The 72089-nt window shown below is 42.9% G+C and overlaps 3 protein-coding genes and 1 pseudogene across 9 annotated transcripts; all 4 read right to left on the bottom strand.

Annotated features, from left to right (window-relative positions):
• Positions 1-18559: 18559 nt before the first annotated feature.
• On the bottom strand, positions 18560-28813 carry LOC123063449 (pyruvate kinase 1, cytosolic). Of its 6 annotated transcripts, XM_044487235.1 has the most exons (18): positions 26742-28813; positions 26530-26647; positions 26229-26323; positions 26044-26139; positions 24718-24849; positions 24448-24564; positions 24137-24306; positions 23941-24015; positions 23708-23756; positions 23559-23625; positions 22183-22224; positions 21967-22045; positions 21626-21769; positions 21511-21575; positions 20690-20782; positions 19809-19868; positions 19097-19242; positions 18560-19005 (listed from the first exon to the last, which is right to left on the bottom strand). In XM_044487235.1, the coding sequence occupies exons 11-17, from the start codon at positions 22210-22212 to the stop codon at positions 19147-19149; spliced, it is 567 nt and encodes a 188-aa protein (XP_044343170.1). In that variant the 5' UTR covers positions 22213-22224; positions 23559-23625; positions 23708-23756; positions 23941-24015; positions 24137-24306; positions 24448-24564; positions 24718-24849; positions 26044-26139; positions 26229-26323; positions 26530-26647; positions 26742-28813; the 3' UTR covers positions 18560-19005; positions 19097-19146. The 6 variants fall into 6 exon arrangements, 1 of the variants encoding a protein (XP_044343170.1); XR_006430334.1 differs by lacking the exons at positions 18560-19005; positions 19097-19242; positions 19809-19868; positions 20690-20782; positions 21511-21575 and adding exons at positions 21063-21162; positions 21400-21502 and having other exon boundaries at positions 24448-24581; positions 26742-28804; XR_006430331.1 differs by lacking the exons at positions 18560-19005; positions 19097-19242; positions 19809-19868; positions 20690-20782; positions 21511-21575 and adding exons at positions 21063-21162; positions 21400-21502 and having other exon boundaries at positions 26742-28802.
• A 2127-nt stretch (positions 28814-30940) lies between these two features.
• LOC123063448 (crossover junction endonuclease MUS81) lies at positions 30941-37366 on the bottom strand. 2 transcript variants are annotated; one of them, XM_044487234.1, is made up of 13 exons: positions 37058-37366; positions 36342-36439; positions 36104-36182; positions 35849-35935; positions 35646-35756; positions 34411-34568; positions 34259-34312; positions 33067-33128; positions 32529-32687; positions 32064-32143; positions 31714-31909; positions 31497-31583; positions 30941-31365 (listed from the first exon to the last, which is right to left on the bottom strand). In XM_044487234.1, the coding sequence occupies exons 1-13, from the start codon at positions 37267-37269 to the stop codon at positions 31261-31263; spliced, it is 1488 nt and encodes a 495-aa protein (XP_044343169.1). In that variant the 5' UTR covers positions 37270-37366; the 3' UTR covers positions 30941-31260. The 2 variants fall into 2 exon arrangements, with proteins under 2 accessions (XP_044343169.1, XP_044343167.1); XM_044487232.1 differs by having other exon boundaries at positions 31675-31909; positions 37058-37363.
• Positions 37367-43960: 6594 nt separating this feature from the next.
• Positions 43961-45627, bottom strand: LOC123059382 (BTB/POZ and MATH domain-containing protein 1). Its single transcript, XM_044481964.1, has 2 exons — positions 45350-45627; positions 43961-44798 (listed from the first exon to the last, which is right to left on the bottom strand). The coding sequence occupies exons 1-2, from the start codon at positions 45556-45558 to the stop codon at positions 44150-44152; spliced, it is 858 nt and encodes a 285-aa protein (XP_044337899.1). The 5' UTR covers positions 45559-45627; the 3' UTR covers positions 43961-44149.
• Positions 45628-54257: 8630 nt separating this feature from the next.
• Positions 54258-55324, bottom strand: LOC123059381 (BTB/POZ and MATH domain-containing protein 1-like; annotated as a pseudogene).
• Positions 55325-72089: the final 16765 nt, after the last annotated feature.

Below are 72089 nucleotides of genomic sequence, written 5' to 3'. Positions count from 1 at the left end.
CTTTGGTGCTAGGTCTCCTACATGATGACACGCATATCCTCGACGAGTCCATACCTCCAATGGAGACAACGATGGCCATGGTGGAAGAAGATGCACCCCCACATGGTTCCATCAAGATGAAGATGACAACGAGTGGATCTTCGACACCTCACCTACAACACATGAGCGATGCTCCAAAGGTAACATAGGTGATGGTGCTTCTCTTGTCCCACTAGTGGACTATCTTGCAAATGATTGCTTGCATGATGATGATCACCTTATGGATTCATCGCATACTATGTCATGTTTCGATATGCCACCCATTTATGATGAATATGATGATGATCATGTTGAATTGCCTAGTTGTGATGCTATGCTCCATAGGATATCATGTGAAAATTCTATTGGTCACATCATGTTTGACAATCCATTGAACTTGTCATATGCTATGAGTGAGATCTCCCATATTGCATCATTTCAATCTCAACATAGTAGCTACGCATGCCCCATTAACATAAATCCCATTTGCACTTATGGCATAGATGACGAGATGTTGGTCATTGGCTTTTTTCATGTGATGATATTGCCATGCTTCCTTTACATGATTTGCGCAATTAATCTACTATGCCATGCCATGATCACATTGTACCAAATATGCTTTATTTTGGATGTTGTCATAATTGTTTGCATCGTATGCATTCCATGAATAACAATGCTCTACATATTTCTTGTGATGCATTACACACTTTGAGTCTCCATTATGCTATACATAAAAACAAACCTATCATCATGGATGACATGTTTCTATATCACGCATCTCATTTATTTGAGCATTGGCTATTTTTTGCTAACCAACACTTGCACTTGTGCATCATGATGGATGATGTGTACATCTACCACGCACACACAATTTTCCCTTTGTCTTTGTTTTGTGTAGGTACTCATGTATACTCGTCAACCTCTCAATCCCAAGAGTTGACGAAACGAGCTCTTGTGAGCAACGATGACTTGGGATCCCGTGGATTGTCCTTCCCACCATTTTCTTCGCGCAATGACTATGCGCATCTATTCTACTTGTCTCTCACACGGCTTTGGGCTATATATCACTTGTTACGTTATGCCCATTTTCTCATGTTCACTTTGCATGCTATGCTTGCTTCTATGCCTTTGCCATGCACTTGTGACCCTTGCTTGCATCTACCCATGATTCACCATTTTACTACTCATGCTTGCTTGGTGGAGATCCTTGTTGCTATTGCCATGTTTATCATGTGCCTCATGCTATTGATGCTATTTTGCTCATATCCTCCTTTCATGCTTGTGATATGTCATGTGCATTGTCTATGCCTATTATTTGCTCTCATGACATGATTGCCATGATTTACTCTAGTATGTTGCATCTTCGCACTACTAGCTTGCACGACTTCATTACTATGATTACTTGCCTTGTTTCATCACCGATGATTCATACTTGCTCTCTTCATGCGGTTGATGACAACCATCTACATGCTTGTCCCCATGATATCCTTGATTATGCTCCATTTATGTGCTTACATGCCATGTCACAATCCTTTGTTAAACCATTTGCCTTGCATGACGAAGACACTTGTTGGGTGAATCACCGCTTGAATGCTTGGTTTTGCACTAATGCTAACTGCATTTGTTTTTCCAAGTGTTTGTTGTCCATGCTCCTTTTGAAGGAATTCCAAGACGGTGCAACATTGGAGAGTGCCCATTTCGAGATTCAAGATGACGAGAACTTGGTGATCGACCACCCCTACATGGCGACGCCATCTCTTTCCCATGGTGATTTGGATTTCGATCCGAGGTCGGATCTTTCCCAAGGGGGAGGGGATGATGCGGAGCATCCTACGGACATCACCATGTCAAGAGCCCATTTGGCAAGTGACACGTGTGACATCTACTTCTCATACCTAAAGGTGAAACTTCTCCTTTACACGTGTTCACTTGACCCCTTTGAAGGAAATATGCCCTAAGGAAATAATAAAGTTATTATTTATTTTCTTATATCATGATAAATGTTTATTATTCATGCTAGAATTGTATTAACCGGAAATATAATACTTGTGTGAATACATAGACAAACAAAGTGTCACTAGTATGCCTCTACTTGACAAGCTCGTTGATCAAAGATGGTTATGTTTCCTAGCCATTGACATGAGTTGTCATTTGATTAACGGGATCACATCATTAGGAGAATGATGTGATTGACTTGACCCATTCCGTTAGATAAGCACTCGATCGTTTAGTATGTTGTTATTGCTTTCTTCATGACTTATACATGTTCCTATGACTATGAGATTATGCAACTCCCATTTACTGGAGGAAAGTGTGCTACCAAACGTCACAATGTAACTGGGTGATTATAAAGGTGCTCTACAGGTGTCTACGAAGGCACTTGTTGGGTTGGCGTATTTCGAGATTAGGATTTGTCACTCCGATCGTCGGAGAGGTATCTCTAGGCCCACTCAGTAATGCACATCACTTAAGCCTTGCAAGCATTGCAACTAATGAGTTAGTTGCAGGATGATGTATTACGGAACGAGTAAAGAGACTTGCCGGTAATGAGATTGAACTAGGTATTGAGATACCGACGATCGAATCCCGGGCAAGTAACATACCAATGACAAAGGGAACAACGTATGTTGTTATGCAGTCTGACCAATAAAGATCTTCGTAGAATATGTGGGAGCCAATATGAGCATCCAGGTTCCGCTATTGGTTATTGACCGGAGACGTGTCTCGGTCATGTCTACATAGTTCTCGAACCCGTAGGGTCCGCACGCTTAAAGTTTCGATGATGGTTATATTATGAGTTTTGATGTACCGAAGGTTGTTCGGAGTCCCGGATGTGATCACGGACATGATGAGGAGTCTCGAAATGGTCGAGACATGAAGATTGATATATTGGAAGCCTATATTTGGATATCGGAAGTGTTCCGGGTGAAATCTGGATTTTACCGGAGTATCGAGGGGTTACCGGAACCCCCCGGGGTCTTAATGGGCCATAGTGGGCCTTAGTGGAGAAGAGGAGAGGCGTCTAGGGCAGGGCCGCGTGCCCCTCCCCCCTCCTTTCCTTTCTCTCTCCCTCCTCTTTCCCCCTTCTCCTAATCCAACAAGGAAGGAAGGGAGTCCTACTCCCGATGGGAGTAGGACTCCTCCTGGCGCGCCTCCTCCTGGTCGGCTGCACCTCCCCCCTTTGCTCCTTTATATACGGGGGCAGGGGGCACCCCAAAGACACAACAATTGATTTGATCTTTTAGCCGTGTGCGGTGCCCCCCTCCACCATAGTCCACCTCGATAATACTGTAGCGGTGCTTAGGCGAAGCCCTGTGTCGGTAGAACATCATTATCGTCACCACGCCGTCGTGCTGGTGAAACTCTCCCTCAACACTCGGCTGGATCGGAGTTCGAGGGACGTCATCGGGCTGAACGTGTGCTGAACTCGGAGGTGCCGTGCGTTCGGTACTTGATCGGTCGAATCATGAAGACATACGACTACATCAACCGCGTTGTGCTAACGCTTCCGCTTTCGGTCTACGAGGGTACGTAGACAACACTCTCCCCTCTCGTTGATATGCATCACCATGATCTTGCGTGTGCGTAGGAATTTTTTTGAAATTACTACGTTCCCCAACAGTGGCATCCGAGTTTTTATGCGTAGATGTCATATGCACGAGTAGAACACAATTGAGTTGTCGGCGATATAAGTCATACTAACCAGAGTGTCATACTTTGGTTCGATGGTATTGTTGGATGAAGCGGCCCGGACCCACATTACGCGTACGCTTACGCGAGACTGGTTCTACCGACGTGCTTTGCACATAGGTGGCTGGCGGGTGTCAGTTTCTCCAACTTTAGTTGAACCAAGTGTGGCTACGCCCGGTCCTTGCGAAGGTTAAAACAGCACCAACTTGACAAACTATCGTTGTGGTTTTGATGCGTAGGTAAGAACGGTTCTTGCTCAGCCCGTAGCAGCCACGTAAAACTTGCAACAACAAAGTAGAGGACGTCTAACTTGTTTTTGCAGGGCATGTTGTGATGTGATATGGTCAAAGCATGATGCTAAATTTTATTGTATGAGATGATCATGTTTTGTAACTGAGTTATCGGCAATTGGCAGGAGCCATATGGTTGTCTCTTTATTGTATGCATGCAATCGCCCTGTAATGCTTTACTTTATCACTAAGCGGTAGCGATAGTCGTAGAAGCATAAGATTGGCGAGACGACAACGATGCTACGATGGAGATCAAGGTGTCGCGCCGGTGACGATGGTGATCATGATGGTGCTTCGGAGATGGAGATCACAAGCACAAGATGATGATGGCCATATCATATCACTTATATTGATTGCATGTGAAGTATATCTTTTATGCATCTTATCTTGCTTTGTTTGACGATAGCACTATAAGATGATCTCTCACTAAATTTCAAGATAAAAGTGTTCTCCCTGAGTATGCACCGTTGCCAAAGTTCGTCGTGCCCAGACACCACGTGATGATCGGGTATGATAAGCTCTATGTCCATCTACAACGGGTGCAAGCCAGTTTTGCACACGCAGAATACTCAGGTTAAACTTGACGAGCCTAGCATATGCAGATATGGCCTCGGAACACTGAGACCAAAAGGTCAAGTGTGAATCATATAGTAGATATGATCAACATAGTGATGTTCACCATTGAAAGCTACTCCATTTCACGTGTTGATCGGTTATGGTTTAGTTGATATGGATCACGTGATCACTTAGAGGATTAGAGAGATGTCTATCTAAGTGGGAGTTCTTAAGAAATATGATTAATTGAACTAAAAATTATCATGAACTTAGTACCTGATAGTATCTTGCTTGTCTATGTTGTTTGTAGATAGATGGCCCGTGTTGTTGTTCCGTTGAATTTTAATGCGTTCCTTGAGAAAGCAAAGTTGAAAGATGATGGTAGCAATTACATGGACTGGGTCCGTAACTTGAGGATTATCCTCATTGCTTCACAGAAGAATTACGTCCTGGAAGCACCGCTGGGTGCCAGGCCTGCTGCAGATGCTGCTGACAACGTTAAGAACATTTGGCAGAGTAAAGCTGATGACTACTCGATATTTCTGTGTGCCATGCTTTACGGCTTAGAACCGGGACTTCAACGATGTTTTGAATGTCATGGAGCATATGAGATGTTCCAGGAGTTGAAGTTAATATTTCAAGCAAATGCCCGGATTGAGAGATATGAAGTCTCCAATAAGTTCTGTAGCTGCAAGATGGAGGAGAATAGTTCTGTCAGTGAACATATACTCAAAATGTCTGGGTATCATAATCACTTGACTCAACTGGGGGTTAATCTTCATGTTGATAGTATCATTGACAGAGTTCTTCAATCACTTCCACCAAGCTACAAAAGCTTCGTAATGAACTATAATATGCAAGGGATAAATAAAACAATTCCCGAGCTCTTCGCAATGCAAGGCTACGGAGGTAGAAATCAAGAAGGAGCATCAAGTGTTGATGGTCAATAAGACGACCAGTTTCAAGAAAAAGTGCAAAGGGAAGAAGAAGGGGAACTTCAAGGAGAACAACAAGCAAGTTGCTGCTCAAGAGAAGAAACCCAAGTCTGGACCTAAGCCTGAGACTGAGTGCTTTTACTGCAAGCAGACTGGTCACTGGAAGCGGAACTGTCCCAAGTATTTGGTGGATAAGAAGGATGGCAAGGTGAACAAAGGTATATGTGATATACATGTTATTGATGTGCACCTTACCAGAGCTCGCAGTAGCACCTGGGTATTTGATATTGGTTATGTTGCTAATATTTGCAACTCAGAACAAGGACTACAGATTAAGCGAACACTGGCCAAGGACGAGGTGACGATGCGCGTGGGAAACGGTTCCAAAGACGATGTGATCGACGTCGGCACGCTACCTCTACATCTACCTTCGGGATTAGTATTAGACCTAAATAATTGTTATTTGGTGCCAGCGTTGAGCATGAACATTATATCTGGATCTTGTTTGATGCGAGGCGGTTATTCATTTAAATCAGAGAATAATGGTTGTTCTATTTATACGAGTAATATCTTTTATGGTCATGCACCCTTGAAGAGTGATATATTTTTGATGAATCTCGATAGTAGTGATACACATAATCATAATGTTGAAGACAAAAGATGCAGAGTTGATAATGATAGTGCAACTTATTTGTGGCACAGCCGTTTGGGTCATATTGGTGTAAAGCGCATGAAGAAACTCCATACTGATGTACTTTTGGAATCACTTGATTATGAATCACTTGGTACTTGCGAACCATGCCTCATGGGCAAGATAACTAAAACGCCGTTCGCCGGAACTATGGAGCGAGCAACAGATTTGTCGGAAATCATACATACAGATGTATGTGGTCCGATGAATGTTGAGGCTCGCGGCGGATATCATTATTTTCTCACCTTCATAGATGATTTAAGCAGATATTGGTATATCTACTTAATGAAACATAAGTCTGAAACATTTGAAAAGTTCAAAGAATTTCAGGGTGAAGTTGAAAATCATCGTAACAAGAAAATAAAGTTTCTACGATCTGATTGTGGAGGATAATATTTGAGTTACGAGTTTGGTCTACATTTGAAACAATGCGGAATAGTTTCGCAACTCACGCCACCCAGAACACCACAGCGTAATGGTGTGTCCGAACATCGTAATCGTACTTTACTAGATATGGTGCGATCTATGATGTCTCTTACTGATTTACCGCTATCATTTTGGGGTTATGCTTTAGAGTCGGCTGCATTCACGTTAAATAAGGCACCATCGAAATCCGTTGAGACGACGCCTTATTAACTGTGGTTTGGCAAGAAACCAAAGTTGTCGTTTCTTAAAGTTTGGGGCTGCGATGCTTATGTGAAAAAACTTCAACGTGATAAGCTCGAACCCAAATCGGAGAAATGTGTCTTCATAGGATACCCAAAGGAGACTGTTGGGTACACCTTCTATCACAGATCTGAAGGCAAGACATTCGTTGCTAAGAATGGATCCTTTCTAGAGAATGAGTTTCTCTTGAAAGAAGTGAGTGGGAGGAAAGTAGAACTTGATGAGCTAACCGTACCTGGTCCCTTATTGGAAAGTAGTTCATCACAGAAACCGGTTCCTGTGACGTCTATACCAATTAGTGAGGAAGTTAATGATGATGATCATGAAACTTCAGATCAAGTTGTTACTGAACCTCGTAGGTCAACCAGAGTAAGATCCGCACTAGAGTGGTACGGTAATCCTATTCTGGAGGTTATGTTACTAGACCATGACGAACCTATGAACTATGAAGAAGCGATGGTGAGCCCAGATTCCGCAAAATGGCTTGAGGCCATGAAATCTGAGATGGGATCCATGTATGAGAACAAAGTATGGACTTTGCTTGACTTGCCCGATGATCGGCAATCCATTGAGAATAAATGGATCTTTAAGAAGAAGACTGACGCTGACGGTAATGTTACTATCGATAAAGCTCGACTTGTTGCGAAAGGTTTTCGACAAGTTCAAGGGATTGACTACGATGAGACTTTCTCACCCGTATTGATGCTTAAGTCTGTCCGAATCATGTTAGCAATTGCCGCATTTCATGATTATGAAATTTGGCAAATGGATGTCAAGACTGCATTCCTAAATGGATTTCTGGAAGAAGAGTTGTATATGATGCAACCGGAAGGTTTTGTCGATCCAAAAGGAGCTAACAAAGTGTGCAAGCTCCAGCGATCCATTTATGGACTGGTGCAAGCCTCTCGGAGTTTGAATAAACGCTTTGATAGTGTGATCAAAGCATTTGGTTTTATACAGACTTTTGGAGAAGCCTGTATTTACAAGAAAGTGAGTGGGAGCTCTGTAGCATTTCTAATATTATATGTGGATGACATATTGTTGATTGGAAATGATATAGAATTTCTGGATAGCATAAAGGGATACTTGAATAAGAGTTTTTCAATGAAGGACCTCGGTGAAGATGCTTATATATTGGGCATCAAGATATATAGAGATAGATCAAGACGCTTAATTATACTTTCACAAAGCACATACCTTGAAAAGTTTTGAAAAAGTTCAAAATGGATCAAGCAAAGAAAGGGTTCTTGCCTGTGTTACAAGGTGTGAAGTTGAGTAAGAATCAATGCCCGACCACTGCAGAAGATAGAGAGAAGATGAAATATGTTCCCTATGCTTCAGCCATATGCTCTATCATGTATGCAATGCTGTGTACCAGACCTGATGTGTGCCTTGCTATAAGTCTAGCAGGGAGGTACCAAAGTAATCTAGGAGTGGATCACTGGACAGCGGTCAAGAACATCCTGAAATACCTGAAAAGGACTAAGGATATGTTTCTCGTTTATGGAGGTGACAAAGAGCTCATTGTAAATGGTTACGTTGATGCAAGCTTTGACACTGATCCAGACGATTCTAAATCGCAAACCGGATACGTGTTTACATTGAACGGTGGAGCTGTCAGTTGGTACAGTTCTAAACAAAGCGTCGTGGCAGGATCTACATGTGAAGCGGAGTACATAGCTGCTCCGGAAGCAGCAAATGAAGGAGTCTGGATGAAGGAGTTCATATCCGATCTAGGTGTCATACCTACTACATCGGGTCCAATGAAAATCTTTTATGACAATACTGGTGCAATTGCCTTGGCAAAGGAATCCAGATTTCACAAGAGAACCAAGCACATCAAGAGACGCTTCAACTCCATCCGGGATCTAGTCCAGGTGGGAGACATAGAAATTTGCAAGATACATACGGATCTGAATGTTGCAGACCCGTTGACTAAGCCTCTTCCACGAGCAAAACATGATCAGCACCAAGACTCCATGGGTGTTAGAATCATTACTGTGTAATCTAGATTATTGACTCTAGTGCAAGTGGGATACTGAAGGAAATATGCCCTAGAGGAAATAATAAAGTTATTATTTATTTCCTTATATCATGATAAATGTTTATTATTCATGCTAGAATTGTATTAACCGGAAACATAATACTTGTGTGAATACATAGACAAACAGAGTGTCACTAGTATGCCTCTACTTGACTAGCCCGTTGATCGAAGATGGTTATGTTTCCTAGCCATTGACATGAGTTGTCATTTGATTAACGGGGTCACATCATTAGGAGGATGATGTGATTGACTTGAACCATTCTGTTAGCTTAGCACTTGATCATTTAGTATGTTTCTATTGCTTTCTTCATGACTTATACATGTTCCTATAACTATGAGATTATGCAAGTCCCGTTTACCAGAGGAACACTTTGTGTGCTACCAAACATCACAACGTAACTGGGTGATTATAAAGGTGCTCTATAGGTGTCTCCGAAGGTACTTTTTTGGGTTGGCGTATTTCGAGATTAGGATTTGTCACTCCGATCGTCGGAGAGGTATCTCTGGGCCCACTTGGTAATGCACACCACTTAAGCCTTGCAAGCATTGCAACTAATGAGTTAGTTGCGGGATGATGTATTACGGAACGAGTAAAGAGACTTGCCAGTAACGAGATTAAACTAGGTATTGAGATACTGATGATCGAATCTCGGGCAAGTAACATACCGATGACAAAGGGAACAACGTATGTTGTTATGCGGTCTGACCGATAAAGATCTTCGTAGAATATCTGGGAGCCAATATGAGCATCCAGGTTCTGCTATTGGTTATTGACCGGAGATGTGTCTCGGTCATGTCTACATAGTTCTCGAACCCGTAGGGTCCGCACGCTTAAAGTTTCGATGACGGTTATATTATGAGTTTATGAGTTTTGATGTACCAAAGGTTGTTCGGAGTCCCGGATGTGATCACGGACATGACGAGGAATCTCGAAATGGTCGAGACATGAAGATTGATATATTGGAAGCCTATATTTGGATATCGAAAGTGTTCCGGGTGAAATCGAGATTTTATCGGAGTACCGAGGGGTTACCGAAACCCCCCGGGGGCTTAATGGGCCATAGTGGGCCTTAGTGGAGAAGAGGAGAGGCGGCTAGGGCAGGGCCGCGCGCCCCTCCCCCTCTAGTCCGAATAGGACAAGGAGAGGGGCGGCGCCCCCCCTTTCCTTCCTCTCTCCCTCCTCTTTCCCCCTTCTCCTAATCCAACAAGGAAGGAAGGGAGTCCTACTCTCGGTGGGAGTAGGACTCCTCCTGGCGCGCCTCCTCCTGGCCGGCCGCACCTCCCCCCTTTGCTCCTTTATATACGGGGGCAGGGGGCACCCCAAAGACACAACAATTGATTTGATCTTTTAGCCGTGTGTGGTGCCCCCCTCCACCATAGTCCATCTCGATAATACTATAGCGGTGCTTAGGCGAAGCCCTGTGTCGGTAGAACATCATTATCGTCACCACACCGTCGTGCTGACGAAACTCTCCCTCAACACTCGGCTGGATCGGAGTTCGAGGGACGTCATCGGGCTAAACGTGTGCTGAACTCGGAGGTGTCGTGCGTTCGGTACTTGATAGGTCGGATCGTGAAGACGTACGACTACATCAACCGCGTTGTGCTAACGCTTCCGCTTTTGGTCTACGAGGGTATGTAGACAACACTCTCCCCTCTCGTTGCTATGCATCACCATGATCTTGCGTGTGCATAGGATTTTTTTTGAAATTACTACGTTCCCCAACACCCTTCGAGGATGGTATACTACTTGACACCCCTCTCGTGTGCATGCATAGGTATTGTTAGAACTTCACGGATGACGAGGAGGAGTGCAAGCGCCAAGGAACACCTACACCATCCGCGAGGGAAGCATGGACGAGAAGACGGGAGAAGAAGGAGATGCAAAGTCTATAGCGACCGGACAATCGGAAGCCGCCAGACGTCCGACCCTCTACAGCCGCCGGATGACCGACGAAGACCGGACGTCCGACAAGTCCCAGGCACCGGACGTCCAACGCTCACCGGAAATCCGGTGCCACCCATCCCGAAGCAAAACGACGGATGTCCGACGCCTTCCGGACGACCGGACCCCCGCGAGCGGCCGGACGTCCGACCCTGTTGTGCGCAGCCGGGCCTTTGGCCTTGTATCTCTCTCCCACTTACCCCTTCGTGGCTTAGACTATAAATAGACCTTCCCCTCATCCTTTCTAGGGTCAGCATTGTGTAAGCTCATATTAGAGATAGAGCATCTCTCATCCATATCGGATCTACTCCACGAGAGAGATCGCGACCCCTCTACGGAGAAGATCCACCTTGGATTCAAGACCCCTCATGAGAAGATCCCCTTGTGGATTCAAGACCTCCTTACGGAGAAGAACCGGATACCGTGTATCACCCCTTGTTGACTTTGGATCATGCATCTCTCTTTGTGTTCATGGATCTAGCACATGTGTGATCGTTCTTGTTGGTTTGAGTGATTCTCTCGTGTTTCCCCTCGTGTTTCCCCTCGTGTTCTTCGTGTTCTTCACGGGATCCACTCCTTTCGTGAAAGATCGTCCATATAGGGTTCCACCCTACATCACTTGAGTCCATCCGCATCTTACTTGCCTATGCTAGTCACCATGATATCACTTTATACCAAATGGACATTAAAAGTGCTTTTCTAAATGGTGAAATTGAGGAGGAAGGTTATGTTAAACAACCTCCCAGCTTTGTCAATCCTAAGAAACCCGATCATGTTTACAAACTTCACAAAGCTCTTTATGGTCTTAAACAAGCTCCTAGAGCGTGGTATAAATGCTTGAACAAGTTCCTTATTGAGAAAGGCTTTGAGATTGGAAAGATAGATTCTACTATTTTCACTAAAAGGGTCAATGGTGAATTATTTGTATGCCAAATTTATGTTGATGATATCATATTTGGTTTGACTAACCCTCATTTTAGTGAGAAGTTTGGAAAGCTAATGTCAAAGAAGTTTGAGATATCTATGATGAGTGAACTCAAGTTCTTTCTTGGTTTGCAAATCAAGCAAACTAAGAAAGGCACATTTGTTTCTCAAATAAAGTACACCAAGGACTTATTCAAGAAGTTCAACATGCAAGAAAGCAAAGGTATGAAAACTCCCATGCCAACTAGTGGACATCTTGATTTGACCAAGGACGGAAAATCAGTTGACCAAAAGGTTTACCGCTTTGTGATTGGACCATTGTTATATTTATGTGCCTCCCGTCCCGATATTATGCTAAGTGTGTGCATGTGTGCATGATATCAAGCGGCCCCCAAAGAATGTCATCTTAAGGCTGTAAAAAGGATAGTGAGATACTTAATGCATGCACCAAATTTTGGCATTTGGTATCCTAAGAGGTCCTCTTTTGATCTTGTTGGCTATTCCAACTCGGACTATGCCGGAGACAAGGTTGATAGAAAGTCCACCTCAGGTACTTGTCAATTTCTTGGTAGATCACTTGTGTCTTGGTCTTCCAAGAAAAGAAACTCGGTATCCTTATCCACCGCCGAAGCGAAATACATTGCCGCCGATTCATGTTGTGCTCAATTACTTTGGATGACCCAAACTCTTAAAGATTATGGGATCAATGTGAAACATGTTCCATTGCTTTGTGACAATGAGAGTGCTATTAAGATTGCTCACAATCTCGTGCAACATTATCGAACTAAGCATATTGAAGTTCGTCATCATTTCATTCTAGATCATGTTGCTAAAGGGGACATTGATCTTAAGCATGTTCGTACCGATAAGCAATTGGTGGATATATTCACCAAACCACTTGATGAGAAAGTATTTTGCCGTTTGAGAGGTGAATTGAACATCATTGATGCTTCAAACTTGGAGTAGGAACTCCATTTGGATACATGCAAGGCATGAGCCTATGACCAATCCTTGATACTTCTCTTATGATGATGATCATATGTCTTGGATATTCTTGCACCCTTGCATGCTATCTAACCCTTGTAGGTACTTGGATGAATCTAAATCTATGAGATTGCAACTCACTTACAACTTGAGCAATCTCTACATCACCAAGTCTCTACACAATGGTGGTTGAAGACAAGGAAGCTTGGAATCCTTCAACATATCCTTTGACAAATTCCATATATCAGATTTCATTTGGTATCAAATTTCATGATTGTCATTTTGGATACACAAGTACTCTTCCTTGCAAAACTAAACAATGTAGGTAGATAAACTCACTTTCGAGTGGTTCTCCCAACTCTTGATGAGCTACATCAATCTCGAGCAACCCACACAAGTTCAACTACATGACTAAGATCAACACCACCACCCATGGTATGTCATTCCATCTTAGAGAAGCTTTACCTCAAGTCATAGGTCAAGGCAACTCAACAAGATGTTAATACATCAAATGCTTAAACAAAAAATGGTAACCCCATTTTGAGCTTAAACGATGAGTATGACTTATGATCAAGTGTTCTCACTTGACTCCTTAGTCAATATACTCTAACATAGGTGACTTTGTCACCACCCAATTCTAGAAGTTCTCTAGTGTTTCCTTGAGTTTTTGCATTTGTCCTTTGCATATTTATTCCCTTTCCTTTATCAAAAAAAACTTCATCTAGATTTTCTTTTCTCCTTTTTTTTCATCCAATTCATTGTAAATCTTTCAGTTAATTCCTTGCAAATCTCTGTGAGATCTTATTTGCCTAGTGAGCTGAGGTGACAAGTGTCCTCTCTATGTTGAACTCGGTCACACCGGTCTGTCATTTTCTTTGCTCTGATTTTTTTCGGTTCCCTATCTTCTCCCAGCATCTCTCATACAAGATTCAGGGGGGAGCAAGACATCTAAGGGAAGGGAATCTTTGAATTCATTGCATATCTTTTACCTTTGGGAACATGTCTACATCCAAAGAGTACTCAGTACTCACTCTCTACATGCCATCCCAGTATTGGTACTCTTGTGGTTTCTTTTGTTTGCTCTGGCTTGTAGATGTATCTGTGTTATCTAACCTTGTTTACTCAGGTTCATTCCTTCCTAATCTAACTCAAGATCACAAGTTAAGTATATGCATCACACTCATGTGCATGAGGATTTCTTGTTGATGTACATATTGTTTGCAAGAAGGACTCATGAGCATGAAGGTACATTTCCTATATTCACATATTTTGCTCTGATGCATATAGCCAAGATACATGTAACACATTGCTTACTCTGTCATGCTCATGCATTCACATGCTCCTATATTCCATATTTTCATGATTGCATACATATAGGGGGAGCCTATGCATGTTACATGTCTTTCCAAAGCTTTACTGGTTATTCTCTATATCTTTATCTAAAGCTTTGATGTATGTTGTCATCAATTACCAAAAAGGGGGAGATTGAAAGCACAAGTGCTCCCTGGGTGATTTTGGTAATTAATGTCAACATATCTCTTGTTGGACTAATGTTTTCATCTAGTATGTTTCAGATAAGTTCAACAATGGAGTGGCGTGGACTAGAGGATGTGGAACCTCTTCAAGATGATAAGGACAAAGGATTGGCTCGAGCTCAAAGCTCAGGGCTCTACATTTTCTATTTTAGTGATCCAAGATCACATTGAGTCCATAGGAAAGCCAATACTATTAAAAGGGGATGAGGTGCTTAATGGCTTGCTTGCTCAAAGTGCTTAGTGATATGCTCCAAAGCCCTCAACCACTTTCTCACATCCACATATGTCCCAAACCAAAAGTCAAACTCGGCCCCACCGAAATTTCCTATCCGGCGCCACCGAGTTCACTTGACATAGCCACTGCTAGAAACCCTAGTCAATTCAGTCTCACCGATGGGATCTCGGTCTCACCGAGATGGGCTTGCCAACTCTCTATTGCCTATTGTAGTAATTGAGGTCTCACCGAAATATGCAATCGGTCTCACCGAGTTTGCTTGGCCAACTCTCTGTTTTGCTTATTACCCAAATCGGTCCCACTGAGTTTGTGTAATCGGTCCAACCGAGATAAGGCTTTACCCTAACCCTATCACATCGGTCCTACCGAGTTGATCATATCGGTCCCACCGAAAATCCTAACGTTCATATTTTGAACTAAATCGTTCTGATCGAGTTTTCTGATTCGGTCCCACCGAGTTTGGTGATTTGTGTGTAACGGCTAGATTTTGTGTGGAGGCTATATATACCCCTCCACCCACTCTTCATTCATGAAGAGAGCCATCAGAACATGCCTACACTTCCAACATACATTTTTTGAGAGAGAACCACCTACACTTGTGCTGAGGTCAAGGTATTCCATTCCAACCACATAAATCTTGATCTCTACTCTCTAGCCTTCCCCAAGTTGCTTTCCACTCAAATCATCTTTCCACCAAATCCAATCCTATGAGAGAGAGTTGAGTGTTGGGGAGACTATCATTTGAAGCACAAGAGCAAGGAGTTCATCATCAACACACCGTCCATTACCTTTTGGAGAGTGGTGTCTCCTAGATTGGTTAGGTGTCACTTGGGAGCCTCCGTCAAGATTGTGGAGTTGAACCAAGGAGTTTCTACGGGCAAGGAGATCGCCTACTTCATGAAGATCTACCCTAGTGAGGCAAGTCCTTCGTGGGCGATGGCCATGGTGGGATAGACAAGGTTGCTTCCTCGTGGACCCTTCGTGGGTGGAGCCCTCCGTGGACTCGCGCAACCGTTACCCTTCGTGGGTTGAAGTCTCCATCAACGTGGATGTACGATAGCACCACCTATCAGAACCACGGCAAAAATCTCCATGTCTCCAATTGTGTTTGCACACTCAAATCCCATCCATTTACATTCTTGCAACTTGCATGATTTACTTTCCGCTGCTCATATACTCTTGTCATGATTGCTTGGTATGTATTGTGAATGTTTAAACTTGTGCTAAAACTCCACTTCAACTTAAAGAAATTAAAATTTGTAACTTTTCTTACTAAGAGTCTATTCACCCCCCCCCCTCTAGACACCTCTTCTCAATCCTTTCACTTCTTTCCTATGCCTGCCACTAGATGTGATAGTAATTTACAATATTCCAATACGGCAAGGTGGGGGTGTGGGCTTTTGAGAAGTCGGGTGTCTACACTATAAAGTCACCATACCTGTCTCTAATGACTCAAAAGGAGTGAATGCTATGGAGGAAGGGACAACTACGGGTACCTCGATGATAGATGAACAGTTATGTAAGTCGAGTGGAAACTAAAGGTGGTGCCAAAACCAGAGTGTTTCTAGTGGAGAGTGACTAAAGGAATTCTACCAAATGAATGCTCATTGCATAGATGACATATTCGTGATAGATACCAACGCAAGCTTTGTTTGGCAATGAACGAGCATCTGAAGCATATATGCACTGATTCAATGTTCACACGCCAAACGCTTTTGGGATGAAGCTCAGAAGTGGTTTGCCTACCACGACTTCACCCGCTTACTTGGTCACGCGACATTGTCAGCGCCCCAATGTTCTCCAATGGTGATAGAGCAGAGATAGTGTTGATCATGTGGTATATTTGGCATTCCCGAAATAGATGGACCCATGAGGGCGAACATGTTGATCCGGCAAATTCATTACGAACTATCAATGAAAATTTTGCTATCCAGAGGTACCACAGGAACATGTACTCACTAGTAGAGAAATGGGTAGCCCCAACTTTAGTTGGCGGCACACCATTTCCAACCAACACCACCACAATATTGTTTTTTCAAATAGTGGTTGCATTTTGCATATTTGGCACGTCACCACAAACTGGCCCGACCCATTTAGTTAGTATTGGTGTTGCCTTTTTTCTAACACACCACAAATTGGCCCATTTGTATTGACCGGGCACAATCTAATGCTTGTGATGTATTTCTATCAATGTCATAGGTAATTAATTTAGTGTTGGCATGGTAATTCCTAGTGCACCATAAATAATTTTGAATCTTTTATAATCTAGAGTATTTTTATTGTTTTCTGAGTGTTTTTTTAACTTAAGTTTGTTTATTGTTTTTAAGTATTTATATAATTTTGACTCTTTTTTAATGTTTTTGAGTCTTTTATTTTCTGAAACTTTTATAATTTTGAGTCTTTCCATCATTTTGAGTTTATTTATTGCTTTTTGAGTTTTTTTCCTCTTTTTTAAGTATTTTATTATTCTGAATATTTTATACTTTTGAGTCTTTTCTTGTTTTTGAGTCTTTTCATAATTTTGAGTCATTTATTATTTCAAGTCTGTTTATTGTTTTAAGTCTTTCTATTATTTTGAATCTTCTATAATTTTGAGTCTGTTATATTTTAGTATTCTATTTTTTAAAAATCTTTCATATTTTTTAGACTTTTATTTTTTAGAATATTTTAATTTTGAGTTTTTTTATTGTTTTTTATCCTTTTATCAAAAAGGATGCATTCAATAGCTTGACACCACATTGTGTGACTTCTACTCACTTCATTCACTACTATTCATTGAAAAAATATTTGGAGACCATGAAAGTTCTAAACCGAGGAGCTAACTGCAGTCCCCTCCACATTTTCTCATCCGGGCTTGGGACCGGCAAAGGCAGTGTTAAACTACAAAACACAAAAAAAATTAGCAAACACCACAACCAATCATTCAGCTAAGCAACAAGCCACACAATCAACCAAAGGCAGTATTAGCACGACACACAATTGGCAATAAATATTCACGCAACGTTTTCACAAGATCGTAACACAGACATAGTTCAAAATCACATGGAAACACCGCTGAAATCATGCTTGCCTCACTAGCAGAATCGCGGTTCAAATCATGTGTGCTCACACGAGCAGAGACACCGCTCACAACTCACAAGAGCACAACCAGAGGTTCAAATTACACAGAAACAAAGAGCATCACACGTAATGGGGATTAAAAATTGAACACACAAAAGAAGTACTAAAGACCCAACGAGGGGCTGCGGCATCGAAGACAAAGTAGTCAGACGGCGTCTAATCCATACAGAACACACAACATGGACAACCTGCTGAAATGAAAATAAAGGTGAATCAAAGAAATTGAACACACAACATGGACAACCTGCTGCATCTAGGAAGTGAAGAAGCTCCATTCTTGAATACAAGTAAAACTGCATATTGTAAACTACCTGATTGTTCAAAAGTGACTAGCTAGTCCTGTTAAAGTAACTACATAATTGCGGTCACGGGGCGCATACTCATACACTGAGCTCCTGCAGTCGCATGTCTGGTACAATCTAATCACATCACTCATCTCAACTATACCACTGGTTTCAGTGATGTTATAGTACAAAATGACACTGAAATAGATATACATTGGTACTGGGGTACAGAGAACTTCCGCAAGAGTTCCAACACACAAAAAACAGTAGTAAAATCACCATTGGAATGAATAAAATGTACTGCTGCAAACAAAGACATTTATCTCTGAACTATATATGATAACCATATCTTACAACAAATAATCAATTCAGAAACATAGCAAATGCTATTTAACATCCAAAAGAGGAAAATAGAGGGGAAGACGGGCCACATCTTCAAAAAGGTGCACAACAAAACCATTTATCATGCACAGAAAGTAACATCAGCTAGATTTCAAGTCTTGCATGCACAAAACTAATTAACAAGCTAACCGTCTAAGTAAACTAGAATGCCATCAGCCACAAATTTTAGAAGGTGAATATATATATAATACAAAGGAGGTAAATGCAGCTCCCTCCACATTTTCACATCCGGGCTTGGGACCGGCAAAGGCAGTGTTAAACCACACCAATCATCAAGCAAGCAAACAGGCCACACCATCAAACAAATGCAACATTCACACAGAGTCACACAAGCAGAGAGTCAAGCACACACAGAATCACACACACATAGTCAAGCCACACAGAATCACACACACATAGTCAAGCCACACAGAGTCACACACACATGGTCAAGCCACACAGAGTCACACACACAGTCAAGCCACACACACACAGAGTCAAGCCACACGCACAAAGTCAAGCCACACACAAGTCATACACACACAGAATGGAGCACTTGCACACAAGAAACATACATAAATAGGGGCACAAACAGAAAGCTAATACATGCAAGACCGAAGTAAACTCAAAAGGCTATAAAGAATTTTCAGAACTTGAATGAGTAAACTGATTTCTCTAGAGGGGCGAGGGTGATCCAGATCTTCGTTCCTGAAAATAGGAAGTTAGTTAGAGGTTGATTAAGTGATTATCTTCATCAATACCCACAAGTTTGTAGGCACAGTATTCTTGTTCTACTTACTAGAGAAAGCAAGGCATGTAACATGAGCGACATTCTTATAGAAATTCTGGCTAAGGTAAGCCATGTGACTTGATCACACCAGATGCTTTGCCGTGGTCAAGAGCAACCTTCAACACTGATTCATTTCCAGTGCTAGTAGATTCAGCCTGCAGGGCAGAGAAACAATGTCAGTACAAATCACCAGGCAAACCAAGCTTCTTACTTGTTGGGTCCAAATCAAGGAATTCTAGCTACCAAATAATTCAAGGTGGGTGCAAGATGAAACCTCCAAACATCAGCCTCACTGGTGCACACCAGCTTATAAGCTCAAGTATTGCGTTTATATTATACAGAATAAACACACCAGCCTACCACCAGTCAAGATAATGTACTGATTAACCGAGCTTATGATGACTTGCCAACTATTCGAAAGTGAACTGCAGTCTAGTGTAGTGTTTATTCCATTTGTAAGTAGAAGATGATGCAAGCAAAAACCCTAAAAGCAGAATTAATTCACTGGCCTGGTGTATGTAAAGCGTCCACTTTTCACATATTGGGAATATGCACTAAGGCCAACTGCCATTATTCCCTTTATGTTCAGAACAAAGACGTTGATATTTATAGGTAGTTCCTATTTTTCATATTATACATACTAGGTCATGTATTCTAAAATTGAAAAGAACCAACAAAGAATGGTTAATGTAGCCAACCGATCAAAGGCAGGTTAACTCACCGGGTGACGTGGATCAGCAAGCATGGGAAAGAGGCCTCTAACTATGAGTGATTGTCTTGCCTGCAGGAAGACAATGCAACAAATATGAGTTATAACAGTGGCACACTGCCAAACACCAGAGACAAGTCTTGGTCCAACATAAGCAGTATTGTTTCTTATCGGGCAAAATTCTATAGTACTCCCTCCGTTCCCAATTACTTGTCTTGGATTTGTCTAGATAGGGATGTATTAGACACGTGGTAATACATATTAATTAGTGAATCTTGTTGAACACCACACTGTTTCTCATCAGGGTAAATTCTGTAGTACATTAGCAAGTCCAGTTGAACAACATACTCCCAATCTTTCGGTTTGTTAGGCACATGCGTATTTTCAGATCAACGGTTTGGCCAATGAAATATGAGTTATGCTACAAAAGGTACACCATGGCAAACCTATTTCAAATACTAATTTCAATGGTATGCTTCAACATATAATACATATTTCGTTGGTCAAACTGATGATCTAGAAATATAGGCGTCCCTTATAAACTGAAAAGGAGGTAGTAGGAATTATGCACCAAGTAAAAATAAAGGAGAAATACATATCATCAATCTTTTGCTGAGAGAAAAGAAGGATGTTGTATCAAGGCAAAACCATGAAGGTTAAATGCTAAATGAATATTCTAGCATTACATGGCAAATACTTATATATTGTTCCTCTGTATTGAGTTGCACAATTGTGCAAGGTTCAGTGTTAGATTCGTCATTAACAAAAACTATAGCCTGAAGTTATCTTTAAAAGTTTGAAGATCAGCATGCTAGTTCTGAATCATTATTACCTAGATATAGCACACACAGGAAGTACTAAAAAGGTTACGAGGAAAAAGGTTGTTCACATACTTCAAATGCCCCTGTGAAGCTCCACTTCAATTGATTTGTTTTTAGACGAGGAATGGCATGGTGGGCCTGTACTTGGCAATTAGCCTGCAGATACTCGATACGGCATAATATATCAATCAATTTCCATTAAACTACAAAGATGAGGTGAAGCGCCTATAAGAAGAAATACTCTTTTTCTCCTGTCCAGATGAGGTGAAGCAAATGATGACCGAAGCCTTAACTTTGATAGCAGCCCTGCACCTAGATAATAGGTAGTGAACTATTTCAGACTTATAAACCCAAGTGTCACAGACTGATATTCAATCAATGGGAGACAGAAATTGTTCCCTGTAAACACTAACAAAAGGTTGGAGAATGAAAAGAAACAAAATACGCACTTCAGAGGAAGCAATAGACTCCATGTGGGTCATGGGTTCTCCCACGTATTTCATGGTTCGCTTGAAGTACAAATCCTGGTTGAAGACATTCTCAGCCTGTGAAACAATTCATGAAAATATATCACCAAATATGAAGAGAGAAAAGGCAGAAAGGAGTGAGTTTCCATTAGATTCCATTAGAGTGCCAAAGATATACTTGTTGAGAACACATTTAGGGGCTGTTGGGAAGAATAGTATTTATTTGTAACATTTTAGTATTGAAGTCTGATTTGAACTACAAAAGGGAACCTATCAACAAATGCCCTCCCAAACAGGCCTCAAGAGAACATATACCTCCAAAAGAAAGTTCACCTCAGCACAAATTCTGCCTACCGTTGAAATAGTCCCAACTGGATACAACCCACGGAGAGTCTCGGCACCAAGGAGAATGGCATCACTACGAACAAAACAATTGTGATTCATGTTACAGCTTGTGTAGTTATAGTTTGTTTGGGTGCAGTAATGAGCAGCTGTACAGGATCACCAAAGTATAAGATATCTACAAGAGGCAAAAACTAACCATCCAGCACTGCATTTGCCACATCAGTTGCATCTGCACGAGTAGGCCTTAGGTTGTCCGTCATACTGTCCACAACACAAGTAACAGCAGCAGGTTTTCCAGCCATGTTGCACTTGTGCAGAGCAAACTTCTGAAATAAGAACACTTAAAGAACGACAAAGTAGTACTCAATAGAGAAAAATACATGTTAATTACTATCAACGTTAGGAATATTTTCCAAAGTATGAAGTGCAAACAAACATGTGATATTCAACAAAATATCAATATAAAAAATTTCAATCTGTTGGGAAAGATGGCACTGTGAAGTAGTACACTCTAAATATCGACATAGAGTTACTTACTTGCCACACATCTTCTGCATGCCTTGTATAAGAAAGATAGGAAGTCAATCTTGTTTGGAGCATCCCATTTTTTCATAACCTGAAAGTGGCGCATGCTCATAAAGTCATATAATGGGTTACAGCAAGGAGCTCCAGTTTCATGAAAAAAATGACATGTAAAGTCTAGCGCCAAGTTAATACAAGGAGAAAGAGAGATTCTTGGGAGGAGTTCCTTACATCTTTATCCTCGTCAGACAGCGTGGGCATGTCGATATGAATCTGGGAGCAGTGCAATGTGAAGGCATAATAATCACAAAAAAGTTCAGAAAAATAATAGCGCCAGGTCTGTTACCTACTACCAATACCAAAATTAGATACCAATCAACAAACAACAATCAATCAATTGTAATAACCATGAACAAACAGCAACCAATCGTGTCATATAAACATGTAATATCTCAAGGCAACAAACAACAATCAATCGGCATACATGGTTTGTACCTTCTCAAGGCAATCAATCAAACAGCAAACAACAATCCATCTCAAGGCAATCAATCAAACAACAAACAACAATCCATCTCAAGCCAATCAATCAAACAACAAACAACAATCCATCTCAAGCCAATCAATCAAACAACAAACAACAATCCATCTCAAGCCAATCAATCAAACAACAAACAACAATCAATCAATCATGCCATATGGGAACATAAGCAAACCATGATAACAATAAACAATTGAAAAGAACAGCAGCAGAACAACTGTAACAGGCAAGAACAGGATTCTCTACATCTAGGATGGGAGCACACACGCCTGTCGGTAGAACATGGATCGACAGAGGGCAACCAGAGTATCAAGCGCATGCGTTTGAGATATGAAAATAACCGACGAACAACGCATGTGGTGATATAGAGGGAACGATTTGACACTGCTCCAATTTCCGAACCAATAACCCATCGTTCCTGCAGCCGTCGCCCCGACACGAACACGAAACACATGATCGACAGATAACAGAAGCGCGTGCACAAGTAAACGCAGGAAATATCGCTCCACCGTGAACACGAAACGCATGATCGTTAGATAACAGAAGCGCATGCACAAGTAAACACGGGAAATATCGCTCCACCGTGAACACGAAACGCAGGAACAGAAGTTTCTCAAACAGACTTTAGTTCGCAAACCAGACCGACCGACCGCTCGCTTGCTCACCCGCTTCCTCCCAGAGTCGTAGGGACAGAGACCCCAGACGAGACGGCCCCAAGAACACGCGAGAGCATCAGGGCGACAGCGAGGACAAGCAAAATCATATCACAAGCGACTCTAAAGTGACGAGGAGGACGAGTAAATCAAACCAAACGTGATTTTCTATCTAAACGAGTGAATCTAGGACGAGCAAAATCAGTCGAATTAGACGCACTTCAAGGCAGATGAATCGAGAACGAGCAAAATGACAAATCATATGCGATTCTTCTAATCTAAATGGACGAATCAGAGGCGAGAGGAGAGGGAATCGGGGACGAATTGCCTCACCAGACGCGAGAGGAGGAGAGGCACGAACCGAGGATGAATTGCCTTCACCAGACGCGAGAGGAGGAGAGGTAAGCCATTCATACCTAAAAAGTATATGTTTCAAGTTGGCAACAGCGGTTGTCTCTCATTAGTTCCAAGCCGATGGCTAGCCTGAAATGACATGAGCAACTTAAAATGTGAGTGTGATGTAAATGATATTTCTATTATTCTTGAAGCAAGAAAAGTAGCTTACATCATCGGCAGCACCAGCAGTCATATTTACAAATGAAGATTCATATGACCTGTTATGTAAAAAGCATCATATGAGTCAAAGATACTTAGAAATCAGTTTATGATCATAACAACATAAGTAATTATTCATGTGTGTATATCTAAGTTATCAAGGAATCAAGGATTCAGTATAAAACAAGTCAGACAAACTGATCAAAATTCAAACTCTGACCATTTGAAAGCATAAAAACTTACCGATGATTTATAGTCCTGCAACTCCAATAAGTCACCTGGTTTGTCGTCTTTGACTTTAGCTATAGCTGAGAAGAACTAAGAACAAATAGAAGTACACAAATGGAAGTAACTAGTGTGTTTCAAAATTAGCAAACAATCCCACCCGGGGGGGAATGTATTTCAGCAAACCATAAAAATAGAACAATCAAAAGAATACCTCTCTCCACATTGCTTGCCTATACATCCACCCATGGCGTACTTCTGTGTCGAGGAGCATGTCGTGGACTCATACTTGGCCTAATCAGTCTTGTACATGTGAGCAATCTCAGGCACCAGAGGATCATTGGGGTTGGGGTCCGTCAGCAACAAATAGATTGACAGGAGGGCCTGTTAACAGAGACGGGTAAATGTTAGAGAAACATACATGAAGAATTTTTGTGAGATTAAGTTGTTGAAGTAACCAAGCTTATATCAGCAACAAGCTTTAAGCAAAAATGGAACAACCAAGCTAGGAATGCAGATCATTACCTTTGATATGGTCAAAGTCGGGCTCCACTGTTCCTTGAGAATGTCAAGGCAAATGTTGCCGTTGCTGTTAATGTTTGGGTGAAAGTGGAAGTGGAACACCTTGGTGCGGAAAGAGACCTGAAATATGTTCATGTCTGAATGTTAAGATAGCAAGCAGCAGCAAACTAATTGTTTGAGGACCCCAAGACATTTGTGTAACAGCAATTCCAATATCATAGAATCAATATGAACCCCTTTTTACAAAGGTTAGCTCGGTACACCAGAAATTACCTTCGGGGGCTTGAAGGGATAATCCAGTGGGAAATGGATGTTCACCAAAAATAGGCCACCAGTAAACGGGCTGTCCAAGGGTCCCATGATACTGGCCTGCCAGTGGAACATGTCCTCACCTACAGGACCTTCCTGAATAAAAGGAAAGTAATACATATTACACAACAGTCAGACAAGCATTTGTATGAAGCCAGTCAAGTATGAGTAAGAAACAAGTCATATTTGCTGCGTGTGCGCGCTATTGCCCCCCACACACATACCACATGAGGGGGTAAAAGAGTCTTCTCAGGTGTCATTTAGGCTCAAAATGGACGAAAATGTCATATAGGAAATAAAATTTAGAACTTGTGTCAAATAGGGAAGAAAAACTTTTCCAGTGTCAAATAAGGAAGCAGATTTTAAGATAGTGTCAAATAAGGAATTTTCTCCTTTAGTTATCTGTGAACAAGTTCAGAATTAGGCATGAAATTATATGTGTGAACAATCATCATATACCCGTCCAGTACAATGATTAGAATAATTCAAAGTTCATTATTCTTAATTTCAAGAGGTTAGTGGAACCAACTGTTGTATTAGAAAACATCAAGTCACCCAGGAGGCCAGGACATCCACTAAAGCCACTTATTCTCCACAAAAACACAGAACATCAGGTTTACACACATTATGAATGCTGAAGTTGTTTCAGTAATTATACTTATTCCAGTATGCGTTAATAGACTAAGGAAGACAGGTGACCATTGCCACCTCACCTCCTAAAACATAGTTCACTCTCGAAAATTCTCCCTATTTATTTGGTTGGTACTGCTTAAGTTTCTTAAATAGTCTAGTCCATGCCTAACAGATTAGATTGGAACTGTTTATGTTTCTTATATAGTGCTAGTCATGCCTAACTGTCCATATAAAATGTGAAGTGCTTGGCAATTTTAATTTCTTTTGGTTATGGCAGTTAAGATAGCATATAGTGCTACAGGGTGGTGCATGTTCTGCCCATGTGGTACTGGTACTGACTGTAAATTGTAATAAGGTTGGCATACTTTATAACCTAACAGAACAAAATCCAAGGGCTTTTTTAAATGGCCTGCTCAGAAGATACATCACACACTTGACATGAGTCAATCATATTAGTAGTCCATGTACAGTTCATAAGCAGTATTCTCCACGAATCAATCCAGCAAACCTAAAAGCACTGCAAGAGCACAGCTAAATAATCGACAACCTAACCCCCATGACCAGTAACAACAGTTAACAACCAGGCCACGCCAACGGCGCGCTCATCAATTCGGGGCAAGATCTAGACGGAATCAAAAGGGGCAGAGGGGAAATCACCTGCGCTAAGGTCGGAGGGTCCTTCTGCAGGTCCTTGCAATGAGACCATTTTCTTGGTCCATACTTTCTTACAAGATCAATAATTTTATCATCTTCCTGTAGAAAAAATATCATAATCATAAATATAACTATAAAATGTGCAAAAGGTTTGTTTTTCGAGCAAAGTCAGGAGTGCAGTGCCAAACCTCTTGAGTCCAAGGACCTTTGATGAGTTCAGGGTTAAGAACCTTCTGCCATGGATGTAAATATTGTACCTCTGTCCTATCCAGAAAGAGCTCAGCTGCATAGATAGATGCCGACAGAATATGTGAGCTCACCACACTTGCATATACAGAACATCATCCAAGCAAGTATGGCATTACTATATAACTAGCTAAAATGTGGGCTATGCATTCATAAGGTTACCATTACCAGCCATGAGATAAACATTTGTGTAAAATATAGAAACGAGTAAAATTCAAGATGGGTTATCATCGAAACACATACCAGGTTGATGAGCGATCCACAGCTTCAGTTAAAACACCAGTAGCACACCATCAGAACAATGATAATGAATCAAATTAGGCATCATGAAAACATCCATTCAAATATCAGGTGCCAATATCTAAAACCAAAAGTTCCAGTAGCAAAATTTGGGTAAATAAACACTTTGGGACTAGAGGCATCAGCATCACAAAATGTAAAGAATGTAAATATACCTGCACTATATGCAACTCAACCCATCAGTGTCCTTAGCAACACAATAAAGAGCAAATGTGATGTGTCCAGATCAAGATGTTTGTACCTTAAATACTTAGAAAAGCATTGCATAATCACAAAAAAGTTCAGAAAAAAGAATAGTGCAAGGTCTGTTACCTAAGATCAAGAACTACGAATACCAAAGTTTGATACCAATCAACAAACAACAAGCAATCAAGCAATCAATCAACAAACAGCAAACACCAATCAGTCAATCAACAAACAGCAATCAATCAATCAATCAATCTTAATAACCATACGCAAACAACAATCAATCGTGCCATATAAACATGTAGCATCTCAAGCCAAATTTGTAGGTTAATAACTTGAATAAAACACATCATGGCTAGTATACTAACACAGAAGTCACATCAGATTTGAATCGGTGAACTTCAAAAGGGAACAAAGAGCAGTAGAAATGCAGTATTGGTAAACATGATTAATTATTAGGAAAAGAAGTGAAAACAAATAGGGAAAAGGGTGCTCTGATGAGTGGATGCATTGGATATGAAAACAAGCAGGGAAAACGTGATTATGATGCATTGGATGCCAAATCGGCCACGCAAAGAAGTGGAAACCAAGCAAGTGATTGTTACAAGAGTCAGGCTTTTCTTCTCAGCCTATCATCCTAATTTATCAGCAGGAAAGAAGCCTCACATCACAGTACCCACGGCCTACATGGTTTGCGCCCCTGAACACGAATCATCATATATTGAAACATAAGCAAAGCATGATAACAAGAAACAAGTTGAACACGCATCATCGATCATCATATATTGGAACATAAGCAAAGCGTGATAGCAAGAACAAGCGTAAGAGACAAGAAGAAGATTCTCTGCATCTAGGACGGGAGCACACACGCCTGCCGGTAGAACAAGAATGGACAGAGGGAAACCAGAGTATCACAAGGGCGCATGCGTTTGAGATATGAAAATAACCGACGAACAACGCAGGCAGGATCGTAAGATAATAGAAGCGCACGCACAAGTCTCTCAAACAGAAACGCAAGAAGCATCGCTCCACAGCTAACACGAAACGCAGGGTCGTCAGGTAACAGACGCGCACGCGCAAGGTTCTCAAACAGAAGCGCAGGAACCATCGCTCGACTACGAAAATGAAACGCAGGATCGTCAGATAACAGCAGCGCACGAACAAGTTTCTCGAACAGACTGGTTAGCTCGCAAACAAGACGGTGACCCAAACCGACCGACGGACCGCTCGCTTCCTCCCAGAGTCGCGGACCCCCGACGAGACATCCCCAAGAACACGCGAGAGCATCAGGGCGAAAGCGAGGACGGGCAAGAATCAAATCACACGCGACTCTGAACTGACGACGACGGCGAGGACGAGCAAGTCAAACCGGACGCGCATTTCTATCTAAACGGTCGAATCGAGGACGAGCGAAATCAACTGAATCAGACGCGGTTCAGAACAGAGGAACTGAGGACGAGCAGAATCGAACAAATCAGAAGCGATTCTTCTATCTACTCTAAACGACGGACGAATTCGAGCGAGAACGAGCAACATGGAACCAGACGCGAGAGGAGGAGAGGTAGGAACCGAGGACGAACTGCCTCACCGGACGCGAGACGAGGAGAGGCAAGAACCGAGGACGAGTCGCCTCACCGGACGCGAGAGGAGGAGAGGGACGAGTCGAGGACGAGCGCGCGCGGCTGGCGCACGACGCCGGTGCCCCCGCCGCCGGTCGCCCGCCACTTGGCCGAGCCCCCGCCCGCGTCCTCGGGGAGCGGCGCGGCCCCGCATGCAGAGAGGAGAGGGAGCAGGGCACGAGCTGGCGGACGGACTTGGAATCGGCGGCCGAAACGGAGACCACCACGCGGCCAGGGCGGACCGAGGACGAAGGAAGGATGCGAGAGGCGCGGCCCGGACGGGGAGAGGAGGAGCGGGCCGGGCAAAGGGCGGAGCTTTATAGGCGGGGCGGAGGCGGTGGCGGCGGGCGGAGGCTTGTCCTTGCCGAGGTGCGTGTGGCGTGGGTGCGGATACGAAAGGCAAGTGGAGCGGGGCTGGATCCGGAGCGGAGGCGGCGGCGGAACGAGAGTTTTCCAGGCAGCCGATGCCCCTGAGTACCGTTGTCGTGCCTCTTTCCTTTTTTTTGTTTCGGATCAGATTGGTTGCGTGGTGAAAACAAATGGGTTAGAAACACCTAGCACTGCAAAAAAAAAATAAAGACGCCACGTTTTTTTATCTAGCACCAACTTATTAAGTGTAAAAAAAATTGGCCCGGATATAATAGCTTAGGATACGTATCTGAGTTGGTTACTGCTCTAGCTTCTGTTGCTTTCATCCACTTTCTCGCCTCTCCTCCCCTCCCGCTGTTGGTGTAGGCAGGGGGGGAGGGCGTTTCTCCCCTCCTGATGGTGTGCGCAACGCGGGATGCCGCGTCGTGCCAGGGGCGCGGCGGCAGCGAGTCAGACGGGCGCGCTGATGGCGTGGGCGGATGGCAGGGCTGCGGCGGCTGTGCGAATTTCGAAGGTGGGTGCTCGGGGCGCTCAATGAACTTTCTTTCAAATTCGATGATTTTTTCAGATTTAGTGAAGTGTTTTTCAAATTTGATAAACCTTTTTAAAATTCAATAAACTTATTTTCAAAATCCGTGAACTTTTTTCAATTTTGTGAAGTTTTTCTCAAACTTGATGGACTTTTTTCAAATTCAATGATTTTTTCCAATTCGATGAACTTCTTTCAAAATCAATTAATTTTTTTTAAAATATGTGATTTTTTTCAAATTTAATAAACTTTTTTTCAAATTCGTGATTGTTTTTTAAGTTTGTGAACTTGTCTTTCAAAAACCATGGGCATTTTTTAGTTCACTATTAAAAAAACTTATTTCTTTCGAAAGTCAACTGGTTGACCGCGACCGGTCTAACGTGATCAAGGGAACTAGGAAACCAATCAACCGCTATTTTCTTCTTGGGCCGGCCCATGAGGGGGGCGCATGGGTGCCAAGAAGCTCAACAAGGCGCCCTATTGAAGCTCCTACCGGACCCAAGGGGCGGCGGTCTGCTCCCGATTGGCGCCATGCGACAAAGCAGTATGGCCAACGATTCTTTGTTTTCTTCTTTCTTTATGGTTCTTTCATGTCTCATGCCCTGCACTCCAAGGGCACATCTCCATAAGACCACCACCCGAATGACAACAAATAGGTCGAACAATTTCTTTTCGCAACAACAGGCTATATTGAATTACTCAGGTGGATTACAGTGTGTGTGAATACATCCTAGAAGAAAAGCAAGGGTGTAATTCACCAAGATACGTCTTCTACAATCCTCACTAGCCTATTTGGCACATATGTGTGCCGCTTCATTTGCTTCTCGGTTGATATGGACAATGGAGCAAGATTGAAAACTGGATCTCGCGTATGCATTTGCTTTTTTGTTTGATATGGACAATGAAACCAGGTCTGCTCTTGAAAATTTTGCCTCATTTAGCATTCGCACATCTTGAGCATCACTTTCGATGATCACCTTGAGGTGTCCAAGAGCAAGACGAATGCCATCACCAAGCGCCAAGGCTTCCATAGTGCTTGCATTTTGTGCAAAATTGATACCAAAATTGCTTGTGCTCTGAACCAGTGCTTCGATATGGTCCCAGATAACAACTCCCGTACTACCATAGCCATCTTGCTCGTAATAGCTCGGGTCAACATTGACCTTGTTGTAAGTGATCTCAGGGGGTATCCAGACCGATTTCTCCCTCAGTTCTCGTGCTGTCTTCAAGCCCACTAGCGCAGCTAGATCGTGGATGGTATCAATGGCCCATTTGAAGTTCTCCATATCTCCTATTGTTTCTTTCAGTCCAAATCGTCCAGCACCCACACAAAATGGTAGCAGCATGCGATTCTGAAACTTGCCATCAACAATTTCTATGAAGAGAAGGGATCCTGACCGGAAGGAAGCAACGACGTTCAATCGTCTCCTCAACACCACAATCTTCACAGAACTCAACACCACAATCTTCACAAAATAGAATCTGCTCAACATGTTGTTCTTGCAGAACATGGACCTGCCGACCAAAGAACGCTTTCAGGTTCCATCAAGCACATGGATAAAAACCATGGGGTCTAGCGAGTCTACGTCACTTTGCCAGCAGGCTAAATTCTAATACCTGCCTTGTCTGCTTCCATGCAAGCAAGGTCGAGTTAACACAAGACATCACATAATCCAAGCAACTGAGTCGAGAACTAATATTAGTATATATACACACATGAAGCGCTAATGCACTACCTTAATAAGACGACTCCATAATTTGGAGCATGCAATTCTAGTAGTAATTTAAACGGGGAGCGAGGCCACGCTAAGGCGTTCTGTTAGGTGGTGGTTACAAGTTCAGTGACTTTCAGTTCTCCAAGGCACCAGGCACAGCACAAAAAGGGTCCCTCCTGTCTTCACCTTGGGAACTTGCGTAGAAGATCTGAAATCACCGCGATGGTGACCAAAAGACCGGCTAAGTACGGGGTGTTCATCCTTCCGCCCAGATGAGCTTGAAGATGTTCTTGCTAGCCCCCGTGTTGACCATGTCGCTCTTGTTCTTCAACATCTCCTCCTGGGCACGCCTATCGCCATCCTTCAAAGTTGTTACAAGGATAAACTTTTAGTTCTACAGACATGTTGAATTGTTCTGTACATCAATTGCGTGAGGAGCAGCTAACGATATGTAAAGAACATTGTATAAGTTGAAAGGAAAAGAGGACTCACAAGCAAGGTGTACGCCTTAGCAAGCGAGAGAAGAGTGGGGTAGAGACTCGTGACAGCAAGAGCAGCTTCTTCTGTCACTTGTGGCACCTGATTTACATGCACAATAAATGAGAAAACTACTGCATGAAATGGACTACTCGGCAAACTTTGGTGGAGGTGGCCATATTCGCCCAGTTACCTGCATAAGCTGAAGGGCGAATATATCGCCCATAGTTACCTTCTCAAGGTCAGAACACCTCTTCACAAACTCGTCGTAGGTCAGGCAAAGTCGAGAGGTATCAGCACCAGCAGAGAAGTTTCTGCTGTAGTAATCAATTATAGAGCCTGTGAGGTGGCCGTATTTCTTTTCAGTGTTAGCATACCCAGTGGTTCTCTGGACATCAAATCCTTCAAGAACCTCAATAGTGAAGCAGCTGAAATAAAAGGCATGTGGAGGAGAGTTAATAGGGCATAAGGCTGACAGTCAAAGCATTGGGAACAATATTTAATAATGTTAAACAACGAGAAAAAAGTACTGGCATTCAGGGGTCAACATGATCGTCCAGGCTTCATGAGAAGAGTACATACGCTGTTTTAACACTCTCTGATCCATCTACAGTGTTTACATCCCCTTCAACTAGATATATTAACTTCGTTAGCCCACATTTCTGCAAAGGATACAACAAATGGAGGTATCACGTCGTATTGTTGCTAAAATAACCACAGCAAACCCATATATATGGACAAGAAATACAGTTTCTTTGGGAAGAGATGCACAATCTACGGGCTCAAGCTTATGTCTGCTAATAACATTGTCCTTCATCATCTCATACCCAAATATGGACTATGCTTTTCAATTAATGATAACAAAGAATAAGGAAAAAAATCTCCTCGGCTAAGATTAGACTCAAGCAACAACAAATCACAGGGGATAGCATGTGGGCTGCCCCTTTTTACTATCAGTGAGAAATTGAAAGCATGAAGAACTGGGAAAGTTAAGATGGAAGGTTTATAATATTAATGACAAAAATCAAATCTATTTTCAGATGGTACCTTCAGTCTTAGTTTTTGATCTTTGTATCTGTTGTCTTTAGTCGACCCAAGTAAATCATCCACATTTTTCCTTTTAACAATGAAATCAAGAACATACTCCGTGTCAAGTTCTTTATGGCGAGCAATCCAAAGAGCGTCTCCAACAGGCAATTGTTTAATCTGGATGACATGGTTCAAACAGAAGGATCAGCACCATTTTCTTTGGCACATTATATGAACAGTTCAATCTATGCAAAGCAACTTTGGTAATATTATTATGTTGTCTCCTTGCGCACAAGCAAGAAAAATATGCAGTCAGCTATCATCAACACGGTGGGGCAGCGACCAAACATATCAGATAATTAATCCAGCAGTACAGGGCATTTAATTTAGAGCCATGTTGATGCATATAATGACTTTTAGCAGTGTATTTTGGTTGTCTGAAGAAATGAACAAGGATAACACCCAGAGGAGTACTGATGAATTAGATACAAGAAGAAAGGAAAATGCAAGCAGTGTTAAACAAAGAAGAGTTCACATAACTCTCAATCCAACTAACCTCTACGAGGAATATTAAAATGCGAGCGTATATTATCAACAACTTTTCTTCTGGAACGGGGTCTGCACAAAAAGGGAGCAATCATAAGAGAACTGAATTCTGATACATAGATGGATGATTAAATAAAACATAAAAAGCTAATGGATGCAACAATAATCAATTTGTTTCCTTGGAAAATAATTTAATTAAATAACATGCAGAATCTAAATTTTATATACAGAAGCAGAAGGTTAAACAGTTTAAGTAACACGAGATAACGAATCAAAGTGTAAAATTCACAATTCCAGCACTAAGTGGATAAATATGTGAAATCCCTTGCCTATCTTATTTTAACAGAAATAATATTAACATGAAGAATAGAATGCCCTTGCAGGTCATGCGAAAAAGAGACTAGGTACGCATACTCCCAATCCTCAGTTACTTTACCCTCCTCAAAAGATGTTTTTTTAGGGGGGGGGGGCCTAAATATATTGTTTATTTGCTAAGACAGCCTTATTATGATCCTACTTAAATATCAGACACAACTAAAAAATACAACTCATGAGTAAGATACGATCATACAGACCCGAAAGTATCTCGATCATCCAATATCAGCACCACGTCATAAACTTTCAGAAAACTTTCATTAGATTGATGAGGTGGCATAGCTAGTAAAGACTTTTCAGCAGAACCCTGACGTTAGAAAAGAAAATGTTGCATTATGTTCCATTTGAAAAAGAAGGGTACGGAAAGGGAAAGTCAAGTGTACCATTGCACTAAACGATTGCTGTCTAAACATTCCTCGAGATGAAAGAGGAGAATTAGTAGCGCGGCCGTTGTCTGAAAAAAAATGGCATTAACTACAAAGATCAGCGGGTTGTAATATTTTGCTTAGACTACCCACAGTGGGAGTAATATAGGTGGTAACATCACATTTATCTAGGCAAAATAGATGATATGGCATGTAATTAATGAAGAAAGAGAGGCATGTGGTAACATAGCTAGTTACTGTAACATCACACATATTAAGAAAAGATGAGTCTACAACGTAATACATGAAGTGATGCATGACACAATACATATGTTACTACCCACTGCGAAGGTAGTAACATAGACTAGTAACATATGCATGTTACTACTCTAAGTTACTCCCCACTGTGACTAGTCTTATGGAATATATCATCATATATATGCAAAGAAAGCATGCTAATACCAAAGGAACTGGAACTGCCTGCTTTTGAGTTTGGAAGTCCACTTCTTTCAGAACCTGCAATTGAGTAAAAGGAATTTATTATAGTGCTGCTGGGGTACCATAATCGGTTATCTGGAAATTCATAGTGCATGAGCAGAAAACTTTATTAATACCTATCAGGGGACTGCTGCTGTCATGTTCATCAGAATCTGAATCGCTGAGCACAACTGCAGAATGACCGGCTGCCGTTAAAGGTCCTGCAGGACCATCCAATCCAGATCGTGCGAGACAATCGCGAGCTGTCTCTTTGCCTTTTTCTGTTAGGTAATACCTACAGCAAACTCATACGGTAAGTCCCAAGTCTATGCTTGGTATCTCAACAGAATGTGTGTGATTGGCAAATAAAGCCCCAGAGAGAGAAAAGGAATTGCAAACTGAACAGGGTGAGCTTCTGCTTGTATTCAGGGTGGAAATAAAGACGGGACATGAGTGTAGGACCAAAATAATGAGCAAGATCTGGTTCATGTAGCAATCTGGCATATATCTGGAACATTCCCAAATGGCCACATGTGCAAGATTTTTATAAACATGTTTCAGGTTCATATTGTGGACCAGATAAGTACAAAGGAGCTATGGAATTGGACATGCCTGCTTCTATTCCATCGATAGAAAATTGATGATATGCCACCGCAGAGCTGTATGTTTAAAAGATATATTTTCTTAATTAGCTCAAAAGATTAGAGAGCATTATATTACCTAAGGTGCCCACAAGCATCAACTAGCAAACTATCAGATGTTGATACTCTGCTAGCATATATATGACTTCACTGCTGCACTATATCAAACTTCTCCGACCAAGAGAAAAAACTGAAGTAGGAATGTTTCTTGATACAAGTTAAATTACTAGAGAACACATGTACCAAACAGCAAAAGCACACCAGAGTCAAGGTTAGCCACATTTTTGGATCTGCCGATCCACACTCAGACCAAAACATGTGAGAGGCTTTTCTATCCGGTGAGTGTCGCAAGAGCATGAATCAGATAAACTAGTGCAGACACAATCATACTTAAATACGTGAGAACCCTATGAACCCTCTAATGAGAGTCAAGTTCATGCATACAAGTGATGTATTTTATAGCTCTGGTATCTCCTTGAGTTTGAGTCCATTAAAATATCATTTATCATTTAAGAAAGATCAGGCAAAGTAAAAAAGTTCACAACCAATAGCTAGCAGAGCCACAATAGTACATTATACAGCAATAGCCAGTGATGTGAAGGTAATAAAACTTGTGCTCTAATACGTGAGTATAAAACGTATTGGGTTTATTCCCCTAAAAGATCCAATTATTTTTTTAATAAATGACGGAAAAACATAACATTAATATGAGGATGAGCCTGGCACATTACTTTGGAGGATTACTCTTTTTCTTAACCAGATCCTTATTTGTTAACGTCTTCATGCTATTCCATCCAGTATAACTGTAACCTTCATTCCGAGAATTCCTACTGTTGTTTGGGCTGCTCATAATACAACAGAGACAGTTAGCGATGCACTAAAATATCAGCTGAAATCAGCAACCGTGGCATATACTGAATCACTGAAACTGTACCCTATTGCATGTTCTGACAGACCACTGGCCTCAGCAGCATCAATAAGCTCTTGCCTCATCATAAATTCCTTCCCTCTTTCCATTTCCCTAGGGGGGGAAACAACTGTCAATATCCGTTGTTGCATATTCAAGTGTCTTTTCCCTTTTCCTCTGATTAAATGTTGCCCTTTGTACTAAGGTTGCATTAATTTTGCAGCGTGAACAACAAAAATGTAGGTAAGATAGCCCCCCACCCCCACCCCAAAAAAATCATACCTGTAGAGTGTGATCATTATTGCATAAGCAGCTGATTTCAACCGTGGCACATAAGGTTTGTTTCGTGTGTTCTTCTTCCCTGTTAAAAGGACAGTACCCTGTAAGATATGATAATAGTCCTGTTTCCATTGAACTGAGTATTGATAAAACTGAAGGGGAAGAAGACTTGTTGCCATCCTGATGATGAAAAAGGAATAACAGATTTCAGAGACATGTGAGCAGTCATGAAAACTATTACCCATTTCTCCTGGTGTATTACTTGTCGGAGGAGACAAATCAAGGCTGGACCCTGGAAAGGAGTCTTCCATAACATCAACAACCCAACCTCCAACTCCCCTGACAAAAATAATAGAACCGAGGAAGCAACAACAATGATTAAACTAATTCAGAAAATGTAATTTTTTTCAAAAATCGATGCAACTCAATGTAGAAAGCAACGATTGATGTGTGATTTCCACCTCTAAATTGAACACACAAAAGAAAAATCAAAGGGAAAGAGTTCTATATGAACCATTTCTCTGGTTATCTACTTGCAGGCGAATCCCAAGTAGAATGACAACCCTAAAGGGATGGATATAAATACACCTCCCCATATAAAAATGGCAATGGCCTGAATCGATTTCAGCATATACCTGCAGCAAATCAACGGCCGCAGCAGATGAGCAAACATAAGGGGAACTGAACTGAAACTTATGATTCCACAGACCAATAGCCATCCAAACCGAAAATTCATGCTCAGACCAAATGGGCATAACTAAAATCCCCTAAGGACTAAACCGTTACATCCACCGAACAGAGCTAAGGCGCCCAAATCATAAACCGACCCATTTGTCTTAGAGCAGCGATGTGACCCAATACATAATCCCAAGCGCGCGACCCCGAAATCGACCGAAACCTAGCCTCGTCGCAACAGTGTAAGATGAAACAGTTTGAGAGGGATGGGGAACTGCGCACTTGAGACGGGCCAGGTCGCCGGGGGTCCGGACGGGCTCCTTGGCGGCGCAGACGCCGGTGTAGGCGGCGGAGAGCGCGCGCGCCTGGTGGTCCGGGAGGCCGCCCGGCTGCTGCGCCGCCATGGAGCGGTGCTTCTCGAAGATCCTGGCCGTGACCTCCTTGTTCTCCCGGAGGTTCACCTTGCGCTTCTTCTTCGGCGCCGACGGGGCCATCTGCGCCGAGGGTGGGGGCGTGGGAATGTGGGATTGGGAGGGGATTGAGGCTGTGGGGGTGGGGAGTTGGGAGGGGGGGTTAGGGTTTGGGGTTTGGGAGTGGGGAGGAGGAGCCCGCCATTACTGGTGCGGAAGTTTTGGCTTTGTGGTTCACTGGTTTTTACAGTCGATAATGTTTTTTACAGTCGAGAGTTAACTCTGAACAGGTAAATAAAAACAGATAAATAAGTGCCGCGGCAGTCATGATGGGAACGAGACCGTACGTAGAGGTGCACGCTACACAGAGACCGTGTCCTACTCCTACTAGGCATGTTTGAAATGACAAGTCGAAATGCCAAAAGTATTGAGCTAGTTTTGAGGCCCCGTTTGGTTTGGCCGTGGATTTCTAAAAGAATATATGAAAAATCTGCTATGAAAAAATAGTTGTGGAAAATCTGATGTGAAAAAGATGTAGGTCATTTGGCAAACCAGCTAATACAATTTTTTCAGATTTTGGCCTGCAGCGGAATCAGATTTTGGAAAGCACGTCCTGGGCTGCTTCCGCTTTTGGTTCAGATTTTGGCAGCGGATTTCTGAAATCGGATTCTGCTAGGTTCGCCCTTTGATTCAGATTCTGCTGCACGGTAGCGGAATCTGTCGATAAAAGCTGAACCAAACAGGGACTGAGTATTAAATCTCTGAGTAATATGTTTGTTCTGTAAACACAGTAAAAACTTTGAGTTTTGCATCCTTTGTGGAAAATAAATTTAGTGCTTACTTTTATTTCTCCTTCCGATCATCAAATGTGACTCTTTTTTGGGTTTTTATCAGTTATGCCACCGGTTGTGTCCCACTATTCAGTTTTGCCATTAGAAATTTCAACCGCTCAAAAATGCCATCGCTTCATTAGACACATGCTCAAAAATGCCACTAAACACCATTATTGTGATCTCAAATCTCTTTTGTCATGTTATAATAACATAAATACCTATGGACCAACATGCCAGCTCTCCCTCTATCTCACTACAGTAAAGTATGGGGCCCACTTGATCCCAATAGCGTTTTTATTTTCCTATAAAATTATTCGCTTGGTTACTCCTGACAAGTGGGGCCACACATATCATTGTGAGATAGAGAGAACTGACATGTGGGTCTAGGCTTATTTTTGTCATAGAACATGGTCAACGGGTTTGACGTAAAAATAACAATGTCTAATGGCATTTTTGAGCAAACATCTAACAGAACGATGACATTTTTTAGATATCTAATGGCATTTTTGAGCAAGCATCTCACGGATTGATGGCATTTTTGAGCAGTTGTAACTTCTAATGGCAAAATTGAGTAGTGGGACACAACCAGTAGCATAAATGATAAAACCCTTTTTTTAAATGCTTGGAAAAAACACAATCACATAGGAGGTGTTGAAGTTTTTATGTATACTTCTCTAAATCCTTTTGTTTGTGTGGGCAGATTTTTACAAACATGTTGTTCACGCATTTTGAAAGCTATGTAAACTCACTTTGTATGCTAAGAGCAACTCTAGTAGATTCGTTATATCTGCGAACATCGTCCACCACATGGAGGATATGAAGGCCATGGTGGGTGTGCGCAAACAAAAGTTAAAATCACCAGCAAAAGTGCAGCTATGATGGTGGAATCGATGTTCAGGACGCTGGGCATATATACTCGCAATTGTTGCACGAAATGGTCCGAAAGATGTTGTGGTTGCTGATAGGCTTGGATTACATTTAAGCAGAGTGAACACAGAGATGCCAAATAGAGAGGCCCAAAACTTTCCTGATAGAGAGCAACTCATTAAGGAAACATAGTCGTTCTGTCCCATTACCTTCATTCCCTCCCATCTGGAAAGGTTGCAGTTGCGGCTAAGCGGTTCTTCATAGCTGCGCTCGGTGGGTTAGTGGTTGCTTTGCTGTAAGCTGTCGGGTGTGACAGACGAGGAGGCAATGCTATGACCAGGCCTCCTAGCAGTAGCCGCCAGGCTGCGATCGGCGAAGAGGGGGGCCTCTCCACCTCTACACGACGAGTCCACAATGTCATCTCAGTCTCACATGGTTCCAACTCCCAGTGCATTGCCATTGCCGGCTGGTACGGACAAGCCTTATTTCTACCTGCTTGACTATCAAGTGTACATTGCCATTATCAATCTTCGTTCCTCACCATGCCATGCTTGCACCATACCAGGTGAATCTTCGGTAGCACCAGCAACAAATCTTGCACCACGCCATGCTTGTTGATACACCAACGCAACTCTTGAGGCTTAATTTCTTTTATTGTCGACTATGCTACTAGCCTAGTGCTAAAGCGCTTTTTTTTTGCAAAACATGGAATTTATGGCCGCACATTAGCTTTTTGATAGTTTGATTGGTGTCACTGATTAATTGTAGATTTTTGTTGGTCACACATTGGTTTGTTTATTCATTAATTGCATAGGTTTGATTAACTGCATATTTGTGTTGGTTTATGTTTACTAGAACAGTAGGAAGATGATGGATTAATTCTTAGGTCTCCTTTTGTTTGGAGGAATTTTATATGAATTCTATAGGATATGATTCTTATAAGAATTTTTCCTTTAGAGTCCTTTGGTTCATACGAATGGATTCCTATCCCTACGTAGGATTGGTTTCTGTCCTCTACATTTCAAAGGAAAATCAACATTAATTAGCCTAGACTCAATGGAAAAATTTCTATGATGTGAACCAAATGACATCTCTTTTCCAATTTCTACTCATAGGATTTGGGATATATGTCATCTCAGTTCCTACAAGTTTCTTATTCCTATGATATTCCTATCCTATGAACCAGAGGAGGCCTTAAATTCTTGACAGAGCACATAGATAATTGAATTGTTTATGTCTATTTGATTTTTGTAGGCTTGGTTGATCAAGCACTTCACGTAGGGCTCCTTTGATACAAAGGAATTTCATAGGATTATTGAAGGTTTTCGATCCTTAAGATTTTTTCCTATGATGGCCGTTTGATTTGTAGGATTGGAATCCTTAGGATCTTTTCCATAGGATTCATTTGTACTACATTTTGGAGGAAACTTTCCATCCACTTAAACCTCTTTGTAGAATTTCTTTGTTTTTCATGTGTTATCAAACACTTCTCCCAATCACGTAGGATACAAGAGGAGATGACACTCTATTCCTATGTTTTTCCTATTCCCGCGTTTTGAAAATCATGCAAATCAAAGAAGCCCTGATAGTACAACCACCTCATGTACTTCCAGTGAACTCAGATGACCCGACATGGATGCATTGCACTATTCCAGACATTAACTAGAAGTCCTTGTGGAATGCAACTTCTGCCATGGTGTTTACGCTAGTGGTATTACTGAATGAAGTACCACCTTGCAAACATCAAGAAAGAAACTGACTTTTTGTGCAGACATGTTCCTACTGATGTAAAGTAAAGGATTAGGGAGTTGATCTCAAACAAAGATGATTCAAAGGAAAAGAAGGCCAATGGCACAACAATACATAAAAGTGATGTAACTTTGGATGGCAATGATGTTGGGATTGCTGATGAAGATGACATGTTGGGTGGTGGTATTCTTCTCTTTTTTTTTGCGGGTGGTGATAGTATTCTTCTATTCTCATGGAAAGGCCATAATAAGGGCTCCACATATGGTGCTATGGGTAAGTTTTGCATCAAAAGGTGACGGTGGCGGTGGTATTCTTCTTTTTTTGCGAGTGGTGGTGGCATTCTTCTATTATCATGGAAAGGCCATAGTAAGGGCTCCACATATAGTGCTATGGATAAGTTTTGCGTCAAAACACTAGAAAGATTGTAGCTGCAAGGAAGGGGAAAGGCTTTTCTATTAAGTTACAAACCAAGCTATCCACTCAAAGAAGGGGAGAGATCAGGATTTGTGCCTGTGAGTATATTTGTTAGTTCTTCCATGAAACAGACATTACCCTCAACACAGTCCTACTTCCAAGCTTTGAAATGATGCTTGCAGTGATTGGAGCATTTGGGAGAGACATGTAAGGCCTTACTCCCTATGAAATGTTGACAAAGAACAAGCCAAAGCAGAAAGATCAAGAACAAGAACTACCATCTGCAAATGCAAGTGTGCAAGCTGGACCATCAACTTCGGCATTTAATCCAATACTTAAAAAAGAAGAAGATTATGATTCCTGTTAGTCTGTTACTCATGAAGATATACTTTCCGCTTCCTCTGCTTCAGAAAGTGACGACGGCAGCAACGACACTGACATGAGTTCTGGTTCTAAAATGTTAGACTGTCAGTTTGTCTATGGATTTCTTTATGTCGTTCCTTATTCTACCCTCTGTGCTTTTAAAAACTCTGTGATTTGTGAACATTTCATGATGCATGTAATGGACGTGGTCTTTTTGCTTACCGGCCCTGGTGCAAACCTCTATTATTCATGATGCACGGGAAGTTATGAACTTGAGACTTTGAATTCAAGTGAATGGTGAATGCTTGTTTTGTTGTAATTGGTGATGCTTGTTTGATTTCCCTTGTTTTTCAACTGCCGAACTGGTGGTGCTTGTTTGATTTCCCTTGTTTTTCAACTGCCGAACTGGTGATGCTTGTTTGTAAGTTCTAACCTATAACTAGGGATGTTGAATATATATTCTGTTTTCTTGCTGAAAATCCCAAGTTTTCCTGCTAAAATTGCCCTGTATTGGTCGCTATAGCAGCTGTAGCGTTTGGGACAATCTACTGTGAAATGAAATCTCCCTTGGGACAATCTGGATGCAAGTCACCTGATCCCTGTCCGTCGAATTCACATGCAAGGTGCGTCCTCACATGACACATTTGAAAAGCTCCAAAGAGATACTACCTCTGTCCCTTCATATAAGAAGGTTTTGCAACCGCAAAAACATCTTAGATTAAGGGACAGAGGGAGTATGTTAATGGTAATTCATTTTGGAAGAGATCATTCTAAAGGAACACAAAGTTTTGGACAAAGAAATTTGACGACTCTAGGCTCATCACACAAACACTGAACCTGGATAGAATCTCGAGCACATGTTAGATCATAATCGAGAGAAGTGCATATTACACCCCTCAACTCTAGCCCTAATTTAATATATAACCCCCAACTCCAAAACCGTCTAATCTGCAACCTCCAACTCTTAAAACCGGCCAAAATTCAACCCTCCCCTCCCCTTGACCGGTTTTGACCCATTGACTGATGAACAGTAAGTTCGGAAAAAAAATGAAAATTCAGAAAAATAAAATTTTAGAAAGCATTTTTTGCCTCTGGATGAACAGTATTTAAAAAAAAATTGGGAACAAAATTTTTAAAAAATAAATTCGACTTTTCACCGGTGAACAGTATTAAAAATTCAGTTTTTTTACATGTACCCGGAGGTAATAAATTGGAAACAAAATTCGCCGGGATTTGTTTTTTGAATTACTGTAAACAGCGTGAACAGTATTCAAAAAAGTAAAAAAATCAGGGAAATCGATTTTTTCACTGCGTGAACAGTGACCGAGGGAAAATTTCCGTTCCAAAAGTTCGAGCTTTTTTTGAATTACTGTTCGCACGGTGGAAAAGTCGAAATTATTTTTAAAATTTTGTTCCCAACTATTTTTTGAATTTACATTTTTTTTTATTTTTCTGAATTTTCCTTTTGTTTTCAAATTTACTGTTCATCAGTCAACGGGTCAGACCCGATCAAAACCGGTCAAGGGGAGAGGAGGGTTGAATTTTGGCCTGTTTTAAGAGTTGGAGGTTGCAGATTAGACGGTTTTGGAGTTGGAGGTTGTATATTAGACTAGGGCTAGAGTTGAGGGGTGTAATATGCACTTCTCTCATCATCATCTGAGAGGAGTCAGTTGGTCTCGCTACCCAATAAACTTATAACCTTTCTTGAATCGAAGGTTTGAAATGTCGAGGGTGCAAGTCACACTCACCTACCATGAAGTGTTTTATTCAAAGCCTGATCCTTTCTCTGAAAGTAGCATCATTCTCAAACACGAGGCCAGGAACAGCTGATTTCTTTTGCATATTTGCAACATTTTAAGGTGTCTAGTCGTGCCTAACTGAAGTGTAGGTAGCAAATAGTGCATATCTGAACTCAACCACGTTTTAAAACATGGTGGTAAAATTCAATAAATTAACTTAAACCATAAGAAAAATACTGAATACTCAATCTTCCCGTCAAAAGAGAAAAGAAAAATATTCAATACTTAATATTCCTGGCAAAAAAGAAAAGAAAAATACCAAATCATCGTTGCAAGGAATGGAAGGCTGTACTACTTTTTTACATTTCAACAGCAAATGCATGAATTTCTGCTCTATAGGATGCAAGAAAGAAAGTTTAGATCTGTACCCCCAGTTCCAGATGCATTTGAGTCAAGGTCTGAGATTTATATGCAACCTGCAGCTCTTTTCCTGATTTGCAGTAGGCATCCAAAGCATTCAATGAAAAGAAAAACAGTAGCCTGAGAAATTGCAAGCCTGGTGAATATCAGTCAACATGGCTACTTAATAACAAAGCTATTACTAGACAATAGGAAAAGAAGCACCTGTCAACGAACTAACATAATAGAGACCAAAATAAGCATAATTCTGCAAGCCATTAGGATAAATTTACTAATATGCCAGGACAAAATTCCTAATAAGAAAATGTAAAAGAGTTCAGTAAGAAAATGTAAAAGATATCAAATGCCATTAGGATGAATTTAGAAGGATGAAGACATGCAAGGAAAAACGAAACAAAAATAAAGTGATAGTACTAATTTCCAGTTTCTTCAAATGTTAGGATAGGTAGTCTGATAGTCATACAATAAGAATCCACGATAAACAGCAGATAATAAGTCTTGAAACCAAACTAAGGAGCTAAGCACCATTGCTGGTACAAGAAAACCATTTCAAAGCCAGGAACTATAATTGCTAAAGCATCAATCCCACCAAACAAGGGCCGAATAAACCAGATTTTGAGCAACGGAAGGGCAGCTCCTGCTGAGATGATCGAAGCCGTCACTGTCCAACAAAGCCCTAAGATTTGCCGGGAAGCCAAGAAACCTTGAGCATGCCTTCTTTAGGCCATCACAGTGGTGCTGCTCAGCTAGCGTCAGGATGGTCGCTATTGTGGCTGCGTTGATGAACTTGCATAGCTTTTCCTCGCAAATACTCTTCAGCCTCTCCATGCCATACCTGTCGGCCGCAACAAGCAGAAGCTGGCATATGACATCCTCATCTTCCTCTTCTGTCACCGGCAAGGAATCGGTATACACAAACCAGAGCAACGCCTTGAACACCTCTGCCTCCATTTCATCTATGCGCACGGCACCTGCGGTGTTGCCCTCCTTCATACCGCCAAAGAGCTCCGCACTGAAGACCGGTGATCGGGCAGCGAGCACACAGCGGTGTGCTGCGAAAGTGTGACCATCAACCTCGAAAATTAGGTCCGCGCCCTTCTCGGTCTTGAGGAGATCACCGAGGTGCTGGTGCAGGTTAGATGGGGCCACAGAGACAAATGTTGGAGGGCTTTCTTGGGGCAAATCAAGGGTGGACCCTGGCAAGGAATCTTTCAGGAGGTGAACGCCCCTGAGAAGAATAATAGAACCGCAGAAGCAACAACAGTGTTCATCAAACTGATTCAGAAAAATGTAAAGTTTCTGAAAAATTGACGCAACTCAATGGTAGAAAGTAACATTTGGTACTGGATACATTCCACACATTAGTCTAGTATGTGATTTCCATGACTCAATTTGACACACACACAAGAGAAACAAAAGATACATATGGGTCAAAACGAATGACATACTGGTATAGTGGAATAGCAGTTCTCTGGTTATCTACATGCAGGCAAATCCTAATTTGAATGGCAACTTAGAGGTGATATAAGTACAGTTCGCCAGACAAAAATGCTAAGTAATGGCCTGAATTGATTTCACCATACACCTGCAGCAAATCAACGGTTGCAGCAGAGCAAATGGACACACGATGGAGCCGAGCTGAAACATGTGATTCCAAATGGTTATGCAGACCGAGTGCATTGCTCAGATCCAGCCCCGAAACCGACCAAAACCTCGCCTCATCCTAACAGCGTCGTAAACGGAAACAGTTTGATTTGAAAGAGGCAGGGAAATGCGCACCTGAGACTGGCCAGGTCGCCGAAGGTCCGGATGGGCACGTTGGTGGCGCAGACGCAGCGGTAGGCGGCGGAGAGCGCGCGGGCCTGGTGCTCCGGGAGGCCGCCCGGCTGCTGCTCCGCCATGGAGCGGTGCTTCAAGAAGAGCCAGGCCGCGACCTCCTCGTTCTCCGGGCGGTTCACCCTGCGCTTCCTCGGCACCGACGGCCCCATCTCCGCCGAGGCGTGGGGGCGTGGGGATTGGGGGTGAGCTTTGTGGTTTGGGAGGGACAGAGATCAGGTGACATTGCACGTTTGCATGTCACCGTGTGCCTTGTGACCGAAATTTAAATTTAAACATTATAAAAAAATCATGCATCTTCACAGCACATATTAAGATAACCTCTAAAAAAATTCAGATCAAAATTTAAAACATACATCAAGAAACGAAAAAGAGATTATTAATTTTTTTGATTCTTTTTTCGATTTTTAATTTTTCTGAATTATTTGATGCTTTAGTCTCTAATCACCTCTCTTAACTGCTCAAGTGTGGATCACTCATTCCAAATCGCCTGACTTCCCGGCCGGTCACCCATCCTCTCACTCCCCCAGCCTGAGCACGCTTAACTTCGGAGTTCTATCCCCCCTACATTCCAAGTCTGCATTTGTTGTTTTCCTAACAAATGTAAGCTGTCAATCCTATTAACCCTTAGCAGTTTAGCTTGAGCATTAGGTCACACGTTTCACCGTTTCACCGTTTGAGTTTGAAACTATTATTCTAAAAAATCCTATTAATACTTCTTGAATAAGTAGTTTGACCAGATTTAACCAATTTTTTAAAAAAAACTAAAATTTGACCATATCTTTTTTTTGTTTTGGAATTTGAGGATTCTAAAAAATTGCAAACAGGCCGTATGCGGTCTCCATCGGATGCGGATTTTTGTGCTGAATTTTTTGATATATTATACATTTTTTTCCGACATCGTATGCAAAAATTATAGCCGTTTTATATTTTCCCTACACTTTTTGCAAAACATGTCCAAATTTAAGTCTTCAAATTTTCCTAACTAGTACATGTAGTAATATAACTACCTCTTGAAGGATTTTATTTTTTAAAGTTTTTATCATTTTCTTTTGATTTTTTCAGAACTGAAATGGCGACACACGAGGGGGGGGTAGAGTTTGAAAATTGCCCTATAGTGCCGGTTTGTGTCACAAACCGGTACTATAAGTCAGACCCCTTTAGTACCGGTTCGTGGCACAAACCGGTATTAAAGGTTAGCCCTTTAGTACCGGTTTGTGACACGAACCGGTACTAAAGGTGATCGTGGGGCCCCGGCCTGACGCCAGCCTGCCATCACCCCTTTAGTACCGGTTCGTGACATGAACCGGTACTAAAGGTTCAACACGAACTGGCATTAATGCATAGTCGTTCGAACCGGCACTAATGGTACCATTAGTACCGAGCTAAAATCAAACCGACACTAATGTGTCTCACATTAGGTCCTTTTTCTACTAGTGTTGGAGCACTGGTTTAGTGGAGAGGCCAACAGGTGGAGCGTTGTTTCATTGACCGCATTGATGATGGTGGGTCTCAGCGGCGTGGAACAGTGGAGTCTTAAAGTTGGACGCGGTTTGATTGACACGCGCAGGCTGGTGGCGTTGTGTGATGCCGTGATGACATCGACGGCAAATGAGACTGCAAGATCTATGCAATTATTCCTCCTGAAGACGGGATGGCGGAAGATGACGACGACGAATGCTAAAGCGCGCGCATGCAATGCACCTAGACCGGATGGTCTTCAGGCACTGAATTAGATTGTGTCCGTTATGCGGACATGTCACATCTGTGTGCTTATAGGTGTAGCGAGTTTGTTCGCCTAAAAATGGGCCTCGGGTTGATCCTTATATTCATTTTGTCAGACTTTGATGAATAATTAATGAAAATGGTTGTGTGCATCATGTTGATGTAAAGACCGGGGTAATCCTCCATTGCCAAAAAGCATCAAATGTGATATGTTTCAAAAAAAATAGAATCGCATAAGAAACGTGACAACTTTTGTGTATATTTTTTTGAATTCCTTTTGTTTATGTGGGCATTTTTACAAACATATTGTTCATGCATTAGAAGCTATGTTGTCTCTCTTTGTATGCTAAGAGCATCTTCAACATGGACCCTCAAACCTCCTGCATTTGTCTGGTCCGAGCAGTCCAAACACATTTTGCCATTCACGCAATACTCCATCGACCCGTGGACCGGTCCGGACTGTTTTAACGCAATCTGAAGGCAAACCAGGGTGGGTTTGCAGGAGTCTGGATCGCTGTCATGTCCGACACCCTGGTCCCACCCAAAGACCCTCCCGCTCAAAAACCCTCTCCGCACTAAGCGTTGCCACACATTCATGTCCGCCAGTGTTGCTCCAAAGCGGATGTGACTACGTGGCATTGATGTTGGTCGGGGCGACGCGACCGGGAGTTTGGTGTGTCCGATTTAAGGTACACAGTTGGATATGCCCTAAGATGTGTATAGCCCTCGTTTAAGGATTAACTCTCAATTGTTATCCATTTCAAAGTGTGTTGACTTGCTTGAGGCAAGTTTTGGCTATAGTACCAGGATGTCCATTTCCGATCCAACGGCTATGTTACGTGGTGAGCTAGAGCAAGTCATTGGATCCCAGTTAGATGATATCGGGCCAGTTCTGTCCAGGCTAGCGAATTCTCACATGGGTTACGAATTCACATACATAATAAGTACACATCACGCATTTGAAAAGCTATTTCCAGGCACATAAGGGCCTGAGACAATGGAATCCGATGTCTTCTATTTTGTTCAACATTGTAGTTGATATGTTGGCAATTTTGATAGGAAGAGCTAAGGAGGCAAGTCAAGTGGGTGGATTGGTGCCTCATCTAGTCGATGGAGATGTGTCTATCCTATAGTACGCCGATGATACGATCATCTTTATGGAGCATGACTTGGCAAAAACAAGAAATATGAAGCTGGTGTTATGTTTATTTGAACAATTGACCGGGTTAAAGATTAACTTTCACAAAAACGAATTGTTCTGTTTTGGAAGAGCCAGTGAGGAACAAGAGGCTTATAGGCAATTGTTTGGGTGCGAATTGGGGACTTTACCTTTTACGTATTTAGGTATACCAATTCATCATCGTAAGCTGACAAATAGGGAATGGAAGTGTATCGAGTATCGTTTTGAAAAGAAACTGAGTTGCTGGAAGGGCAAGCTCATGTCTTACGGAGGCTGATTAATTCTGATTAATTCGGTTATCACGAGTATGCCTATGTTTCTCTTGTCGTTTTTCGAGGTCCCAGTTGGAGTGAGGAAAAGACTGGACTTCTATCGATCCCGATTCTTCTGGCAGAGCGATGAACTAAAAAGAAAGTACAGACTCGCCAAGTGGGATATTATCTGTAGACCGAAAGACCAAGGCGGTCTTGGCATTGAGAACCTCGAGGTCAAGAATAGATGTCTTCTCAGCAAGTGGCTGTCGAAGCTATCTGTCGAGACTGATGCCACTTGGGCTCAGATCCTTCGTAGCAAGTATCTTCACTCCAAAACTTTGTCCCAGGTGACAGCGAGGCCGACTGACTCACCCTTTTAGAAAGGGCTTATGAGAGTCAAATTGGTCTTTTTTAATAGGACAAAGTTTATTATCGGTAATGGTGCTACCACACGATTCTGAGAGGATACTTGGCTCAGAAGACTCCCCCGGCACTTCAATATCCGTCTCTATATCGTATTGTTCAACGACGTGATGCTTTTGTTGCAACGGTACTTCAATCCACTCCCCTTAATATTCAGTTCAGGAGGACGCTAGCCGGTAATCGTTGGGAAGAGTGGCTTCATCTAGTGAGTAGACTGATGGAGGTTCAACTATCTCAACAACCCGACAAGTTACGCTGGAAGCTTACTAGGTCTGAAGAGTTTACAGTTAAATCAATGTATCTTGATGTTATCAATTCAAGCTCCATTCCTAGTTCCAAATATGTTTGGGCTGTCAAAGTTTCTTTGAAAATTAAAGTGTTTACGTGGTTTGTACACAAACAAGTCATCTTAACCAAGGACAATTTGACAAAGCGTAACTGGACAGGACCTACTAGGTGTAGCTTCTGTGATCGGGATGAAACCATCAAACACCTTTTTCTTGAGTGCCTGTTGGCAAAAGTTTTATGGCGGACGGTCCACATTGCCTTTAATATTACTCCTCCGAGTTCTGTCAACACGTTATTTGGAACGTGGCTTAACGGGATAGAGTCCGAAACAGCAAGACACATTCACGTAGGAGCATGTGCTTTATTATGGGCAGTATGGAACTGTAGAAATGATTTGGTTTTTAACAGAGCAACAAATATTCATTTTTTGCAGGTTATCTTCCGAGTCACTGCATTGATCCGTATGTGGTCGCTACTCACTCCGACAGAGGCCAGGGAGCGTTTGGTTACTGGATCTATCCGGTGGGAGATGGTAGCACGAAATATTTTCAACCGGTTTGGATGGCGGTCATGTATTAGGAGAGGCAATTAGTTTACCTATCTCTTTTATGCCAGACGGTTGTGGCTTTTTTTTTGGCTAGTTTTGTTATTAGCCTTTTGGCTCTTTGTGAACTTTTCTTTACTTTCGTTGGAGACTTTAAGATCTTGTTGAACCTATTTGCTTATTTATAAAGTTGGTCGTATGCATCGTTCTGATGCAGAAGCCGCGGAGTCCCTCTTTTCATGACATAAGAAACGCATTTGAAAAGCTCCAAGGGAATTTAAAAAAAAGGTCCAAGGAGATATTTTTATTGGAAATTCATTTTGGAAGAGATCATTCTAAAGGAACACAAACTTGATGCATTTGGACAAAGAAATTTGATGATTCTAAGCTCATCGCAGAATCAATAAACCTCGATAGAATCTTGAGCGCAAGTTGGATATAATCTGAGAGGACTCAGCCGATCTCGCTACCCAACAAACTTACAACCTTTCTTGAATTGAAGGTTTGAAATGTCACAGGTCACACTCGTCTACTAGGAGGAGTAGCAATGTAGCATGATCTTTACTCAGAAAGTAGTGCATCATTTTCAAACACGAGTCGACAAACATACACACGCTTATTTGTGGCTTTTGAAATATTATGTAGACGCAGATCTCAAATAGGGTGTGAAAAGATGAGCAAAGATTGATGACCGACATGACAAACCAACCATAGTCCCTCTTTGGAACCTAAGTTTTTGGAAGTTTTTCAAAATTAGGCCTCCTTTGGTTTATATAAATTTCGTAAGAATTTTAAATGATAGAAATTATGTAGGAAAAATTTCTTTGACGCCCTTCGGTTTGTAGAAATGTATTTTTATTCATATGCAGGATAGAAACCGATCATTCACATTCTAAAGAAAAAAACATTAGTCTGGACTCAATGAAAAAATTCTTATCTTATGAATCAAATGATATTTTTTTTACTTGTAGGAAATGAGATACATCTAATCTCACTCCCTACGGTTTTCTTATTCCAATGATATTCATATCCCGTGAATCAAAGGAGGCTTTAGATAGAGATCTTAGACTCAAACGGACAAAGCATGAAAACAAAACATTTCTACCCAAAGTCGCATGAATTAATAAGAAAACAAAAGAAGACTGAAGACCTACCGGGTGCACTGGCTGCATCTGCATTGACCTTCGTCCAGCCTTGGCACTTGGGGGTTGTTAAATTGGGAGAATGTGAGGGTAGGACCGTAGGAGTACAGCCCCAAGTTCCTTTCCGTGTATGTCTGAACCTCCAAGCTACTGAACACCTGCTCCTTCCGTTAGTTATCGCCTGACCATGACAATGGCGTCGAAGAGGCACGTGTACACCAGCCTGTTGACAGCGTCCCTCACCGTGTTGCCCGGCCGGAATGCCGCAATACACAAAGTAGGGGTACAAGTTGGTTAGCAGCGGCGCGCCAGGAAATGAGGATGACCAGAGAACAATTGGACCTCCAGTTCAGTCAGCATAACTACATGGTAAGTTGTTATGAACTAACAAACCATGTGAACAGGAAATGCCTACGGACTCTGAGCATATAGTGCATTTTAAAAGCAGTTCAACAGGCATCCGATGCGCATCGGTTCGAATTCAAACTGAACTTGGAGCTGAAACATCAAGAAAGGACTGATTTCTTTTGCACATTTACAATATTTTAAGGTGTTGAGTCGTGCCTAACTATAGTGCAGGAAGCAACATTGCATATCGGAACTCGACAACATCCAAAAACATGGCGAGTCAACAACGGAGAAAGTTATTCACCCGGAGCCCTGACACGGAGAGAAGAACCACGATGACGTCATCAAGAAGAGTGCATCACCCACAATAAAGCTATCATCACTAGATAATAGGGAAATAAGCACATGTCAATGAACTAACATAACAGAGACCAAAAAAAGTATAGTTCTGCATGCCATTAGGATAAATTTAGTAGTATGCCAAGACAAAATTCCTAATAAGAAAATGAAAAAGATGTAAAATACCATTACTAGCAGAATGAGCACCGTGAATTCAAAATAATTGCAAACATGGCAATAATATAGGGGTGGCAAACAATCCCTCATGATAGTGGGACTGTTCGATTGCACGTCTACGTACAGCAGCTCCCAGGTGGCTAACCCACCTCGCCAGGTCTCTCGCTAGGCCAAACTGCCCACGCTCTTCATGCGCCTACGTCCGCACGCCCTGCATGGCAGAGGTGCCGTTGTACACTCTCTCCCTGTACTCCTCCTATATAAGCCCATCAAGGCCAATGTAAACTGTGTGTGAGAGATATACAACTCAACTTGAAATCAGACACCTTCGATCCCTCTTCTTCATCTCTGCTTGGCGGGCCTGGGGCTGGGGTAGAGGCGCCGCGCCCGGTCGAGGAACCAGCAGAGGAGGACGAGCCGCGCCCACGGCCATGCCCACGGCCGTGGGAGCCTGGGTCGCTGGTCGGGGAGGCAGCGCCCCCTTTGCCCTTGTCTGCAGATGAGCCCCGGTCTATAGAGGAGCCCGAGGGAGCCCGGTCGATGGAGGAGTTCGCGCCGCCGGCAATGGTGAGGGCGGTGGAAGTGACCTCGGGGCGGCCGTCGAGGCGAGCGCGCTCGTTAGCCGCGATTTCCTCCATGAAGAGCCGCGAGCGCGCCTGCACAAATGAAGAAAACGACGTCTGCACCGGAAGAAGCGTCGCCATGATCTGAAATTTGCGGGAGAGCTCGCGGATGAGCTGGAGAGTCAGGGCCCGATCGGAGATGTGGTTGCCGACGTCCCCGAGCTCGTTGGCGAGGGACTTGAGTCGCCGACAATACTCGGCGATGGACAGGTCCCCCTGGACCAGGTTGCGAAACTCCACGCCGAGGATGACGGCGCGCCCCGCTTGGTTGTCACGGAATAGCAGGTGCAGCTCGGACCAGATGTCGAACGCGGTGCTCTTCGGGGAGGCGACAACCTCCATGAGCTCGTCGGCGACGACCCCATGGAACCACAGAACGACCGTGAGGTTGTCATTGCGCCAAACCGCGCTCTGTGAAGCGACGCTGTGGGCTTGTCGAGGTGGGTCTGCATGTTATAGCGACGACAGATGCGGTAAAAGAGTTGGCGCCACTTGGTGTAGTTACCAGATTCCAACTCCAGCCGGGATTGAAAGAGATGCGCGATGGATGAGGGGAGGCCGACGGAGGAGGACGAGCCGACGTCCGGCGGGGCGAGGTGATGGAGCATGGCGTTGTCGAGGCGCGGGACTGGAACACTCCCGGCGAGGCGAAGTGGAGTCGCGACGGGCGGAACAGAAGACCGCGGGCGCCGAGGCTGTGTGGCTATGTCAACTACTCGGCGAACTTCATCAGCCTCCCACGCGAGCTACAGTGGTCTACTGTGACAACGTCAGCGCCGTCTACATGTCCAACAACCCAGTGCAACACCAATGAACGAAGCACATTGAGACCGATCTCCATTTTGTTCGTGAACGCGTCATGTTGGGCGAGCTGCGCGTGCTTCACGTCCCTACGAGCTCCCAGTTAGTTTGCGGACATCTTCACCAAGGGGCTGCCAACACGCATCTTCAACGACTTTCAATCCAGCCTCAACATCGGCGCGTGGGGGGGGGGGGGGGGGTTCGACTGCACGTCTACATCAGCTCCCAGGTGGCTAACCCACCTCGCCAGGTCTCTCGCTAGGCCAAACTGCCCACGCTCTTCATGCGCCCGCACGCCTTGCATGACAGGGGTGCCGTTGTACACTCTCTCCCTCTCTCCCTGTACTCCTCCTATATAAGCCCATCGAGGCCAACTCCTAATAATAAGAGATGCACTGCTCCATGTTCTTTGGAAAGATGCTTTCCTGATAGCCAAGTACTTCCTGATGCACTGATAGGGATGCAGACATGCAAGGAAACACCAAAACAAAAACAAAGTGATAGTGCGATAGTACTACTTTTCCTCTTCTTCAAAAGTCTGATAGGATAGGTAGTCTGATAGTACTAGGAATCTAAGATAACTGCGGATAAGGCTGCTCCCAATGGACCGGTGCTTAGATGGAGTGCTAAGCATATTAAATAGCTTAACAACCAAAATCCCCAATGCGTAGTTGCTTAGCTTCTTGTAGCTAAGCTGCCTTCATTTAATGATATAGCTATTAAACTCTCTCATGCATTGGTGAGTTTGCTTTATTTAAATGTTTTACCTAGGTTCACGCGCTTGACATTGGTTTTTTCTGGGGTCACCAAACCCATCTCTGTCCTCTTAATTGCCTTGCCACATCAGATTTTTCGTCTACATGGCATGCTTAGCACCCGTATAAGGTGGAGCATTGGGAGAGGCCTAACAAGTCTTCAAACCAAACCAGGGAGCTAAGCACCATTGCTAGTACAAGAAAACCATTTCAATCCCTGGAACTATATAGTTGCTAAAGAAACAATAACCACTAAACGAGGGCCGACATGACAATCAGATTCTTAATAACTGAAGGGCAGCTCCTGCTCAGATGATCGAAGCCGTCGCTGTCCAACAAAGCCCTAAGATTTGCCGGGAAGCGAAGAAAATTTAAGCATGCCTTCTTTAGGCCCTCACAGTGGTGCTGCTCCGCTAACGTCAGGATGGTCGTTATTGTGCCTGTGTTGATGTATTTGCATAGCCTTTCCTCACAAATACTCTTCAGCCTCTCCATGTCATACCTGTCCGCCGCAACAAGCAGATGTTGGCACATGGCATCTTCCTCTTCCTCTTCTGTCAACGGTAAGGAGTCGGTATACGCAAAACAGAGCAATGCCTCAAACACCTCTGCCTCCTTTCATCTATGCGCACCACACCTGCGGTGTCACCCTCCTTCATGCCACCAAAGAGCTCCGCACTAAAGACTGGCGATCGGGCAGCAAGCACACACCTGTGTGCTGCAAACGTATGACCACCGACCTGGAAGACCACATCGGCGCCCTTCTCGGTCTTGAGGAGATCGCCGAGGTGCTGGTGCAGGTCAGATGGGGCCACAGAGACAAATGTTGGAGGGGTGTCTTTGGGCAAGTCCTCTGCACGGTAATCCATGATGACAAGGATATCACACCTGATGGTGAAAGAATCGTCCTTGAGATGTGCCGACTTCTCCAAGTCTGCCCTTTTCATGAACATCGCATTCCCCCAGCGCTGCTGAGAATTGTGGTTGTGTACTGCTTGTGATGCCAATGAAGGAGCTTGGTCCGTCAACTCATCCGCGACACTGAATTTGTGTTGTGCCTTCATTGCCGTGGTGACATTTTCATCGAGGACGAGGAAGAGGGATATGCAGTCTGCGTACTGTTGTCCGGAGCCGTTGGGATGGTAAGCGATGTACCATCGATGTCCTCCAAGGGTGAAAGAGCGGGACTTTATCCTTTCTCCGGTGGGGACGCCCTTGGTGCGGGAGTAGCCATCGATCTTGAGGAGGTGGCACCCGCTCGTTGTGGAGGCAATGATGGCGGAGGCAGACCGGGACGGCTTGCCGGCGGCGGCCGACATGGTAGACCTGCTCCGGGGGATGGGGGAGCTGCGACTCTCCTCTGCCGTCTCCGGAAGTGTTACTGATCTGGTAGGGTTTAGGGGACAATGCAGGGAGGCGAAAAGAGGAAGAAGGGGAACGAACATGGAGGCGAAACACTGATTTTATTTCGAGAAAGGAAAAAAATGTGATTTTTTTAGACAAGGAAAAAAAATGAGATGACAGTCCAACTCCCAATGACCCAAAGTAGTTCTTTTTAGAGCCACGGCCCAACAGCAAGAATACTCTCGTAGGGTTTACAACACGTTTACATTCGATGCTCTCCAGAAGGATCTTTTTAGAAACAGGGCTGCTATTTTTAATTGTAACATAACGTTTGAAGGTAGAGCGGCCAATAGAGATGCCGATAGGTTAGCCAAGTTTTCCAATTCTCTTGAGCAGGGGAGACATGTGTGGTTGATCCAACCCCATGATCCTTTTGTAATCCCACTCCAGATGGAGTTTGAGCAATAAAACTTGGTGAGACCCCTAAAAAAAAGGATCTGTGGCCTATATAAAAGGAAAGTTTAACTGAAAGTAAAAGAAGGCCACAACTATAAGAACAAACCGGTGAAATTACTTATGTGGATCAAATCGTTTTCGCAGATAGCAAGAATTTCGCCTAGTTGTGTTCACCTAGTTCCATTGACATTAAGTTTCGTTGCTTTTGATAAGTGATGTGATCCTTGTGATTATACCCTCAATGCAAGCATCCGTAAATACAAGTGATCGAATAGTTTAGATAACATCTAACAACATATAATTGAACTTAAGGGGTCCTTAATTATTCCTTATGCAATAATTTTATTAACAACAATCCGCTTAGGGTTGCTCATATTTGGATATGCCTTGAGTGTTACAAATGTGGACAACTACACCACTCACAGTAGAACTAAACGACCACAACAGTTTGGGTTGGGTGAAGTAATGATGCTAAATTTCAACAACTACACCACACTCAGTAGAATTAAATGATCACAACATTGGCATGTGATGTTTGGTGAAGCAATGATGATGTGATGGCCACATGCATCGTTGGTCACAGTAAGCTGACCCCCTATAAATAACTAGCTTATTACGCATGACAGATGGCAAAGTGTCTGATTCCTGTAGTGTTTAGTTGGTTGAGGAGCTGAAATAGGATAGCGAGGTGCATGAAGTGAGCACCAAGTTCGAGTAGGGTGATTGACACTAACTTTCACAGAGCGTAATCTAGTGGGGGAATGGGATGTATTAGAAATTCAATTCATAGGAACATAAAGAAGATTAGAGCAATGAAACTAGCGACCACTGAACAAAGAGCTACTCTTGATGAGTGGACCATTAAGGCTCTATGTTTTCTAACTCCATGCGATTCAGCCAAGACGACATTGCCCTAGATTTCACCACACAAATGGCATATGAGTGGATCAAATTGTCCAACTCTCCTGTGACCTACACGAATACCATGCAACAATACATATAGGTTTCCTTTGGTGCCCTCACAGCTCCTATAGTATCACCCCACCCACATCACAAATTGACGCACAACTTTACGTGTGTTGGTAATCACTCATGGTTGATGCCCAGTCCTTGAGATGGAACAATCAAGTGTTGGGGAACGTTGCAGAAAACAAAAATTTTCCTACTCGTTTCACCAAGATCATCTAGGAGTTCATCTAGCAACGAGTCATTGGATGCATCTACATACCTTTGTACATCGCGCACGGAAGCGTTCAAAGAACGGTGATGATGTAGTCGAACACGACGTGATCCAAATCACCGATGACCAAGCGCCGAACGGACGGCACCTCCGCGTTCAACACACGTACGGGACGGGAGACGTCTCCTCCTTCTTGATCCAGCAAGGGGAAGGAGAGGTTGATGAAGATCCAGCAGCACGACGGCGTGGTGGTGGATGCAGGGCGTCACAGTAGCAGGGCTGCCTATACTACGCGAGAGAGACGTAACGGGGAGAGAGGGAGGCGCCAGGGGCTGGTGTATCAAGTCCCTCCTCTCCCCCACTATATATAGGAGGGCCAAGGGGGGGTGGTGCGCAGCCTAGGAGATTTGATCTCCTAGGTGCGGCGGCCAGGGGGAGGATTCCCTCCCCCCCAAGGCACCCAGAGGTGCCTTCCACCACTTGGACTCCTCCCCCATGGAAACCCTAGGCGCATGGGCCTAGTGGGGCTGGTTCCCTTGGCCCATGTAGGCCAAGGCGCACCCCCTACAGCCCATGTGGCCCCCGGGACAGGTGGCCCCACCCGGTGGGCCCCCGGGACCCCTCCGGTGGTCCCGGTACAATACCGATAACCCCGAAACTTGTCCCGATGGCCGAAACAGCATTTCCTATATATAATTCTTTACCTCTGGACCATTCCGGAACTCCTCGTGACGTCCGGGATCTCATCCGGGACTCCGAACAACATTCGGGTTTCTGCATATACATATCTTCACAACCCTAGCGTCACCGAACCTTAAGTGTGTAGACCCTACGGGTTCGGGAGACAAGCAGACATGACCGAGACGACTCTCCGGTCAATAACCAACAGCGGGATCTGGATACCCATGTTGGCTCCCACATGCTCCACGATGATTTCATCGGATGAACCACGATGTCGAGGATTCAATCAACCCCGTATGCAATTCCCTTTGTCAATCGATATGTTACTTGCCCGAGATTCGATCGTCGGTATCCCAATACCTCGTTCAATCTCGTTACCGGCTAGTCACTTTACTCGTACCGTAATGCATGATCCTGTGACCAGACACTTGGTCACTTTGAGATCATTATGATGATGCATTACCGAGTGGGCCCAGTGATACCTCTCCGTCATACGGAGTGACAAATCCCAGTCTTGATCCATGTCAACCCAACAGACACTTTCGGAGATACCCGTAGTCTACCTTTATAGTCACCCAGTTACGTTGTGACGTTTGTATACCCAAAGCACTCCTACGGTATCCGGGAGTTACACGATCTCATGGTCTAAGGAAAAGATACTTTGACATTGGAAAACTCTAGCAAACGAACTATACGATCTTGTGCTATGTTTAGGATTGGGTCTTGTCCATCACATCATTCTCCTAATGATGTGATCTCGTTATCAATGACATCCAATGTCCATAGTCAGGAAACCATGACTATCTGTTGATCAACGAGCTAGTCAACTAGAGGCATACTAGGGACATGTTGGTGTCTGTTATTCACACATGTATTACGATTTCCGGATAACACAATTATAGCATGAATAAAGACAATTATCATGAACAAGGAAATATAATAATAATGCTTTTATTATTGCCTCTAGGGCATATTTCCAACAGTCTCTCACTTGCACTAGAGACAATAATCTAGTTACAATGTGATGAATCGCACACCCATGGAATTCTGGTGTTGATCATGTTTTGCTCTAGGGAGAGGTTTAGTCAACGGATCCGCTACATTCAGGTCTGTATGTACTTTACAAATCTCTATGTCTCCATCTTGAACATTTTCACGAATGGAGTTGAAGCGACGCTTGATGTGCCTTGTCTTCTTGTGAAACCTGGGCTACTTGGCAAGAGCAATAGCTCCAGTGTTGTCACAGAAGAGCTTGATCGGCCCCGACGCATTGGGTATGATGCCTAGGTCGGTGATGAACTCCTTCACCCATATTGCTTCATGTGCTGCCTCCGAGGTTGCCATGTATTCCGCTTCACATGTAGATCCCGCCACGACGCTCTGCTTGCAACTGCACCAGCTTACTGCCCCACCATTCAAAATATACACATATCCGGTCTGTTTCTTAGAGTCATCCAGATCTGTGTCGAAGCTAGCGTCGACGTAACCCTTTACGACGAGCTCTTCGTCACCTCCATAAACGAGAAACATTTCCTTAGTCCTTTTCAGGTATTCAGGATATTCTTGACCGCTGTCCAGTGTTCCTTGCCGGGATTACTTTGGTACCTTCCTACCAAACTTACGGCAAGGTTTACATCAGGTCTGGTACACAGCATGGCATACATAATAGAACCTATGGCTGATGCATAGGGGATGACGCTCATCTCTTCTATATCTTCTGCCGTGGTCGGACATTGAGCTGAGCTCAATTTCATACCTTGTAACACAGGCAAGAACCCCTTCTTAGATTGATCCATATTGAACTTCTTCAATATCTTATCAAGGTATGTGCTTTGTGAAAGACCTATGAGGCGTCTCGATCTATCTCTATAGATCTTGATGCCTAATATATAAGCAGCTTCTCCAAGGTCCTTCATTGAAAAACTCTTATTCAAGTAGGCCTTAATGTTGTCCAAGAGTTCTATATCATTTCCCATCAAAAGTATGTCATCTACATATAATATGAGAAATGCTACAGAGCTCCCACTCACTTTCTTGTAAACGCAGGCTTCTCCATAAGTCTGCGTAAACCCAAACGCTTTGATCATCTCATCAAAGCGAATGTTCCAACTCCGAGATGCTTGCACCAGCCCATAAATCGAGCGTTGGAGCTTGCACACCTTGTCAGCATTCTTAGGATCGACAAAACCTTCCGGCTGCATCATATACAATTCTTCCTTAAGGAAACCATTAAGGAATGCCGTTTTGACGTCCAATTGCCATATCTCATAATCGTAGAATGCGGCAATTGCTAACATGATTCGGACGGACTTTAGCTTCGCTACCGGTGAGAAAGTCTCATCGTAGTCAACCCCTTGAACTTGTCGATAACCCTTAGCGACAAGTCGAGCTTTATAGATGGTCACATTACCATCCGCGTCTGTCTTCTTCTTAAAGATCCATTTATTTTCTATGGCTCGCCGTTCAACGGGCAAGTCAGTCAAAGTCCATACTTCGTTTTCATACATGGATCCTATCTCGGATTTCATGGCTTCTAGCCATTTTTCGGAATCCGGGCCCGCCATCGCTTCTTCATAGTTCGAAGGTTCACCGTTGTCTAACAACATGATTTCCAAGACAGGATTGCCGTACCACTCTGGTGCGGAACGTGTCCTTGTGGACCTTCGAATTTCAGTAGGAGCTTGATCAGAAGTATCTTGATCATTATCATTAACTTCCTCTCTAGTCGGTGCAGGCACCTCAGGAACATTTTCTTGAGTTGCGCCATTTTCCGGTTCAAGAGGTAATACTTCATCAAGCTCTACTTTCCTCCCACTTACTTCTTTCGAGAGAAAACCTTTCTCTAGAAAGGACCCATTCTTGGCAACAAAGATCTTGTCTTCGGATCTAAGGTAGAAGGTGTACCCAATAGTTTCTTTTGGTTATCCTATGAAGACGCATTTTTCCGACTTGGGTTCGAGCTTCTCAGGTTGAAGTTTCTTCACATAAGCATCGCATCCCCAAACTTTTAGAAACGACAGCTTAGGTTTCTTCCCAAACCATAATTCATACGGTGTCGTCTCAACGGATTTCGACGGAGCCCTATTTAAAGTGAATGCGGCAGTCTCTAAAGCATAGCCCCAAAAGGATAGCAGTAAATCGGTAAGAGACATCATAGACCGCACCATATCCAATGGAGTGCGATTACGACGTTCGGACACACCATTACGCTGAGGTGTTCCAGGCGGCGTGAGTTGTGAAACTATTCCACATTTTCTTAAGTGTGTGCCAAATTCGTGACTCAAGTATTCTCCTCCACGATCTGATCGTAGAAACTTGATTTTCCTGTCACGTTGATTCTCAACCTCACTCTGAAATTCCTTGAACTTTTCAAAGGTTTCAGACTTGTGTTTCATTAAGTAGACATACCCATATCTACTCAAGTCATCAGTGAGGGTGAGAACATAATGATAGCCACCGCGAGCCTCAACACTCATTGGACTGCACACATCAGTATGTATGATTTTCAATAAGTTGGTTGCTCGCTCCATTGTTCCTGAGAACGGAGTCCTGGTCATTTTACCCATAAGGCATGGTTCGCACGTGTCAAATGATTCATAATCAAGAGACTCCAAAAGTCCATCTGTATGGAGCTTCTTCATGCGTTTGACACCTATGTGACCAAGGCGGCAGTGCCACAAGTATGTGGTACTATCATTATCAACTTTACATCTTTTGGTACTCACACTATGAATATGTGTAGCAATACGCTCGAGATTCATTAAGAATAAACCATTTACCACAGGAGCATGACCATAAAACATATCTCTCATATAAATGGAACAACCATTATTCTCAGATTTAAATGAGTAGCCATCTCGAATTAAACGAGATCCCGATACAATGTTCATGCTCAAAGCTGGCACTAAATAACAATTATTGAGGTTTAAAACTAATCCTGTAGGTAAATGTAGAGGCAGCGTGCCGACGGCGATCACATCGACCTTGGAACCATTCCCGACGCGCATCGTCACCTCGTCCTTCGCTAGTCTCCGCTTATTCCGTAGCTCCTGCTGTGAGTTACAAATATGAGCAACGGCACCGGTATCAAATACCCAGGAGTCACTACGAGTACTGGTAAGGTACACATCAATTACATGTATATCAAATATACCTTTGGTGTTGCCGGCCTTCTTGTCCGCTAAGTATTTGGGGCAGTTCCGCTTCCAGTGACCCTTCCCTTTGCAATAAAAGCACTCTGTCTCAGGCTTGGGTCCATTCTTTGACTTCTTCCCGGCAGCTTGCTTGCCGGGCGCGGCAATCTCCTTGTCGTCATTCTTGAAGTTCTTTTTACCCTTGCCCTTCTTGGACTTAGTGGTTTTATTGACCATCAACACTTGATGTTCCTTCTTGACTTCTACCTCCGCTGATTTCAGCATTGAGAACAACTCAGGAATGATCTTTTGCATCCCCTGCATGTTGAAGTTCATCACAAAGCTCTTGTAGCTTGGTGGAAGCGACTGGAGGATTCTGTCAATGACCGCATCATCCGGGAGATTAACTCCCAGCTGAGACAAGCGGTTATGTAACCCAGACATAGTGAGTATGTGCTCACTGACAGAACTATTTTCCTCCATCTTACAGCTGAAGAACTTATCGGAGACTTCATATCTCTCGATCCGGGCATGAGCTTGAAAAACCATTTTCAGCTCTTCGAACATCTCATATGCTCCATGTCTCTCAAAACGCTTTTGGAGCCCCGGCTCTAAGTTGTAAAGCATGCCGCACTGAACGAGGGAGTAGTCGTCAACACGTATCTGCCAAGTGTTCATAACGTCTTGGTTCTGTGGGATGGGAGCTTCACCTAGCGGTGCTTGTAGGACATATTCTTTCTTGGCAGCTATGAGGATGATCCTCAGGTTCCGGACCCAGTCCGTATAGTTGCTGCCATCGTCTTTCAGCTTGGTTTTCTCTAGGAACGCGTTGAAGTTGAGGACTACGTTGGCCATTTGATCTACAAGACATATTGCAAAGATTTTAGACTAAGTTCATGATAATTAAGTTCATCTAATCAAATTATTAATGAACTCCCACTTAGATTAGACATCCCTCTAGTCATCTAAGTATTACATGATCCGGGTTAACTAGACCGTGTTCGATCATCACGTGAGACGGACTAGTCAACGTCGGTGAACATCTTCATGTTGATCGTATCTTCTATATGACTCATGCTCGACCTTTCGGTCTTCTGTGTTCCGAGGCCATGTTTGTACATGCTAGGCTCGTCAAGTTAACCCTAAGTGTTTTGCATGTGTTCCGAGGCCATGTCTCTACATGCTAGGCTCCTCAACACCCGTTGTATGTGAACGTAAGGATCCATCACACCCGATCATCACGGCGTGCTTAGAAACGACGAACTTTAGCAACGGTGCACAGTTAGGGGAGAACACTTCTTGAAATTGTTATGAGAGATCATCTTATTTACTACCGTCGTTCTAAGTAAACAAGATGCAAAAACATGATAAACATCACATGCAATCAAATAATAGACGTGACATGATATGGCCAATATCACATAGCTCCTTTGATCTCCATCTTGGGGCTCCATGATCATCTTGTCACTGGCTTGACACCATGATCTCCATCATCATGATCTCCATCATCGTGTCTCCATGAAGTTGCTCGCCAACTATTACTTCTACTACTATGGCTAACGTGTTTAGCAATAAAGTAAAGTAATTTACATGGCATTTCTCAATGACACGCAGGTCATATAAAAGAATAAAGACAACTCCTATGGCTCCTGCCGGTTGTCATACTCATCGACATGCAAGTCGTGATTCCTATTACAATAGCATGAACATCTCATACATCACATATAGATCATTCATCATTCATCACAACTTTGGCCATATCATATCACAAACCACTTGCTGCAAAAACAAGTTAGACGTCCTCTAATTGTTGTTGCAAGTTTTACGTGGCTGAATTAGGGTTCTAGCAAGAACGTCTTTTTACCTACGTTAAAGCCACAACGTGATTTGTCAACTTCTATTTACCCTTCATAAGGACCCTGTTCATCGAATCCGCTCCAACTAAAGTGGGAGAGACAGACACCCGCCAGCCACCTTATGCAACTAGTGCATGTTAGTCGGTGGAACCGGTCTCACGTAAGCGTACGTGTAAGGTTGGTCCGGGCCGCTTCATCCCACAATACCGCTGAAGCAAGAAAAGACTAGTAACGGCAAGAAAGTTGACAAATCTACGCCCACAACAAATTGTGTTCTACTCGCGCAAGAAGAACTACGCATAGACCTAGCTCATGATGCCACTGTTGGGGAACGTTGCAGAAAACAAAAATTTTCCTACTCGTTTCACCAAGATCATCTAGGAGTTCATCTAGCAACGAGTCATTGGATGCATCTACATACCTTTGTAGATCGCGCACGGAAGCGTTCAAAGAACGGTGATGATGTAGTCGAACACGACGTGATCCAAATCACCGATGACCAAGCGCCGAACGGACGGCACCTCCGCGTTCAACACACGTACGGGACGGGAGACGTCTCCTCCTTCTTGATCCAGCAAGGGGAAGGAGAGGTTGATGAAGATCCAGCAGCACGACTGCGTGGTGGTGGATGCAGGGCGTCACAGTAGCAGGGCTTCGCCTATACTACGCGAGAGAGACGTAACGGGGAGAGAGGGAGGCGCCAGGGGCTGGTGTATCAAGTCCCTCCTCTCCCCACTATATATAGGAGGGCCAAGGGGGGTGGTGCGCAGCCTAGGAGATCTGATCTCCTAGGTGCGGCGGCCAGGGGGAGGATTCCCTCTCCCCCAAGGCACCCAGAGGTGCCTTCCACCACTTGGACTCCTCCTCCATGGAAACCCTAGGCGCATGGGCCTAGTGGGGCTGGTGCCCTTGGCCCATGTAGGCCAAGGCGCACCCCCTACAGCCCATGTGGCCCCCCGGGACAGGTGGCCCCACCCGGTGGGCCCCCGGGACCCCTCCGGTGGTCCCGGTACAATACCGATAACCCCGAAACTTGTCCCGATGGCCGAAACAGCATTTCCTATATATAATTCTTTACCTCCGGACCATTCCGGAACTCCTCGTGATGTCCGGGATCTCATCCGGGACTCCGAACAACATTCGGGTTTCTGCATATACATATCTTCACAACCCTAGCGTCACCGAACCTTAAGTGTGTAGACCCTACGGGTTCGGGAGACAAGCAGACATGACCGAGACGACTCTCCGGTCAATAACCAACAGCGGGATCTGGATACCCATGTTGGCTCCCACATGCTCCACGATGATTTCATCGGATGAACCACGATGTCGAGGATTCAATCAACCCTGTATGCAATTCCCTTTGTCAATCGATATGTTACTTGCCCGAGATTCGATCGTCGGTATCCCAATACCTCGTTCAATATCGTTACCGGCAAGTCACTTTACTCGTACCGTAATGCATGATCCTGTGACCAGACACTTGGTCACTTTGAGATCATTATGATGATGCATTACCGAGTGGGCCCAGTGATACCTCTCCGTCATACGGAGTGACAAATCCCAGTCTTGATCCATGTCAACCCAACAGACACTTTCGGAGATACCCGTAGTCTACCTTTATAGTCACCCAGTTACGTTGTGACGTTTGTATACCCAAAGCACTCCTACGGTATCCGGGAGTTACACGATCTCATGGTCTAAGGAAAAGATACTTTGACATTGGAAAACTCTAGCAAACGAACTATACGATCTTGTGCTATGTTTAGGATTGGGTCTTGTCCATCACATCATTCTCCTAATGATGTGATCTCGTTATCAATGACATCCAATGTCCATAGTCAGGAAACCATGACTATCTGTTGATCAACGAGCTAGTCAACTAGAGGCTTACTAGGGACATGTTGGTGTCTGTTACTCACACATGTATTATGATTTCCGGATAACACAATTATAGCATGAATAAAGACAATTATCATGAACAAGGAAATATAATAATAATGCTTTTATTATTGCCTCTAGGGCATATTTCCAACATCAAGAAGACGGTGCCCCTCAAAGGTCTGGTCTTTGGATTGGACTCTGGTGGCATGCTCTTTGCTATGCACTTGGCACCACATTTTAGTACAGAATGTGGTAGTTCTTATAATAATGATCCAGTAACTTGGGGTTGTCCCTTCTCATTAGTTCAGAGCTCTTTCAAATTTCCAATCTACTCGCTCACTGTTCCAATTTTGCATGGCATGAAAATTCTTCACACTGTTACAAATAGAACTTTCTGCAAATCTATCTCGTAGATATCTGTAGAATCTGTGCCAAGGAAGGGTTTGAGCATTAAAGGTTGTGCCTCTGCACCACTGGACTATAGTTCCTTTCAGATAAGAGGCATCAAATTCACTTCTTTGCTCAAGAGGTGTTTTGGCAGTGTCAAAGTATTGTTCAAATGTTTGTATCCAGTGTTGAGTATCTTCTCCAGCAAATTGAGGTATGTTGAGCTTTGTTGGCTTAACACTCAAACATTCCACCGCCGCACGCGCCACCAATTGTATCACCGCCCCGAAATCGTGGGTCAAGGTGCAAGGATTGTACCAGCTAGCCGAATTGCACCTTGCCACAATCCAACACGCCACCGAGGACGGTTGGCTACTAATACCAATTGATAGGCTCTCACCAACTTAAGAACAACAAACACATAGAATTCAGAGGAAACTAGCCTCGAATTCAGAGGGGTCTGCAGTGGTGGCTCAGGTTTACAACGCATTTACATTCGATGCCTCTCCGGAAGGGATCCGAATTGCACCTTGCCACAATCCAACACGCCACCAAGGACAGTTGCCTACTAATACCAATTGATAGGCTCTCACCAACTTAAGAACAACAAATACATAGAATTTAGAGGAAACTAGCCTCGAATTCATAGGGATCTGCAGTGGTGCCTCGGGTTTACAACCCATTTACATTCGATGCCTCTTTAGAAGGGATCCGGTGCCTATATAAAGGAAAAGTTTAACTGGAAGTAAATGAAGGCCACAACAACGACGTGAGCCGATATAATAAAAGGCCGCTAGTGAGTGATTGAATCTTATGCATATTTACAACATTTTATTTAATGTGTCTAGTCATGCCTAACTGTAGTGTAGGTAGCAATGAGCGCATATGTGAACTCAACCACCTCCTAAAACATGGTGATGCAACACAAGGATCCTAAATCTTACAAACTACAGGAACATACTCAAGAATCGACACTAGTGCAGAACCGGGCAATAGCACCGGTTCGTAAGGCCCTTTAGTGCCGGTTTAGGAACTGGCACTATTATTTCAGCACTAAAGCCCCCCCCCTTTAGTACCGGTTCAGCACGAACCGGTGCTAAAGGGGTACCACGTGGCACGAGCCAGCTCCGGGGGCCGGGAGCCCTTTAGTACCGGTTGGTAAAACCAACTGGTACTAAATGGTTGTGGGTTTTTGTTTTATTTTGTATTTTTTCAATTAAATTTGTGTTATCAATTTAATTTAGGATTGTTTTACGTTATAATGAGTTGTAGTCGTCATCATCATCATCATCATCGCATATTAATAAATAAATAAACTCTAGCTAGCTAAAAATCATCGTAGTCGTCTAATTACCACTATTTAATCATCATAGTCATTACCGCTAGCTATGTAATCATCATCAACGTTGGCTAGCTTAAAGAGGAAACATTCACTTTGTAACAGAAGCAAAGAGATATCATCAAGTTCAACATAATCATCACCAACATCGAAGTTCAGGACACGGATCCATGAGACAAGTACTAATTAAGAGCATGAAGTAGTAGCTACTGATCCTGCTGCTCCCTCTCAGGTAGAATAGCATAGAACATGTATAGCTCTCCTGATTCATCATACTGGAGCATGCAGATGAATCTGTCTCCTAATCTTGGGTTGCGCTTCTCCTTACTGCCCCCTAGTACTTCTCTGCGATCGTTAACAATTTTGCTCCAATCTTTCACTATTAAGCATTCTTCGCTTTTAGAAATCCTGAATGCACTCATGTGCAATGTAGGAAATCTTGGTTGTAAGCTAACCATTGACATGCGACCTTTTGTCTCGATCCACTGAGGCACAACTGTCATCGGAAGTCCCTGTTGAACAACATCGTATAGTAATTAATATACTAAGCAATGAAAGTTTAGCTTCAAAAATAATGTATGCAAAAGATGCACTAATTAAGGACAAATATTTAAAATCTTACCATCTTTTGATTATAGATATGACCGTAGTTCAATACGATCACCATTGGTCGCACGTTTTGAGTACTAACATTTCTAAGTTTAGGAAAAAATTTGTCTTGACAGTATTAAGATCCTCAAGCCATGAAACATAATGACTTATCTCCTCGCAGTTTAGTTGAGCCCCGGGGCAGTAGTAGGTCCTGTCTACCAAGCGCCGGACATGTTTGCTTGAACCGAAATAAGCTGACAATACAAATTAGTTGTCAACTATTTTTGAATAAACTGTATGAAAGACATAAACATATGCATGCATGGTTGAGAAAAACTCACCAAATGGTAGGACTGGAGGCGTTTGCACATCGACCCAGATGTCTATATTACCTTCAATATCATCTTCCGGACGAATATCAAAGGTGATAACCATATCAGGCTCAAATGCATAAGCCTTGCATAGTGCTTGCCAAGTTTTGCATTCAAAATGGGTGTATGTGTCTCCATTATATAATTTGACGTTGAAAGTATACCCATGCTCCGTCTTCAAGTAAACTCTTTTTACCTCCATATCATCTATAGCACTAAAACCTATCTTATCCAAGAAAAAAATTCTTACATGGCAGGGGATGCGCTAGTAGAATAGTGAAAATTTAAAATTATAAGTTGAAGCAAATGAAGCATAAGTTTTGCATTCAAATAATAATTGACAAAGTGACTTACTGTATCAACTTCGAATGTCTCATCCAGCTTGATGCTGAAGCGCCCACCATCAACAAGGAAATTTTGGTCGCACAGGCCGCGCTGGTCTTCACAGTGTTCGCACATAATAAAATCTTTTTCGTCGTCAGATGACATTTCCTATGTTCATATAGGTGAAACATTAAACACCTATATCTAGCCAAATATATATTCATCTAATATTTGACATTAATATATCTAACTATATATGCAATTGACATTACTATATATTTAACTTTTCTATCTAATTCATCTAACATTCGACATTAATTTAACATTTATATAAACTCAAAATATATAAAAAATTAAATAAACAGAAAAACTCATTAACAAATAATATTTTAATTAGATCATCAAATCTCATATACCTAAATTTTCTTACTAAAAATAAACTAGTTATATTAATTATTCCACTAGTTCTAATCTCATATACCTAAATTTTCTTACTAAAAATAAAGTAGTTATATTAATTATTCAACTAGTTCTAATCTCTAGTTCGACAATTTTTCTATATAGCTAGCTAATTCATCTAACATTCGACATTAATCTAACATTCGATCATCTAATTAACTTTTTTTAAAAACAGAAAATAAGTAAAAAAATGTGTGTGTGTGTGTGTATGTGTGTGTGTATGCATGTGTATGTGTATATACGTATATGTGTGTACGTATGTGTGTATGTGTGTGTGTATGCGTGTGTGTGTGTGGTATATGTGTGTGTGCGGCCCCGTACGCCGCCGCCCCGTACGTATGAGCGGGGGCGCCGGCATACGGGGCGGGGGCGCCGATGTGTGTGTGTGTGTGTATGTGTGTGTATGTATGTGTGTGTATGTGTGTGCGGGAGCGAGAGAGAGACGTACGGCCGCGGCGATGGCGACGGACGGCGGCGGCGTTCGGGGCGGCAGCGCGAGACGACGACGACGACGGGCGGTGGCGGGGACAACGACGATGACGACGAACGACGGTACGGGCGACGGGCGGCGATGACGGGATCGAGCGGCGCGCGCGGCGGAGGTTGGAGACGAAGTGGGGATGAAACTGAAATTTTCGTAAGTGCTATATATATAGGATGGGCCTTTAGTACCGGTTCATGGCTCCAACCGGTACTAAAGGCCTATTTTCGCCAGGCCAAGCGGCGGGAAACGAAGGGTTTTAGTACCGGTTGGAGCCACCAACCGGTACTAAAGGGGGGGGCCTTTAGTACCGGTTGGAGCCACCAACCGGTACTAAAGGGTGTGCGCTGCCAGGCGAGGGGCGCAGAAGTTTAGTCCCACCAGGCTAGCCGAAGGGCACACACCTGCTTATAAGCCCCGCCGCCGCTGCTGTCTCCAGCTCCTCTCTAAAGCAGGCCTTCTGGGCCTACCTCTGCTACTCTGCTCTGTGAGGCCTATTGGGCTTGCGGGCCTGCATCCTGACCCAACAACAGGTTGGGTTTCTAGTCGTACGCAGGCCGCTGTGGCCCGATAGGTGGGTTTTTTTCATTTAGTTTTTTCTTTTCTGATTCATTTATTTTGTTTTATTTATTTTTAGTTGTTTTTTGTTGTATTTAGAGTTTCTTTGTGAATATTTTTGATAGTTTTTAGAAACTTTCAGTTAGTGCCAGTAGTTTTTAAATTTGAATAGTTTAAATTTTGAATTATTTGAAATTTGTGTGAATCACTAGTTTGTGAATAACTTAACTTTAAAAATACATTTTTCATTGATTCTTTTTTCTCATGTTTAATATTAGTGTGTTTTATCATTATATTCAATTTGGTAATGCTTAAGTTATTTAAAAAATGAAATGCCTTTGTAACGGATGAGTTTTCGTCCGAAACCCTGATACTTCGAAACAGATTGTCCATTTTGTACACGAAGTGCATCCAGTTTTTGCGGTAACCCTCTCTACTTTTTTGCACATGCTATATGGATGAAATTATGATACCATGCCAACTTTCATCCTTTTCTGAGTTCATTTGAAATGCTTTTCAATTTCAGGGTCATTTAGCTGAAAAAATTAGTAAATGCATGAAAGAATTTGCTTGCACATAAAATTACTTCGCGTTTCAAGGCTTGAAGCTAATCAACATGTAGATGAGCATTGCAACTCTTCGTCATTGTCTGTGCACTCACGGCTTATAAACCGCTCATACTACCTCTCTCTTGGCGAAGATCACAAGATAGTTTGGTTAAATTGCATTACTTGTAAGTCCAGTTAACATGGATGCTTATGATGCAAGAGCAACAGCAAAAATAAAAATTTGGCACAAATAGGTAGTTGTGTAACTAAAATAGGTAGGAGGAGAGATAGCTCTTATGTCACAAAAAAGAAGTTGTATCAAACCTTTTATGTCGGATCTAGAACAAACCAATCGGTATCGCCATCATACAGCCCAACCGTGGCTCGTGATGCATATATATGCATATCAAATGCACGGTTGGACGTATGATAGCGAATCCAAATGATTTGTATTCAGTCGATGAACTGGTAGATGTATGCAGTCGATGAACTGGTAGATGTATGTAATCGATGAACTGAAAGACTTATGCAGGGAAGGCTATAGATAGGGTCGTCTGGCTCACAAAGTGATTGTGGTAGTTTCGATCCAACGACTCACATGAGCAAAGAAGAAACACACCCTTGATCCAACGACTCGCAAGAGGTAGAAAGAAACACACGATCCGTGTGATTCTTCCTGATTGGTGGGATGCACATTAGTACCCACTCCGGACTCCGAAACCCTAATACTCGGAAAGAGTTTGTCCAGTTTGTATACGAAGTGCGTCCAGTTTTTGCCGTGACCCTCTCTACTCTTTCGCACGTGCTATGCGGGTGATATGATGATACCATGCCAAGTTTCAACATTTTCAGGATTCATTTTGTAGTGATTTTTAATTTCACGGTCATTTAGCTCTCTAAACAATTAGGTAAATGACCGAAAAACAACAAATGATGTCAGAACATGTTGGAAATTGATGACTTCGCTTTAAATGCTGCATACTAAACACAAAAGAAGTCCGGAGTTCAAATAAGTTTAAAAAACATTGAAGTGGCCATGTAACAGATGAGTTCTCGTCCGAAACCCTGATACTCGGAAAGAGTATGTCCAGTTTGTACACGAAGTGCGTCCAGTTTTTGCCATGACCCTCTCTACTCTTTCGCGCATGCTATGCGGGTGATATGATGATACCATGCCAAGTTTCAACATTTTCAGGATTCATTTTGTAGTGATTTTCAATTTCACGGTCATTTAGCTCTCTAAACAATTAGGTAAATGACCGAAAAACAACAAATGATGTCAGAACATGTTGGAAATTGATGACGCCGCTTTAAATGTTGCATACTGAACACAAAAAAAGTCCGGAGTTTAAATAAGTTATTAAAAATAAAAAAGAGGTGCAATGCTGGTTAATTTGCTTCAAGCCTTTCGAAATAGTGTAGACTGCACTGCACATAGCTCAGTGCAATCTATGCTATTCCGCAAGGCTTGAAGCTAATCAACATGTAGATG

Source organism: Triticum aestivum, chromosome 3A (genome assembly GCF_018294505.1).
Source record: "Triticum aestivum cultivar Chinese Spring chromosome 3A, IWGSC CS RefSeq v2.1, whole genome shotgun sequence".
Taxonomy (NCBI): Eukaryota; Viridiplantae; Streptophyta; class Magnoliopsida; order Poales; family Poaceae; genus Triticum; species Triticum aestivum.
This window is presented reverse-complemented; position numbering and strand designations above follow the sequence as displayed.

Bases quoted from the DNA above. Each gene is read 5' to 3' on its own strand.
- LOC123063448 (XM_044487232.1), bottom strand. From the start codon at position 37,269: ATGGCCCCGTCGGCGCCGAAGAAGAAGCGCAAGGTGAACCTCCGGGAG. The intron at 32,688-33,066 runs GTTAGTTGGATT...CATGTCATCCAG, and splicing joins TTTTAATATTCCTCGTAGAG to ATTAAACAATTGCCTGTTGG. The intron at 31,366-31,496 runs GTGAGTCCTCTT...ACAACTTTGAAG, and splicing joins CTAAGGCGTACACCTTGCTT to GATGGCGATAGGCGTGCCCA.
- LOC123059382 (XM_044481964.1), bottom strand. From the start codon at position 45,558: ATGGGGCCGTCGGTGCCGAGGAAGCGCAGGGTGAACCGCCCGGAGAAC. The intron at 44,799-45,349 runs GTGCGCATTTCC...TATTCTTCTCAG, and splicing joins GGCGACCTGGCCAGTCTCAG to GGGCGTTCACCTCCTGAAAG.
- LOC123063449 (XM_044487235.1), bottom strand. From the start codon at position 22,212: ATGCCCACGCTGTCTGACGAGGATAAAGAT. The intron at 22,046-22,182 runs GTAAGGAACTCC...CGCCACTTTCAG, and splicing joins TGTCTGACGAGGATAAAGAT to GTTATGAAAAAATGGGATGC. The intron at 21,576-21,625 runs GTTAGTTTTTGC...GATCCTGTACAG, and splicing joins GGCAAATGCAGTGCTGGATG to CTGCTCATTACTGCACCCAA.